We start from the raw sequence: 60,948 nt of genomic DNA on the forward strand, positions 1-60,948 counted from the left end.
TCAAACCCATGATAATATTGCAAAATTATATAGAAATATCTGATCCAGATCAGAAAAGGATTTTGATTAATAGAAAGGACGTGACACTGTTCATTAAATTCCTTTACCTTTTTTTTTTTAAAGAAAATGCAAACAATTACAATAATGATGTACAACATTTATAGAACATTTGCTATGTGCCAGGCATTGTTCTGTTTGTGTTTGTACATATATTAATTTTATTTGATCTTTGCAACAATCCTATGTACTGGACACTATTTTTAAGCTCCATTTTATGGATGAATAAATTGAGAATAGTCAAATAAATTACTCCAGGTTACATTGTTTAGCTTAACTGTTCCAAAGTGACAGTCTTAAGAATAACTTAGACGATTCTCTTAGTTGCTTGCTTTAACTTCCCCCCAAATTCTGGGACTTACATCTCTTGTTAATATCCCCATTCATTCCTCTAGAGTGAAAAAAGAAAAGTAGGAACTGAAAATCTCAAGAGCATTCCAAGAAGTCAAAACAATGAATTATTGAATACAGAATTTGAAAGGAGAAAGAAGAACCATATCCGTAAAAAGTTTATTTAGGGAGATCAATATAATAATGAGATAGTAAAGATATTCTGGTATTCAAAAGAGAGTCTTTTCCACAGCCACCTCTCCACTACAGACACACACACACACACACACACACACACACACGCGCGCGCGCACACAGAATCATCTCCCTCTTCATCCCCTGATTCAACAAATTGCTCACATATATACCCACTGGCCCCCCAAATCCCAAGGCTTTGAGAAAATCAAGCAGTGCCCTCTCAGAAAAAGGTTAGAACTCCTCAAAAAAGTCTCATGAAATATGGAACAAAAGGATAAAAGGACTGGCCATTTCAATGCTCAGAAAATGGACTAAGAAATCCACTGCTTTTTTTTTTTATTAGTTTCAGGTGCACAAGACAAAGTAATACTTAGACGTTTATCATTTATATCCCTCACACTGTGGACCCCCCTCCCCCCATCCACCATCCCTCTGACATCGCACAGAGCCATCACATTTCCACTGTCTCCACTCCTAATGCTGTATTCCGCTTCTTGTAAGTATATACATACATATATATACATATATATACATAGTATATATATGTGTGTGTGTATATATATATATATATAATTATAGTTGACATTCATTATTGTTCAGCTTCAGCTTAGGTGTACAGTGCAGTGATCAGGCATCTACAGCATCCCTGAGGTGGTCTCCCTAATGGGACACGTGTCCATCGGATACCCTACAAAATCTTTACAACATTATTGATTACATTCCCCAAATTAATTTTCAAAACCCCGTGGCAATCTTGTGGTTACCGACTATTTTCTAATCCCCTCACCTACATGGATGGACCTAGAGAACATTATGTTAAGTGAAATAAGTCAGACAGAGAAAGACATATACCATATGATCTCACTTATATGTGGAATCTAAAGAAAAGAATAAGTCAATGAACTAATCAGAAACAGTTTTGGAGACATAGAGGAAAAACTGAGGGTTGCTAGATGGGCGGGGGTGGATAAGAGGGAAATCTACTGCTTTTAAATGGGGAAATTTTCCCAATTCGATTGATTCCAAACCTTGTGTAGGTTGACTGTCCCCAGGTAAGCCTGACCTGTCAGATTTCTTTGTTGCTGCTTGATTGAATTATTCCTTATCTTTTATTCAGAGACCAAGGTGAACTGGAAACTGGGAGCTCTTTGAAACCGCTTTTTAAAAACATCATATACTGTTGACATGTCTTCTGTTTTGTACCCCAGGTAAAAATGATAAACCAAGGAAAAGAAATAAAGTTAAACTCAATCTCAGGTTCATGGACCCATTGTGGATAATTATGAGTACATATTATCTGCATGCATGTGCTGAAGCTCTGTGGACCATGAAAATAGGATTTATAATAAACCCATGGCTAGTATTTCAGGACAACAGCCATAAAGCAAAGACTTAAAAGGTTTCATCATTAGACTAATTGTAATTCACTTGATCCTTCAATGTAACAAAATCCTTCTATCTGCTTTCCCAAGCTATTATTCCTTACATTCAGCATATTGGTTTGTCTATCATTAAATATTCATTTTCTACAGTGCTTTTTGGAAGGCAAACAAAGCAGTCACTTTACTGTTTTATATTGATTCCTGGGTTGTCCTTGGGAAAAGCTTTCAGTAGGTTGATTGGTTTTGAATGATACTTAGGTTTACCACATGACTGGCAACTATATTTTTCTTCTTAGTTCAAACATAGAATGTTAGATCCTTATTTTTTTCATCTAGTCTACACTCTCATTATTAATGAAGACCTCAAATTATACTGAACTGTAACTGAACTCTATCTATTTACAAGAATATTAAAATAGGAAACAGGACTATATTGCATGCTTTTACCAGACATGATTGTTTTAAAAAGAAGTTATGCAACCAATGAAGAATGGAGCCTTCAGGGAGGCCTGAAGCTTAGGGTTCAGGTATATTTTTGCCTTCTTTGGGAATGAACTAAATAGTTTTATTTAGCCGAGAAGGTCCTTTATCAAGATTTACTTACAACTGGTTTAGACCTGAGCTTGTGATTTATACAATCCTCCCAAGCAGCCTCAGTACCTTTTTACAGGACAGTTTTCACAGATGTATCCAGGTTCATCCATTTGGCTTGAATGTATATGTATTTTCTTCCATAAAGTAGATTTATATGAAATAGTGCCCTCTACAATCTCAAATACGTTAATTACATATTTGATGTGGTAAATATTTAAGAGAGGCCAATTATTATCATGGAAAAAAATACATAGATACATGTAATAGTAACTTTCTTTGTTTTCCAGCTTTATTGAGAGATAATGAACATATACCATTGTATAAGTTTAAGGTGTATGTGTCACTTTCTTTTTATTATAGCTAATCCAAAAATGTTTATTAAATAGATACTATGTTCTCTATGTGCTTTATCTTTTGTGGCTACTACTCTAAAAAATCCACTGTACAAAGTATAAAGCAAAGGATGAAATGTAGTTCTTGTCCTAAATGAACTAATAGATATAATAATTATTTGGATTTCATGTAAAGCATTTTCTTCCTTTTCTTTATCCTGTTAATGGATTATTTTATTATTTAGGCTCCATATACCCATTTTCTACTCTGGTTGTGATCCGAAATTGCAAGTAACCTGTGAAATATCCTTCATTTTCCTCTATCACCACAATTCCTTTAAGAATTTCAATAAATTATTTTAATGACGAGCATTGTCCTTACTGTACATTTTACTAAACCAGTCATTCAGGAACTGTCACCATAGTAGTATTCATCAAAGAACTTGAAGCTAAATCATTTCAAGTGCAGTTATCTGAGGTTCTAGGTTCTAAGCCCTCCGCCTTTGCTGCTCCGGACATGTGCCGGTGATTAGGAATCTAGTTATCTATGAGCACTGAAACAAGCCATGTTGTTCAGGACTTTATCAAATGCACTGAACATAAAAGATTATTTTTTAAAGTGGTCATCTGTATTTTTGATTTTGGTAATGGCAAAGCAGTTTGCATCAGACTAGACCTTCTGCAGAAAACAATTATACTCTATGAACAAAATATAAGTAATGTCTATTGGAAGGCATTGCAGAGTGACCAAAAGCAGGCAGAAACTAGAGGAGAGTCAAGTCTTGTAAGAAGAGAACTATATATGACTTTTTAATTGAAGATACTGCCCTGTGATGAAGAACAGCTAAAACACAGGCAGAAAAATACAGTCTTAATGGCTCAAAGAGTAAAAGGACAGAATTTGGGGTACATGATAAAATAGATGCACTCATGAGAAAACCCTCAACACACTAGGAATAAAAGGGAACTTCCTCAACCTGATAAAGTGTATATATGAAAACACTTTAGCTAACATCATACTTGATGGTGTAGGGGAGGAAAATAAACTTTCTTTACCCTCTTAGGTTCAGTGGCTAGTGTCTGGGGACTGCAAATTAAACTGACAAAAGACAGATTAACAGGAGAAAAGAACACCCGTGTTATTGATGTTAATATTTTTGTGTGCATGGGAACATCACAGAAAAGTGATGATCCAAAGGAGTGTTTAGACTTGGGTGCGTATATACCATCTTAACAAAGGGCGATACATTGTGAAGAAGTGACTAGACTTCTAGGAAAGGGAGTTTGGGCTTCTGGGATAAATTGTGGGAAAGTAACCAGGAAATATATGGGAGAAACTAATGTGAGATAAGGATTATTTTAGTAAGGTTTGTTTATGCAGCCTCATCTTTGTGCTGGCCCTCCATCTCTGGTGTTACAGGTTGCTCTCCTCTTCCTGGTACAATACGCAGGGAGAGACGAGAGGTGTCATTTCTGCCAATGACACCTTCACAAAGGGAAAGGAATGCCCTGCTTTTAGGCAGATAAGGGGAGGGATGAGGACTTTTCCTGCATTTGTTGATTCTCGATTGCCTTCAGCTCAAAATAATCCTCGTGCCAAAGTGGCACATTTTGTACCCCTTCACCTGTGAAAGATTGCTTTTCCCCTAAGGTTGGAGACAAGGCAAAAATGTCCACTCCCCCTTTGTCTCTATTCTATTGGTAGTCTGACCAGTTTGAACAAAAGATAAAACAATTAGAAGAAGGAAAATGATTCCTATTTGCTGGTAATATAATTGTTTGTATGAAACATCTTAAGAAATCTTCAAAAAGTTACTGGAACTAATATGTATTTTAGCAAGATTTCAGGATATAAAGTCAATATCAAGAACCATTTGTTTTCCACATACTCACAGTAAACAAGCCTGAGAATCAAATTAAAGAATAAATCTATTGGGGCAGCTGGATGGTTCAGTTGGTTAAAGTGCGAGCTCTCAACAACAAGGTTGCTGGTTCAGTTCCAACATGGGATGGTGGGCTGTGCCCCCTGCAACTAAAGATTGAAAACGGTGACTGGACTTGAAGCTGAGCTGCACCCCCAACCACTAGATTGAAGGATAACAACTTGGAGCTGATGGGCCTTGGAGAAACACACTGTTCCCCAACATTCCCAAATAAGTAAATAAATAAATAAATAAATAAATAAATAAATAAATAAGAATGTATCTATTAACAATAGTATTAAAAACATAAAATACTTAGGTACAAATTTAACAAAATACATGCAAAATCTCAATGCTAAAAATGATAAATACTGTTAAGAGCAATTACATAACACCTAAATAACTATAGAGGTACAATATATTCATGTTTTGGAAGACTCAATATTGTGAAAATGCCAATTTTTCCCAAACTGATCTAAAGATCTAATGTAATTCTAACCATAATCCCAGCAAATATCTTTGTAAAAGTGAAAATGTTCTAAACGTGAGAACATTTGGAAATACAAAGAGTCTAGAATAGCTAGAGCATAATGAAATAAAAGGATAAAACTGGAGAATTTATACTGCTTAATTTCAAAACTTAATATAAAGTTATGGCAATCAAAAAGTGTAATGTTAGCAATAAACTCATAGATCAATGGAACAGAATACAGAGCAGAAATAGTCCAATACCTATACGGTGATTTCATTTTGGACAAAGGTATCAAAGCGATTCAGTGAAGAAAGGAAAATCTGCAATAAATTATGCTGGAAAATTGAATATCTGCATGGAAACAAAAAAATTGTAACCTGTACCTCATTAATTCAAGATAAATCATAGACATAAATGTAAAGGATAAAACTATAAAGATTCTAAAGGGAAAACATAAATATATCGTTAAAACCTGGGGAAAGGCAAAGATTTCTTATATAAGACAGGAAAAGAAAAAAACATAAAATAAAAAAAATTGTTAAATTAAATTTCCTCAAAATTAAAAACTCATTAAAAAGCACAAGAAAATTAAAAGAAGTGACAGATTGCAAGATGTATGTAAAATACATATCTGACCAAGGACTTGTATCCAGAATAAAAAAATAGTTGCTACAACTCAATAATAAAAAGACAGCAATCCAAGAAAAAAAGTGGATAAAAAAATTTTATGAGACACACGACAAAGAAAGCTTTATTAATGTCCAATAAGCACAAAATGAAGTGCTCAATATTATTAGTAATCAGGGAAATGTAAATGAAAGCTGTGAGATACTACTTCATATCCAGTTACAATGGCTAAAATTAAAAATACTGAAAGTACAAAATATTGGCCAAGATGTGCAGGAAATAGAATTCCCACATATTGCTAATAAGATCTAAAATGGTACAGCCATTTTCAGAAAAGATTTGATGACTTACTATAAAGTTAAACATACAAACTATCCTATGACTCAGAGATTATATTCCTAAATACTTACCAAAGAGGAATGAAAACATACATCCAGAAAAGGCATGAACAAGAATTTTCATAGCCACCAAAAACTGAAAACAACCCAAATGCTCATTAACAGGTGAATGGATAAGCAAACTGTTGTATATTCAAATAATGGAAAACTATCCAGAAGGAAAGAACTACTAATACACCCAAAACCATAAATGAATCTCAGAAATTATGCTGTGTGAAAGAAAGAAGCTAGGCACAAAGAATACACACTATGTGATTCCACTTATATGAATTTCTTGACTAGGTGAAAAAAATCTATGCTGAAAATCTTTGGTGTAAAAAATAAATCAAAGATGAAGAAAAACTAGAAGACCATTTGTCTCTGGTGCAGTGAAAATGGGAAGAGGCATAAGGAACTTTATAGAGTGAAGGAAATGTGCTAAATTTTGATAGAGGTGTGGGTTATATGGAAGTATGCATTTGTCAAAACTTATCAAACTGTATATGTTATGGACAGAATGTGTGTGTTCCCCCCAAATTCACATGTTGAAATTCTAACCCCCAAGGTGATATTATTAGGAGATGGAGCATTTGGGAAGTGATTAGGTCATGAGAGTAGAACTCTCATGAATGGAATTAATGCCCTTATAAAAGAGACCCCGGAGAGCTCTCTCACCCTCTTTCTGCCGTGTTATACAATGAGAAGTCAACCATCTGCAAGCTAAAGGAGGGCTCTTACCATACCTGACCATGCAAGCACTCAATGATCTTAGATTTCTAGTCTCCAAAGTATAAGAAATAAGTTTGGTGTTTATAAGTCACTCAGGCTATGGTCCTTTTTATAGCAACCCTAAGACAATATATTTAAGATTTGTGCATTTCATGGTATTTAAATTTTACCCTAAAGACAAAAGAACCCAAAACAAATATTTAACTCTAGTAGGTTTTCTTTTCTCAGTGGGTTAGCAATTCCAAGACAACTCTCTGTGCATTCTAGACTTGAGCAAATGTATAAATATATTGAGGCTAATGAAAGCCAGGTTTTTCATTATTGGTGAAGGGAGTTAGAAATATTGAAAGGGGGAAGAATAAACTGTATCCTGTGGGAATGGCTTGGAATTGAAGGTATAAATATTAACACATGGCTTTTAATATCTAGATGTAGATTTATAGATGGTAACAGATGGAATGTTTGTGCCACCCCTCTCCAAATTCATATAAGAAAACCCTAATCCCAATGTGATGGTATTTGGAGGTGGGGCTTTTGGGATGTGATTAGGTCATGAGGGTGAAGCTGTCATGAATGGGATTAGTGCCTTCGTAAGCAGAGGCCAGAGAGCTAGCTAGCCCTCTTTCCACCGTGTGAGGTCACCACAAGAAGATGGCTGTCTGTAAACCTAAAAGAGGATACTCACCAAGAACCTGACAATGCTGGCACCATGATCTTAGATTCCCAGCCTCCAGAGCAGTAAGAAATAAAGGTTTGCTATTTGAGCCACCCAGTGCAAGGTGGTGATTTATCATTGCAGCCCAAACTGGCTAAGATATAGATACAGGCAGTGATAGTTATAGATATGGAAATAAATCTAGATGTGTGTATATTTGTATGTTTTATGTGTTAAGTATGTTTAGTTTGTGTATGATTTCCTAGATTTGTCCTCTCAAAGGCCTTAGAAGTGCCCCTAGCACAGAGCACACTTGTTATCCAGATCATTGTTTCTAAATACCTTTTCTCCATTAAATGGAACCTGAATTCCTTAGAGAAACGCTGATTCTAAAACTGGGGCAAGAGAAGTGTAAGATGAGTCAGGAACATCTTATTGGAGCTGTAAGGATATGCTTAAAATATGATGAGCACAAATCAAAAGATATAGAAGTTGGCATTAAGTGGCTCTGACTCACCAAAACTGGGACAAACGGAGCATTAATATAGTGATAGTAATGGATTATAACCTATTAAATAAAGTTAGAATTGATGAGTCCATCTTGGTATAAATGAAAGGAGAATGCTGTCTACAGTGCCAACTAATAAATATTGAGGGAATGGAATTAGAAATACGTCATGCAATGACTGGAAGTTTCATGAGGAAAGGATATTTACAGTTTCTCCCCACAATATCCTTCATTTAAGAGGGGGAAAAAATAGGAACTTGACAGTAGAGAAAGCTTCTATACATCACCCTAACCATATGATCAAAATGATCATCACCAATGATGAAATCCAAAAGGAAACCTGCTTCTTACCAATTTTACTAAGCTAAATGATACTATATACATGTAATTCTGTGAAATCAATGAAAAAAAATCCAAGTAAACTCAAAGTGCTTTGTATGTACTTAAGTGGTTATTGATGAGATAAAAGGATAAAAGGAAATAATTCAAACAAGAATACATAAATAATTTTGAAGATTCATGACCTGCTAGAATAAAATCACTATTTTTTTTTCTGTCTCATTTTTAAGCCATTTGACCTTCAAAATTACTCCACAAAATCCGGTCTTTTAGAATTCCCTGTGTCCAAGTCTATCATTATTACCACCTATCCAGTTGCTCAAGATGGAAGCTTGGGAGTTGTCCTTGACGAGAATCTCCTTAGCAGCCATATGCAATCGTGCACTAAGTCCTGACATTTCTTCCCAAAGAGCTTCTGGATTTTCATTTTTCTTTCCTTCTCCTCTGGCATTATCTCAATTCAACAGAAGTCTACTCAGATGTTCTCCTTAAATTCCCCAAATTTCTTAGTCCCTACAAGTTCTTTGCTTCAGAATGCAAATCTGATCCCACCACTGCTCAGCTTCCTTTTGATAATTCTCAATGCTCCCTGAGAAGGAGATCAAATCTTAAACATGGTCCATATGGCCCTGCATAATTGGACCCCTGCCTCCCTATCAAGCTTTTTCCCCTTACCCTCTTACCTTGTGTTCTAGCTACAATGGCCGTTTATCATTTCCACGCTTCTTCCTACCTGAGATCTCATTGATTATGATCCCTAAGCCTAGAATGTTCTTATCCCTTTCCTTGATCATTGCTTATTTAAGAGTCTGAGCTCAGCTTAATAGATCCCCTTCTTAGAGAAGTCTGCCCTAATCTCCCAGGCTAGGTCAGGTACTCTGCACATTTACATTTACCATACTGTGTGAATAAAAGAGAAAAAAAAAATGACGGAAAAAAGAAGAAAAAATGACATTTTTTCCATCACCACAACCACTAAAGAAATCACTTGCCAGAAGCTAACTTTATTTATTATATTGAGGATAAAACAGATGGACAGAATGAAAAAGGAGAGGATGGGAATCCAAATTGCTAGGAGCTCTTCAGGATGCGGGGCAGGAAGATCTTGGGGAAAATCCATTTTTGTCAGTGACTAGCTGCTGAGAGCCACATTGAGAACGTAAGGAACAGGAAACGATGTTCAAGATCTTTTGTGGTGCAGTAAGAACAGACTCCCCTTGGGTATTTTTGGAGAGGCGATAATAAAAGTTCGAGTTGCTTTCATTTAATATGTTCTGCTGTGCAAACCAAGAGAGTGGCTGGTTTCTATGGGTTACACACATTGAATTTAATGACTCTCTCCCCTCACCCTGACTTGCATTCAGACTTTTTAAGGTCAGTGTCCTTGTCTATTTTCCAGGTCATTTTAGCGCTGGTGTTCGTACAGTTAGTAGCAGATGCTGAGTCAATATTGGCTGAAATAACGTGATTTGGGGCACATTACTTAACCTTTCCAGGCCTCGATTAGTGTTGCACTTCATGCTTCTCAACTTTTCAATAGAAATAACACCAACTGCAGAGGAGAAAAAGAACTTTTACCCCCAGAAGTCTGGGGTAGCCTGAAGCAGCCAATTACCATTCTGACATTTCTCTGGAATTTCTTTGAAGTTTCATGTTTCATCTTAAAAACTTGTTTCATCTTAAAACTTGTTTAAATTTTACATTCCATACCATTATATATCAGCATTTACTTAAAATGAAAGTAATTTTTCCTCAAATCTTCTAGTAAAAATGAATAGCATTGTACAAATTATCCCCATGGCTATACAAACCTCAACCTTTTGAGAAACACAAATATTCATTAAGTGATCTATATGGCTCCCTTTTTGCTCAAAGTTTTAGTTAGATTCTTTCATTCTAACAAGTCTAACAACTAATATTTACTGAGTTCCTTTCCTGTTCAAGCCACGGGTTGGGGGGTTGGGGGGAGAACACAAAGAACAATCAGATAAACTCTGTGCCCTTAAGGAGATTGAACTGTGATGACAAGTCACACACACGTAAAAAGATGTTATGAGGTAGTATAGAGTGAGTACCAAATGAGTAAAGCAGCTTGTCAATACAGAAGAGTTCAGAAGAATTAAGGCCGCTAAGCCTCAATTTCCACATTTGTAACATGGGGTAACAATAGTCACACCTTTTATCTCAGAGGGTGGTTTTAAAACCCAGTAAGATAAAGTATGTGCACTTACAAATAAAAAGTAGTTTTATTAAGAGATCAGGAGCATCTCAGCTGCATGGTGGAAACTTGACATATGGGTCACAAACCCGGTGACAGGCTAGCATGGGGAATGGCCTTCATGAAGTCATGGAAAGAGAAATACAGCACGAAGATACAGGAAACTAAAAATAACATAATCTTTATTGAGCTGAAAGCTCAATTATGAGAGAGATTTCTGAAAAAAGCAAATATTGCAGGCCTTGAATTCTAAGTTAAGGGATTTAAAATCACTCCTGTGGACTTTATTTTTTTTAAGATAAGCCCCTTTGTATAATTTGATTCATATTTTGAGACAGCTGGGAACGTTTTGGCATAGACCAAAGGGCTATTTTAAATGTTTCAGCTCCTTTAAAGAATATTGAAAGGAGAATTGAAGAAACCAGATAATTGCTTGCAGAGATCAAATGTCAGAATCATAATATTGCTAAAAGAATAAAGGACAATATGGCTACATTTTTTTATTAAAAAATGAATTGGCACTATGCCAGATGTGTGAGAACAGAATAGAAGTAAATTCAAAAAGGAGTTTCAATCTAACTCTTGATAGGAGGCTAAAAGCAAGTGGACTCCTACATAATTTGGAATAAATTCCAGAATTATTGAATGAATAACACATGGTTCAAATATTAATCTAAAAATAAAATCAGTTCTATGTGATGAGATCTTGACATCTGTAGAAAGCTGAGATTTTGGGGCATGACGTAAGGGAAACAGCACCTGGTGATAATGATAATTCTATATATTTGATGATTTAAATGGGATATATGAAAATCAAGTTAAAAGACATTGTTAGTATAAAGCATTAGAATGTATTTAATGGAAGCATGTAAATGCAAAAGAAATCCCTATTTTAAGAAGTTTCTATAAAGCATACCTTTTTTTGCAAAACATAAGAAAAACCATAAAACTTAATGTTGAAACCATGTACATTTGAATACTATTATAATGGCTGCATATTAATAGTGTGTAGAGCGTGCTACACTTGTGTAGAAAAGGTGAAGAAGAAGACACCTATTTGCTAGTGTATGTACAAAATAAATCTGGAAGGATATAAAACAAACTGTTAATTATGGTTTGCCTCTAGGACACAGGAGTAAAGGGGAGAAATTTCTTTGTATGCCCTTTTGTATTTTTCTTTAATTTGATTCATGTTAGTTATGTAGTCCAATAAGCAGACAAACAAATCAAATGATGGCAAAAAAAAAAAAAGGTTATCTTTGACATGGTTTCTGGAGAGTTGATGTTGATTGTGTTAATAAGTAAGCAATTTATGTCATGTTGTCAGGAGGATAAGATAGTAATCCTTCTCCAGCACATTCATCCCAAACTTTCGCATGTATCAGAATCACCCAGGGCTTGTTGGAAATACAGTTTGGTCTTACCCTGAAGAGTTTCTGATTCACAAGACCTGGCATGGGGCCAAACGACTTCCTAGGCGATGCTGCTGCTGGGTTGGGGACCATATTTTGAGAACCATGGTCCTCGCCGTTACATAATGAATCACCGGTACTGTAAAACTTCTCTTCACACCCAAAGCAGAAATAAAAATGTATGATGAGTTAGACTATGGAAAACATAAGCAAAATCTTATAGGTTTAAAATGTAACAGAACCTGCAGATAACCTTTCTAGGCAAATCGCTTTCCTAAGGTCTTCTCAGTGATCCATATATCAACACCGTGCCAAGCACTCAGCTATGTGTTAAGAATAGTACATGACATCTAAGAGCCTGCTCTGCTATCAAGAAGCTTTGGGTCTAATTTAAACAAATGAAGAGTCCCTTTTTGTTGATGGATTTAAATGTTTGTCCTCACACTAAGTTACATAGGAAGTATAACTCAAGGAGTTTTATGACAAGTTTTAGCGTCCCTTGTATTTATTACTCATTAATGTCTACCCAAATTTAGATCTGTCATGCTCAGTGAATAATTTACAGTTTTTTCATGGTAGACCGAAAGCCCATGAAATACAGATGTGGATTTAAAGAAACAGTTACAGCTAATGTCATATAAGCTTAACTTCTCTCATACTGTTTTTTCATCTAAAATTATAAATACCCCAAGTTTGTTGGTCCGCGATGGTAAAAATTACATTTAATACATACTGAACACTTACTATGTACTAGACATTGAACACTTACTAATACTTTATATGCATTCATTCATTTATTTTCCACAACAACCCTATAAGATATGTACTATTATCATTCCCATTTCCAGATGAGTAAACAGAAGCCTAGCGAGATTAAGAAGCTTTTCCACGTTACTCAGTCAGTAAGCAATAGAGTCAGGATTTGAATACCTGTGCTTTTCTGGTAATTGCCATGTTATACTGGCAGTTGGAGGTGAAGATAAATCTTTCTTACCTACCCTTAGTAGGATGTGGCCATGCAGCAGCCTACCCGTCTGTCTCCTTGTACCTGCTCCTAAAGAAACGAGAGTCTGTGAGACGGATCCTTTCAGGGACTTTGCTTCACCTTTGTGTTTGCACCTCCTGTCTCCCTGTTTGGTCCCCAAAAGATGGCTGGAGAGTCAATGACGAGTAAGATTCCCCACGGGGGGTTGGGTGGGGGGGACAACTCAAGCCAGGCGCGGTCGAGTGGGGATCAACAGGAGAACCCACGGGATTCATAGAGGTGAGCACAGCCCCCCACCTTCCCCTGGCTAAGGAAAGCCTCTGCCTCTGTGGCTGCATTCCTTCCCACAACCTGCAAGGGAAGTGATTCAAGGATGTGCTCTCCATCTATTCATATACATATAAGTTTTGTCCCTTGGGGAAGTACACACATCCTGAGACTTATTGGCCCAGCTGCCTGCAGGCAAGGGTGATTGGCTTGAATCACTTTCCTATTATGATGTGTGGGATTCACAGATCTTGAGATTGACAAGCTTTATCTCCTTTACTTCCCCACCTAATTAAAAAAAGCTAAAGCATAGGCCTGATTCGGGGCATCCAGTCCTTGAGACTGGGGGTCCCTTGGATCTGCTTATAATCTATTATTGACTACTGTCTTTCCTTAACTCTGCGCCGCTCTCCTGGCTCCCCACAACTCTTGTCGCGTGGGACGTGACAGCAGGACATATAATTACCTTCTGTTCTTTTATTATTTTAATATGTTGTCCAGATATGTTCTTTATAAGTTCTTATAAATGCATGGAAAACACATATACATATGTGACTGCGTGTTTGTGTGTGTGTGTGTGTGTGTGTGTGTGCACAATGTAGTTAGTATGTATCTGAAGACCAGGGCATAGAAGACTGTTAAACCCAGACAACATCTAGTGAATATTCATTGGTTATTATACTCTTCTCTAGTTCCTAGTAGATTTTTTACATTTTATTACGCAACTAATACATAAGGAGGAAGAAACGTTTTCATCCAAATAGGAGTATTCACCAAGTATAGATATGGAATAATTATCAAGAATGTCAGACAAACGCTGAAGGAAGTACTTCATTAGCTCATTTATGTCGCCAGAGAAATTGTTATTTTGGAATACAACCACTAACCAATCTATCAAACACTATAAATTCAGAATGATAGGATGAGCCTTCATAATCTTGTACTTTATCAGAAATTCATCCTTTTCTGGGCATAGACTAAGAGTTCTTAAAAAACACAAAAAAACACTAATGACAGAAACAAGAGTGATAATTATGTCTCATTAAAATTAAGAACTATTCATCAAAAAAATACCACTACGAGGCAAGTCACAGACTGGGAGAAAATATTTTCAGAACTTATATATAGCAAAAAATCTTATATCTAGAATATATAAAGAAATCCTTAGGAAAAAGATAAGCATCTGAATTGAAAAATGGGAAAACGACTTGAATAGGTACTACCTAAAAAATGATATCCAACTGATCATAATGGCATAGGTATATGAAAAGGCGATCAGCCTCTTAGTCATCAGGAAAACAGCTGTAAAACCACACGGATAACCTACATACCCCTCAGAATGGCTACATGTGAAAACAAACAAAACAAAACATCTAACAATGCCAACCATTGGGGATGATGTAGAGCAACTAGATAGAACTCTCATACATTGCTTATGGAGATTTAAATTGGAATACCACTTTGAAAAGCTGCTTGGCAAAATTACTAAAGAGAAACAAGCCTACCCTGTGAATCAGGTACATACATCAGAAAAATTAATGTGTTTGTCCCCAAAAAGGCATACTCAACAATGTCCCAGGAATATTTATAGCAGCTAAATTCATGATAAACCCAAACTGAAAGCACCCCAAAATGTTCAACAGTAAAATAAATAAGTTGTGATATTCTCACACAATAGGAATATACTAAAAAGGAATGAACTACCATTGCCTGAAACATAATGGGTGAATCTCTCTGACAAAATGTTTAGTAAAAGAAGCCAGGCACAAAAGTATCTACTTTACTGTTTTCTCTATGTATATGTATGTGTATGTTTACACACACACAGACACACACACATACACACACACACATATATGCATATATAAAAATTACATATATATGAAATTCAAGAACAGGAAAATCTATGGTGATAGAAGTGAGAATAGTGATTGTGCTTGAATGTTGGAGGGTCTATATTTTGATTTAGGTGGTTGTTATACAGGTGAATACGTATGAAAATCCATCAAGCTGTACAGTTAAGACTTATGCTTTTTAATGTATATATGCTACACCTCAATAAGAAAGAAAAAGCCAATCTCTCTCATTAATATTATGAATTCTATATTTCCCTGCTAAATAATTTCTGGGGAAAGCTGAAAAGACTGAAAAATTATTGAATATTAACCGAGTCAGGAGGATCCACAGGTGACTGCTAAATATGGAATTGACATGGTAAAATTACACTTTACCATGGCATTATGTGCAATGCATCAGTGGAACATTTGGGGGAGAATATTGAATAACTAATACACAGTGAATATGCTTTCTGTTGAGTAATGCTTGCCTCTAACTCTTTAAATGTGTGAGTCAGACTCTGGAGGAGAAGGGAGTGGAACCATTCCCTCCTTCTCCCCTACGGCGCCCCTACTGACCACAAATTCTTGGCTTTGACGCTTATTAGGGGTTTTCTGTCAGATTTTATGGTTTTCCACATTCTAAAACACAAGTTGTATAAATAAATGACACATGGCTAAGGCCCGCAGATGCCTTTAGATGTGTCCTGGAGGTCCCTGGGGGCCAGTTCTCTACTGCTCCCCGCCCAACCACTCTCAGCCCCCTTCATTCATAATGTAACACAGATTTGAGCATTAGGACTTGAATTAGCAGGCAGCAATTAGACTTTTACTTTGGACTTTCATGTGCCTATTGTTGCAGTGGTTTTAGGTGAGGTTTTATTAAGGTACAGTCCAGAGGATTTCAATGAACAAACTTTAAGAAATTGTTTGAAAGGTCACATCCACCAGAATAAAATTTTTTTGGATGTCTCTGTGAAGGTTAACAACATGTTGGTGTATTATGTGCTGCATTTTGTAAAACTAACCTGGAACATACTAAACACAACTGGTAAAGGCAGAATACAGTTAGCTCCTACCCTCAGGTGCAAGGATACATCCTGCCCGGTAGGTGAAAGGGACAAGCTGGAATTTCTGCATGGCAGCATGGCTGAGAGGTTCTGCAAGGCCAGCACATTAGAAATAGTAAAGAATACTTGTGAGCTCTTCCCCCACTCAACACAGACTGTACCAACTCAGGGGGAGAGAAATACCTAGGATCCAGAGGAAGGACTGAGCATTGTATGACCTTGGATGCTTATTTGGTGGAACATCATTTAGACATTGTGACTATTCCTCCAGCTCAATGCCGCCAGCCGTGTGAAAAACATAATCTTTTCTAAGTGCTCTGAGACCGAGAGTGCCTGAATCCTCATTCATACTGAGTGTGGACTTCAATACAGAGACAATGATTGAAAGAGGTGCTTCCTTACCTTTGTCCTTGTAGATGGTTGCAAAAGAATTTTTTAAGGCTTTTATCTTTGGGCTGTGAGGTCAGATTCGTGAGGCACAAATACCAAGTGGCTAAATGACATCCAAAAGTGAATTTGTCAAAGTTATTCTAACAGAGAATTAGAATTGTATTAAGAACATCTTTCCATTTACCCCGACTTCAAATAAAACATTTGTGTTTAACAGTTATTTACCTTTCTTTTTTAAAGTGGAATTTAGAGAAACTGCAATTGCTAGCTCATTTTTCCTCAGTGGTTTTCTTTTAACTTTTTAATTAAAAAATACTTTATTGCTAAAAAAATGCTAACCATCATCTGAGCCTTCAGCGAGTTGTAACCTTGGTTTTCTTTATACTTTCCCTTACTTCTTTCTCCTGAGTTTAGAGACACTTTACACAGGTGTGAAATGTGTGAATTCTAGCGCCAGGATACTTAGATTCAAATGCCAACTCATTACATCCTGGCAATGTGATCTTGGGCATTATTACATAACTTCTCTGTGCCTATGTTTCTTCATTCACCGAAAGGGGACAATTATAATAAAACCTAGCTGGTAGCATTGTTGGGAGGATTGATGAATAAGCAGTGATGAGGACCAAGAATAGCATCTGGCACTTGGTAAACACCACTTTAAGTGTCAGCTGTATTCCCGTTCTTCCTGAGGGATTCTCTTGTACCTTTCACCCCACAATTTGCCTCTTCCTGTCGCTGTTTCTCTCGGTCCTAACTGTACCAAATCAGGGGGAGAGAAATACCTAGGATCCAGAGAAAGGACTGAGCATTGTATTCTCTTGCATTTCCTTCCCTCTACATCAACATGCTGACGTCATTGTTTGTTTCTTGGTGTACATTTTTGCCAACAATTTTGAATCATAAGAGTCTCTGCATGATAGAGAATGACCTTTATTGACTACCAAGACCTTGGTAAAATATGTTAATTCTGTCACTCGCTAAGTGATTCATTTATTACCCACAATTGTCATGCTTTGGTTGGTCATAAGACAATCAAAAGGCACAGATTAAAAAACTACTCATCTACTTTGTTGTGTTTTGGAAATAATGTGTAATACTAAAGCCACAACTCCAAATCATAAAGTGTAAGACCAAAAAGATCACTTAGTTTAACTTCCCAGTGTATTTTTGCAATATTCTCTACAAAAAGTCCAGCTTCAATTAACTAAACCTCATGATAATCATCTCAGGGACTCAAGAGGCAGCTTCCTTTATCTTTCAGGTACGTAGCTGTGATTCTCGGGAAGTTCTTTCTACTTTTAGTCAAAAGTAGCATACATGCAGTTTCCATCCATCATGTTTTTTAATTGATTCATTAAGTTATTCTTAAGGTCTTGTGGAATAAATATATCCTTCCATAAAGACCCTTCAGATATTTGCTGATTACTAGCATGTTTCTCCTGGAGTTCTCTCTGGCTATCCCATGTGAGCTAAAGAAGACTCATCTTTGTGATTGTGGATGGTCTCTTCTGAATGAGCTTATGCTTTATTAATATCCTTTTCATTTTGGTCTGACATTGAACCCAATATTCCATATATAGTTAGATAAGTCCAAAGTTGTTACTACCTATATCATTCTAGATTCTAGATACTATGCTTGCATTAATAAACTTCAAGATCATATTAGCTTGTTTTTGGTAGCTACATCATCTTTGTGAATAGTATTGTATTAATTCTGACCAAATGACTATCCCAATTCAGATCTATTAATAGCTCATTCTTTGGAACTTCCATAGCATTTTGTACAGAGTCCTATTGTACGACAACGTGTAAAGGTATTCTAATTATTTGATTGTTTTAATTTTAATTTATTCAAATTATTTTATTCTGCTCTTACATTTGACAATGAACTCTGCATAGGTGTTTTTCATTATTTTATTTTAGTGGAATAACTTATCTGTTACTCAAAATATGGTTGTCAAATAATGTTGAATTAATTCCTTTATAGTGCTTTTTAAAGCACTATATTTGTAACTAGTTAAAAAAAATCACTGTACCATAATGTCACATGAAAATTTTGATAGAAGAGGCCCACAGAAATTCATAAGCCCATCTCCTTTCCTAGAGGTCTGCTTATGCCAAACCATTTAGCTGAAGAGTTGTATAACTTGAGTCTTATGAACATCAGGAAAAGGGATTATAAAATCCAATAGCTTAGTCAAACATATACCCTATGTATGCCTCCAACTGTACAACTATTGGAAATAATATGTGACAGTCTGGATTACTGTGCAGATTTAGCACCCAGCATGGCAAAGTAATCAGCTTTAGAAGACTGAAGCCATGTAGAAACCTGTTCCAAAGAAACCTGATGCTGGAATCTTTCAGTGAATTCTGCTGCTTTGGCAGTTACATCCTCCCACAGTCTGGACCAAGAAAACTTAGAGAATAAGCATGGCTTTCAGGAGATTGCAACAAATCTGACCTTAAACACTAGGGACCTAGAAAATTATGGTTCCATGTCTGTGTTTTTATTTGTACCGTGTATCCATTCTTAATTGCTTTTTGTTAACAAACATTCTTTGGTAACAGCTGCTATATTGAACACAGGAACAGCTACCTTAAGACCTCAAATTCCAAATTCTACTGGATGTTGCAATCTTGATATTCAACTTCCAGCTTAGCAATACTTTCAAGTCAGAATAAATTTTAAAAAAATGTTGAAACAAGTTCTCCTGACAATGAGGTCCTGTGGTACTGAGGAGATTTGAAACACTGAAAAAATAGGGTACATGTCTTTGATGTGGTTTACAGGGTGCATCCAGTCACAGCTCCTTTCATTTCTGTCCAGAAATTCCCATCAGTAAAGTTAGAATCAAAATAAATAGAGCTTATTGCTTGATTACTGAAGGGCATTTCCATTACCTGAGAAGAAAAGGAAGACATTCTAGGCGTTGGTGAATCAACACCTGAGACGGTACAAGAGAGACTCTATCTGAGGGACTAAGTCCCTGACAATCAGTTCTCAGGGACTGAACTTGTCCCCAGGCCCAGACATGGAGTTTTGAAAGTCAAGAAGACCCTGAGCAGACGGAGGCAGAGAATGCCAAGCAGTGGTGAGGCATGAAGGCCTCGGGCCAATGTCTAGAAAGTTCAATGGGCTGGCACCTCAGGGAGGAATGACTAAAGAGGGAAGAGGAAAAAGCCTGGATTCACCTAGGATTTGATCCGTGAAGGAAGTTGTCTGTGGGTGGCGTCCTTTGCCTCTGTGACTTTGCAGGGTAAGCAGAGCTCTGTTACGAATCCACACCACACTCCCACCTGGGAAGCAGCAGGAGCAGGCACACAAAGCTGCCTGTGAGCAACAAGACAAAGCAGTTTCTCTGTCAGAACCACACTGTGCAGACAGGGAGACAGACGAGGCCTAAACTGCAGCCAATTCTGCCAACAGTGGTCATCGTTTCTCACCGAGATGGCAGAAGCCAGGTCACAGCCACTCAGGAAGGACCTCAGGTCTGGTACCCACTTTCCTGCTAAACTCATCAACACCAGTGCTAGGAAAAGCTAACAAGAGTGTCTTCGTATCCTACCACTGCTGGAACATTTTTCCATCAACCACAAAATCCCCTCCTAATGCAGAAGGCTTCTCGTGCTTTTTTTTCTTTCCCACTTTAGGAAACTTGAACAAAATATTTTTCAGGTAAAATACACAAATATTTATTTTAAAATATTTAAATGTTTATATTTTAAAGCACTCTCTAGCACAGAAAATATTCTTTTTTGAAGATTAGAGTGGAAGACTGTTTTGGCCGGTTTTATTTATGCTTATAGGAAAAAAGGAGTAACTGAAAATGGCCAAGTAGACTGCCCTACACGTTATTACACAGCTTTTTTTTTTTTTTTTTTTTTTTTTTTTTGCTCTGGGCCTGCTGCCAGCATGGAAAAGTTTTAATCTCTAAATAGACTCTTTCAGGAAGTTTTGGATGATGGTGAAGATGGTATGAAGAGAGTTAGTCACCCTAACTTCAGCTCTGATTAATATTGTCCTTTGAAAATCTAAAGTGATCGTGAGCTCCAGAAACCAGTCTTTTACTAAATTATGAAACAAGGAGAAGGACAGCTGGCATTCATGCCCCCTTGGCAGGTATTCTGATCCAGGCTTGCTGACTGAAGGAATGAGTGTGGCGAGATCACAAGCTGTCTAAGCATCCTGGCTCAGGCATTTGATCCCCTGAAGAATTTGGGCGGGCACACCTGAGAGGCATCTGCATGCTGTAATCATCACTGGATTGCTTTTTTCTTGCTCTGTTTCAGAAAACTGTGTGAGAATATGGATCTAAACTTACCACATAGGCTTTTGTCACATTTAGGTTTATCCTGGAAGATTGTCCTTGAACGAATATGTCAAACTGCTCAACTTCCCTGAATGAGATGACTGTTAAGGAATGACACCAAGGATCTTTAAACTTTGGGGTGAATCATATGTATTTATGGAACTTGTTAAAGTTTAAGTGGCCCAGGTTTACAACTTGATATTAAAAACAGCCTTGAGAGGAAAACATGTTCTCCTTCCAAACTCCGAGCTCCTCCGAGTTACACATTCTACTACATGCTGACTCACATACAAACTATATGCAGATGATCTCTGAACCTAGGTTTCAAAAGATCCCTATTTAGAAAAAGTTCTTCTTAATCATAGTCCCCAAATTCCTTACATATTCTGAAAATTTTCAGAATTATGCTTTCTCTGGTCCCACTGGTGTCTGGGTCAACATGGAATTCTTGTTAAGATTGTATTTTAATTTGACATTGCTTTATTTTGCATAATTATTGTGTATATAAAAGTCTATCAGCTTTTGACTTTTAGATAGATATCATTTAAAAAAAAAAGTATACGATTTTCTGCCTCATCAGCATGAGTAAATACACAAGGACATAATGCTCTTTCAAATCACAACTATTAGAATGGGACAAAAGTTGCAGGGGGAATGGTGATTTTCCACCAATGAGCTACTTAGTGTTGTTTCAAATTTAACTTTCTCGTAACTAGGGGAACATGGGCTATTTTTAATCTTTAAAAAAAAAAAAAAAACTAATGGTGAAAAGCTGGTATTATCTCTACAGGCCCTTCTTTGAGGCATATGTGATTCCTAAGAATCTTAGTTAGTTGGTCACTAGAAAGGGACAGAGAAGCCTTTATAACTAACTGACTTTTCTGAGGTTTCATTTTACATTTCAAGAGCCCTGTGTTCTAATATCATTCAACTGAAAAGAGACACTGTAGGTGTACTAAAGGAGGAGAATAAAAGAGATGAAACAGCTGGCATATGTTAGTCACTTTTAAGAGCTCCTAAACTACCTGGTATTCCAAAGAATTATGGCATGCGTGATAATTCCAGAGGGTATAATCATTCCTTCTGGGAGAGAAGCCACAGCAGAAACCAAAACGTCAGCTCTATCCAACAAAGGGGTATCTGTTTAGCACCCTGAAGAAAAAAAAATCAAATGACCTCTAAATCAAAACTGTGTAAGGTTGTCATCTTCTTATGAACTTAAAAATCTAGTACGTCTAAGATATACTCTTGGCCTCCTTCCAGTGCTATATGACCTTGGAGAAAACTCTTTTGAAGTTTTCTCCGTCTATAAAACCTGGATAATAATACTATCTGTCCCAGATGGTTGGAATTGTATGAATTAATTAGTTCAAGCTAGAAAGGTCTTTGATAATGTTAAGTGCTGAATATTGTTATTGTTATAGGTGCAGGTGGAGGCAATGTTACACAGCACATCTATAATTAGAAAGGCCAAGAGACTGCAAATAGTGCCAACACCCCACGAGTTAAGAAACAATACCCTGTGTCATTTGCTCCCTGAGAAGAAGTCGGCTTGTTATGACTGAATACTTAATTCCCTCTTTTATCTTCTTTGAAAGGCTGTAGCTTGTCTTGGACTTGCCCACCACGAAGCATAGTTTTACTGGTGTATACACTTTAAGGCAGTATTCTAAATGAAGTGGCGACATTCATTAGGACACAGGGTACAGTCTTGGGTTTATGATGCTTATTAATTCATTGGAGTCAAGGGAGTAAGTCCTTCCCTAGAAATACCTGTGATTTGGAAAATGCAGAAAATTTCTTGATCTATAAAATGAAGGGAGAGGTCTAAACCTTCTTTTAGAGAAGAAAAGCTTCCTTTTTTTTCCCCCCAAAGAAACAAACAAACAAACAAACAAACAAAATCACAGAGTTTTATGTGGAATCTAAATACAGAAAGTGAATAAAAACTGACCTATGTGGAATGAAAGGAGAAAGGGGAAGATCTTCCTGTTCCCAGAAGTGACCGTGTCATGCAGGGTCTCAGCTCCCGCTCCCCACATAAGAACTCAGGACATGGTCAGGCCAAAAAGGAACACCAATGGAGCCACAGATAGGGGAGTCATACTACTATATTCTACATGGCGGCTGGTCGAGAAACAAAGCAAACATCCGTCAGTACCCCAACAAGGGGTCTTCCTGCACCCCAGTCTCGCTGGCGGCCAGGCGAGAGACAGGAAGTAGGATCCACATGATCCACAATGTAATCCGCTTGCTAACCACACTTGCCAGGTGTAATCCACTGTCCTCTTCTCTACCAACCAACCAACCCCCTAGCATAGCCACAGCAGTTATATTAGTGGCTAAGGGTTAACCGGTAACACTGATGGCCACCCAGCCACCGCAGATGGACATCTGATTACAGCTGATGGCCATCTACTACCTCAGCCAGCACCTTTCCACGTGAGGCCGAGAGCCTGGAAACTGCTCTCTGGGCCTCTGTCCCCCCAGACCCTAAGGCATGCTGTCAGAATGGAAGCCTCCCCTGAGCCGAATTTAGAGACCATTGGACCACTGGTAATCTCTAAACCAGATTTTAACTACTAATTTTTGAGTAGTTTAAATTTCACTAATATTAAGAACCTGAACTGCTGAGCTCTTAAAGAAGATATAATTTACCAAGAGTCATAATTCATTTTATATGCTTCCTTGTCTGGAAAACCTCTGAATATCTCTCTTTTCACCTTCAACTCTTGGCGAAGGTCACACAGCACTACAATTCATTGTTACCACATTCCTTTTTTATCTTCCTCCTCCTTCTCCTCCTCATCATCACCACAGTAAATATTTATGGAGCATTTAGTATGGGCCAAACACCATATTTTCTCATTTAATCCTCATGACACTACTGTGGGATAGCTGTGTTATTATTCCTATTTTTGAGATGAGAACGTTTACCCCAGAACGTTCTCATCTGTTCACCTAAAAAATTTGTCACCTAAAAAATGGCAAGGATAAAATTTAAACCCCAAACAGAGTGACTGTAACCATGGGTAATAATAGTATGTTGACTTGCCTTTCTCCCTAATTTTGTGTTGGTCAAACAATAGATGATGAACTGTATGGATATTTATTGATTTCATGATTCACAGCCTTTCTGAAGCTGTACCTCTTGGACAAATTTGTGAAGTTTGTATTTTCAGGAACGCCTCCCCTTTTCTTAAAAATACTTTTTGTCTCTCCGTGGAAACACCTTCTGTCCATGTCAGACAATCAGAATTCTTACATTTTTTCTATACCTCGCTCTATTAAACAAACAACAAACAAAAAAAAAACCATTCATGAATGTGTTGGTTCTAATGTGTAATCAGCTTATATAAGTTAAAAGTGTATTTGCAATTTAAAAAATGATAAAGTCTCATAAGTAACTCTCTAATGAGGAAATTTCAGAGGAATTTATTTAAGATTGGGATCTTCCTGATATTTTGGCTTCACATAAAGCAATTATTTCCCTCTTTCACACCTAAACTCCTTAAGTGAACTATCTAATCTGTCTGCTTTTTATTTCCTGGCCTCTGACTGTTCTCCCCACTAGTCCAGGAAATGGACGTAAGGACACAAATAAGATTATCATTAAATCCAATGGTCTTTCATTAGAACGCTTTCTCTTCCATCTTTTTATGGCATTAAAGATTTTTGTGTTTTTTTTTAATAATTCCTTCTGCATTGAAAAACTATTACACTGAGATTTATGTAATACTATACTTATTTAGCTCTCCTCCTACTTTTGTGTGGAATCACATTTTTTTCACCTTTAAAAGCTTTTCTTCTTTTGATTTCCTAATTTTATGAGTTCTTCAGGCTAGTACTTGAGCAAATAATACTCGTACCTATATTTAAAATTGTCACTGGTGCCCCGTTATTTATACCTTCCCAAAGTGTGACCTGTGGAACACTATATCCACAAGACTGCACTAAGTAACAAATGTTCAGGAACCATGGCAAACACTTCTCTTGCCTTGCACATTCTAGAGACTGTAAGACTAAATATTCTCTTTCATGATCTTACTTCCAGATGGAGTGACCAGATGACATAATTCTTGCCAATAAGGCAGAAACGGAAGTCTGTTGACACTTCACTCTTCTTCATGCTTTTAAACGTGGACTGGAAGCAGGAACTGCAGTAGATAGCTTGTCATTTTGAAGGAAGGACAAAGTGAATTGCAGACATATCAGCTTCCGCACTGCAGTGCACTGAGCCTGGGCCAGCGACCTTCTATCTCCCGAGTTCTTGTTACGTAAGATGAACAAATCCCTATTTGTTTGGATTTCCAAAATCAGGTGACCTTGCAGCTGAATACACTTCTAACTAGATATAAAAATTCAACATACTATATGTCCCTCTTGGAAGTTCAGAATGCACATTAGAATATTAAAGGAACTGAGAAATAAGAAAAGAAATCCATGGAATTTTGTTCACTATATCATCTCCTAAACTCATTTGTTTGAGGAGCCCTTTTCTTCCTGTGTTAACTAGTACTATCCCACATCCTTGCTTTTCAAAGTGTGATTCCTACAGCGGCAACATCTGCAGCATCTGGAAACTTGTTAAAAAACCAGAATCTTAGGGCCACCCAGCCCAGAATCATAGTCTACAGTTTAACAAGATCCCCAGGTGACTTGTATGATATTAAAGGTGGAGAAGCACCACTTCAGAAAACACTGGTTAGAGGATAAAGTACAACTAATCCTAACTAACATCTTTATGGACCCATTATTTCAAGACATCTATTATTATTGTCACTTAATGCCTGCTTCGCTAATAATCACAGCTACTAGTTCTTACTGACTGCTAACTTTGTGCAGGGCGTTATTCTAAGTACTTTACTTGTGTAATTCTCACTTAACCCTATGAGGCAGGTACTATATTATAATCTTCATCTTACAGATGAGATAGCTGAGGTTCAGAGAAGTTAAGTAGCCTACTCAAGGTCACCCAGCTATTAAGTGGCAGAATCCTGGTTTAGGACATAAGTGGTTTAGGACATAGGATCACTAAGTGATATTGGTTCTCAAACTTTTTTTGTTTCCATTCACTTTCATGCTTTGTGTACTTTTTGCCTGCAATGATTTCCCACATACACCTAATTAAAAGATCTCAGCTCAAAAAGTTTCTTCCAGGAAATTTTTCTGATCCTCTCCCCGCAAGCCAGGTCAGGTCCTCTGCTATACAGTCCCCAGGTACATATTTTTCCTTCATACTTATCAGCTTTTAAAATTATTTCTATTTTTGTGATTACATGATTAGTGTATGTCTTTATGTAAAAAGACCCTGAGTTTCATGTGGGCTTCAACTGTGGCCTCTGTGCCTGATACTTTTTGATACTCAAATGTTTTGGGGTAATATCTTGCCATTAGTCATGCTTTTACTCTCTCTTGAAAGGTTCTCTCTCCACTTCACCTATCCAAGTTCTATGCAGAGTAACTTGTAGCATGGTAGCAAAACATTTCATTTAGCATCAGAAGACTTGGATTTGAGTCCTTGCTCCCGTATTTATTAGCTTTGCAACTTTGAGCAGTCACAAAATCTCAGATCCATAAATTCTCAGCTCTGTTAAATGGGGATAATAATACCTCATAGAACTGGTATAAGTGAGGCTTCTGAAAGGAGAGTATAACCTGGATAAACATCCTAAAAATATGAGATGGTACTTTATAGTGAGTGATTAAGATCCCAGGTTGTGTTTATAAGAATTCCAGCTCTGTAATCAGAGACCTGAGTTCAAATCCCTACTCACAATTTTTATTGTCCATGCAATTGATTTGGCAATCCATTATTTGCTGGATTTTTTTTTCAGGTGTTTTTTTTTCCAACTGCATTCATACTTAATTTGTTGTGCATTTATGCTTGTGTCATATCCCAAGTTGTGGCATATGTTCTATGCTTTTAATCTTTTATTTAATATAAGCTCTCATCATAGCCCTCTGTACACAGGAATGCAATCAATATTAACATAATATACATTTATTTGGTGAATATCACATAATTGCTGTACTGAATCTGCAGTAATACAAGCAAGTTAAGAATGAAAAGTAGCACACATCACAATTATCACCATTGTATATCTGTATGTTCAGAATTGCTATTTTTCACATCCTTTTAAACCAAGATGAATTACAGAAATGAAAGCCCACAGGCGACAATTAAACAATATTTGGAATAAAATCATTTGGCCTAATTTTCATAACCACGGATTTCAAAGAATACCACCATCCATGCCAAGTGTGCCAGACAACCCCGTTGTCGGTTTCAGCACGGTAGGGGCCTGGGTAGTATAAACCATTCAGGTTTGCAGAGTGACACCTAGTGGGAGGAAAAAATAAACACGGAACGATCAGACTAGAAAAATATCCTTCTCATACCCTTTTATTTTACTAGCAAATGATCAAAAACATTTTAACTATGAATTCTGCCATTTTCAGACAAGAAAATATTGATCAGTTTTCAGAAGCCAAGATATTTCTACAAAAAATGGGCTTTTTTAAACTAGTGGATTTTAGTGCCATAACAGATTCAAGAATACAAGGCAAGACCCTTGTAGTGTATTAATAAAGAAGCATCTCCGTTCTTAATAGCCCTAAAACAAACAAACAAACAATAAAACCAAGCAAACAAAAATATAACCTTGTAACCCTCAGCCTTAGCAAGAATGGTTTGGGTTAACAAAGCACAGTGCTCTACTGCCAGATTTCCTGGATAATTTGCACTTACACTTTCATCCATCTGCTGCCAAAACTTAGGTTTCATAATTCAAACTTTCTTCCTCCCCTTTTTAAAATCGCTAGCATGTGAATTATTTTAACCTCAAGGGTAGTAAAACAAAGCTTAAACCTACCATTTAAAGTTTTACCAGACATCAACCAATAATCACTTGTCTGAGTTGCTAAGTTAATTTTTTACTCTAATATACATATTGCTCCAATCTAGATAAGTTGGTTAGGTTATCATAAATTTTAAAATGTCTCCCTTCCTCCTTTAAAATATGTGAAATTTGTCCCTGATATGGATCAATTAAGAGTACGTGATAATTTTCTGTGTACTATTATGAAATGAATTGTTACATATTTCTTTATGATATAACCAATGAAAAGATGTCAGGCAATAGAATGTAAGGGAAACACTCACAAAGGATAGTTCTAAAAAAAATCTATGGAAGGCACCCACATTATTGAATCAAGACACCATATAATTTACCCATCAGTGAGGAGCGGCTGGGTTGGATCGCCTACCAGCTTAGAGATTAACTCCCGCTGACCATCCTCCTAATTTAAACAGAGGTGACTATCGAAACCATGTATACTAAATCTGCAAGTGTGAAGAGTGTACTACTGTGTTTTTAAAACTGCATGGAAAGGAACATCAAAAAAGAAAATACTCTAAATTGAGCCTTCAGGATATATATCTTGGTGTGTCTCTGTCTTCCTAGAGACATCTACTACATACACTTTTTTATTTGGTCTGTGATTTGAGTCTTCATTAGGAAATGATTATGGTCAACAGAGGAAACCTTAGCTATTTTGAGACTAATTTTCCAGCGTCTTTCAGTTTCTAGAACAGCCTGGACTTGGAACCAGATGGGGAGATGGTTGGGGCTCCCTTGGCAAAGCAGTAGCTGTGAGCACCCACATGAGATGTTATGCTACACCAGCAAAGCAGAGAAGATACCAACCAACATCCAGTGACTGGGTTGCTACGTGGAGAAAGAACACCGTGTAGGTGGGTGATAATTATGAAGTGCCAACATTTCATGTAAATTAGAAAAACTATGGGGCAGAAAAAAATAATAAGAAGAAAGGATGATAAAGTTAACCTACAGTAGTAGCAAGCATGGTAGAAGCTACACCAAGCTTCTGGAACAAGTGACTTTTTCTCCAGCTTTTCTGATTTTCCACCTGCACAGCCTTATCATCGTCTCCTTTGACTCCAAAGATAATGCTGTCTCCCTGAGGGGCTCCAGCTACTGAACTGCCTTTGTCTTCCCTGAACCCCTATCTTTAAAGTCAAGTAAATCATTTACTTTCCCAGGTTACTGTGTGTGCCAGTTGTCATTCAGGCATGATACAAGCCAATCAACTGAAAAGTTTTGATCTCATGGTAATATTAACTGATATGATTGTTATTTCTGCATATGGAATTCTGTTCGAAATCAAACAATAAGGGATGCTTGCGACTTTGTGAATTATAGGAAGTTTTACATAATGCTGATCATTTTTACATACTACTAACTTAGAAGGACAGGGGAAGAAAAATGAGGAGAAAGAGAAGGTGACAAAGATGGTTTCTAAAAGAACAACAACAAAAAAAAACACTGGAGAAAAGACTGTCATTTACCTTTGATTTGCTAAATAGGAAAGATAACTTAGTTTCTCTGTCCTCTCTCACTGTTGTATGTGCTCCAGTTCCCTTACAAAAGACCAAAACTTAAATGGACTCTAACTTTTAGAAAAGCAAAATCCACAGAAAATACTGTTTTTACAACTACTTAGATTCAACTTGATACTACCTACAGCTAGCTGTATCTCCATAGAATATACAACTCTAACTCAGCCCCTCACAATAACTGATGTTCATAAAGAGAACTCACGTGATTTTAGGGAAAATTAACATGTGTCTGGTATACCTCCACTTACTAAGATAGAGGACGCTTAAATGTTTTAAAAGTGCTTATATAACATAAATATCAACATTTGGATTGTGGAATTTAACTGGATAGTTCTCGATTACATAGAAAACCTGGCATTTCAGATTCACTTACTGACAATTCTGTAATGGAAAGTTTCCATGTCCAGATATTTTGAGGTGGCCCCTGTCTTCTAAAGAGAAAAGATGTTCAAAACTCATGCACTGCCTAACAGTTTGAGCATATCTGCTTTGCAGATACAGCAGGCCCATTAGGTTATTTTTAAAGAAGATTGTACGAAGCTTCCATTCCTACTTTAAACTTGCAATTACGACAAAGGGAGCTGTCTGGAAGCCATCTTGGGTGGAGATGACTTAAAGGAATCAGGAATATCTGGCCTTGAGAAGAGAAAATATTGAGAAATACAATAAATATCTTCTCATCCAATGCCCGAAAACTTATCTTGAAAAGAAATTAAAATTACCCTGTAGCTACTGGGGAAAAAACTGGTGAAGTACAGGTGGCAAATTTCAGGTTAATAAAAGAAAGAAGTACAGTCAACAATGTAATGAGCTTGTTGATAAAGTAACACTGAAGTATTCAATCAGAAGGTGGAATTAGGCTTCAGGAATATTGTAGAGGAAATTTTTCTGCCCTGGGAGGAACTTGGATTGATTTAATGAAAGTCACAATAATTGAAAAGCAGTATTATATAGGAAAATTTATGACAATAACATGACCGTTTTGTATGATAGGAAAAGGTGAACAGCTACTTGAGTATTAGAATGCTGAAAATATTTTTTCTATATGTAGATGCTCTCTATTTCTTTATGCAATCTGTGGCCTACTCATGATGATAACTTACCCATAATTCAGTTTGCACATAGTCTTTGTAAAAGTAGTAATTTGATTTATTTCCATCACATACCTTTCAAGCTTTACAAATGTACACAATGAACAAATCCTCAAAATACTTCATCACTGAAGAATTCTAATAAAGATGATTTGATTACTTAATAATACCAGTATGACAAGGAAGATCAACATTACCTCACACAGGTATTATAATTAATGCCCACCAGAGAGATATCATCAACGCCATTACAGCTATGCTTATAAAATGTCAAACCTGTTAAACCACCAGCCAGACTGATCTTCTTCTGCACAGTTCCCTTCATAGTTGTCATTATCTCTGTCCCATGTGCTGAATTTCATGCTTTGGTGACTACCCCACCATTGCGTCTCAGGATGAAAATTGACGGCAAGCGCGTCTCCAGCTGTTCCAGAATATTCCCCGATATTCAACTCATAGGAATCCTAAAGGAACAGAGGCAAATTCTACTACCAGTCATCACTATTTTTAAAATGGGCTTATTTAGTAAATAAAAGAATAGGTTCTATTGTATATTTTTGTTTCCACTGACTTCAGGGATCATCTTGCATGTTTTAAGCATAATTTGTGGTACTTAATTGAAAATTTTGTACCTTTTCATCTCCAACTTTGAAATTTTTATATTGGGCGTAACGACTATTTTTTTCAAAATCTTCAAGGTCTATTTTTAAAGTGTAATCTCCTGGAAAAGAAAATAACAAGAAATGGTATTTTTTTTAATGTGTGAGATGATACTGATTTATTGAGACTTAACCACAATTCATGGCTCTATTTTACTTAGACTATTTCCCTCTTCCATGAGTCAGTTTTTCAAAGACTAAACACGGACTTGTATGTACAACACGAACGTTTTATTGTGTGTTTTACTTGGAAAAAAATTAAGGATACAATGTTAAAGGTAGAAAATTTCTTCTAGATCTATCATAGGTGAAAGCTAGTGCAATTTACTTGGCAAAGAACAACAGAAAATGTTATCATTTAGTTAATAAATTAGAAATCTAACAGTGAAAGATAAGCAGTTTTAAGAAGTGTAAATGTTTATCCTCTTTTTCTTAATTTCAGTAAGAATGTTGATCTTAAACATAAATAATGACTAAATAGTTGGTGTCTTCAAGTAATCATCTTTTCTTCGTTCTCCCATCATTTGCAAATAACAGACTATTTTTCAGAAACACAACTACGGTCTGGAACATAGGAAGTTATAAATCAAACTAAATGTTAAATAATGTATGTTCTATTCTCCTACTTTGATAAATATAATTTCGTAATGACCTGTAAGACCAAGTTTGAATTTAGAGTCTTAGAGGCCTGAGGGTTTCAGGCCGGAACATGGAGGCCCAGGAGAGAGAGGCCCTGAGCCTCACCACTCAGGCCTGGTCTGTGGGCTGCCTCCCTTCTCTTCCCAGCACTGTCTCCATCACACACAGCAAGGGACCTTGTCCACACTTGTGGACTTTCCAGACTGAACATCCAAGCTTTGTTTACACCTACAATACAAGCTGTTCCTTCACCTCCCCTCAGGCTTAGGGGCACACACACCAGCAGCCCACCTTCCCACAGGACAGAGGCATGAATGGATCCTGGAGACAAGCTCATGGGTGATTGGGACGCTGGATTCTCCATTACTGGAGTGAGTCTAGGAGGGATGTGGGCGTCTGTTGGCCTTGCACTTTGGCCTTACAAATTCCTTATCCCATGGAGCTCTCTAGAATGGGGTTCCAAGGAAGAGCCCCCTCTAACCTGATCAAAAGGCAGTAAAATGTATATGAACCAAGACTATGAAGTGGAGAGGAGCAGTAATGTGCACTGTTAACTCTCCTAAAAACTACTTTGCATCATAGAAGAAATAAAAAACCAGTCTCAATTCTTCAGGTAGCCATCTCTTTGGTCATTAAAGTAAATAAAAATACAATTACAGACCATTTCTAAATGAACCTTATTGCAAACCCCTCCAGTCAAAATTTTGCAATGGGGATAACGCTATTTTTGGAGGCAACTGCTTAACCTTGAGTATTCCCATAATTAAAGAATGCAGGGACAAAGGCACTGATTTTCCTTGGGATGATGTCATACATGGTTGCAAAGCCTTGAACTGATAAATACATTTTTTTTCTGCCATGAGAGTAGCCAGACTGAACACTAATCAAAACATGAAGTGGAAGCAAATGTGTTGGCAAAGTGCATCTGGGTGAATAAGCATTTAATAATAATTTGAAAAACAGTAAGTAAGAATTTTGAGTATTTAGAAGGAGCCAGGGGTGACTTTTTTGAGATTTTCATAATTTCAGTAAGAAACCATATACATATTAACAAATGAAAAAAACAGAAGCTGCTATGATAAATGTTACGTATCTATCATAAAATACTTAAAAGTAGGATAATAAGTATGTTGAAAATTAGAGAGCATTGGACACAAGGACAAACAAAGAAAGTATTAGGTTTCTAGGATTAGCCATCCTAAAGTATTATTCTGGAGTCTCAAAAATCCCTGTAATTATAATCCTACTGACTGTTATGAATATAAAAATACCAACCACTTCCCTTTACTTGGATGAAACCATCCTTGCTCTTACATTTAATGCATTGCCAGTGTGATTTTGCATGCTTTCTTGAGCAATACAATTGCCTTTTATAAAACATTCAGAATCAGACCTGAGTGGAACTGACTACAATCTCAGATTGTAAATGAGGCATGGAAGACAATGGATTGCAGCAAAAGAACATAGGAAACAGAAGTGTGGAAAATTGTTATCAAACTAATGATATTTTAGATAAATATTGAACTCTAGTTAAAGGTATCCAGGCAAAAATATATAGGGGGAATTTTACAGATGTCTTCAATTTACTTTGAAAAGTGTCAAAAAAATAAAATGAATCGATGGACAGATAGATGGATAGATACGGGATAAAAACAAGCATCATAAAATGTTACTGTAGAATTTAAGTGGCAGGTTGAAACGTCTTTCAGTTTTGCTGTATCTTTGAAATTTTCAAAATAAAATTGGAAGGGGGATGGAAACAAGGACATTTAGTATAGTATGGTTTTAATGGCAAAAACAGCCCCAAATCCCCCAATTTTTCACCTTTCCCTTAGCAATTCCACTTTGTAACGTCTCTCATTAAGTAGATTTTCTTTCACTGTACATATGAGCTGGTCCTTTCACCAAACAAAGCAGTGAAAATCATTGTGTGCCAGCTTGAGGACTCAAGAGAATTATGTGCTTCCACTCTCTCTCGGAATTCTGCCTGTGCAACAAGTCCAAATATAGGCTAGCTCGCTGGAAGATGAACGACCATGTGGAGCAGAGCTGAGTTGTTCCATCTGAGGCCAACCTAGAAGAGCCAGCCTCCAGCTGACCAGAGGTTGATCACAGACCCATGAGCAAGCCCAGCTAAGATCAGTAGAGCCACCTAGCCAACTTGTAGATCTGTGAGACATAATACATGGTTCTGGTTTTAAGCTGCTAAATTTTTGAAGTGGCTTGTTACACAGTATTATTGTGACAATAGATAACTGTATAGCATACTTATTTTGAGGCACTCAGGGCATTAAAAAAAGAATGACTATGACATTACATTTCTTTCCCAGAAATAGAAAATACATATATGAGAAATTCCCCACCCCCAACCCAGGTCTAGTTTCTTTTCCTCGATTCTTAGTTTTAAGCAGTCACATTTTGCAAAGGGGATTATTGCCCCACAGGAATCATTGTCATCTGAAAAATCACGGTAGTTACTGAATTATTTCTATTGCCTATGATTTAGTGAAAAACATTTTAGTGTTGTTTTATTGTAGTCCAAATGAATTTGACATTAGGCAAATCTTACCTTGCATGGTTAATACGTGAAGATTTTTATTACCCAGCCAATATTCACCATTTTTTTGGACAAAATTTCCAAAGCCATTTTCATAGTCTTCCCAGCCTCTAAAAAATTTAAAGTGAAAGCTGATTTTAGCAAAATCCAAATAGACCTATTCAGTACCCAAGTTGGTCACAAACCCCCACTGCTGTTCCCCGCTCCCAACCCCAATATTTTCTTGATTAGTTAATATACTTTCAGTATTCTTATTTAGAGAGTGAAAGTCTGTCTAATTAATAGACTTCAGGATAGTGCAAAAAGATCTACTTATTATAAATCACTTATTATAAATCTCCAAAAAAATTCTTATTTCATAATTAGCATACCTGCTAAAGTTCTCACTGCCATCAGATCGTCTCTGAATTACAGTCCATCCTCCTCCATCAGACATGTCACAATAAACAGAGAATTCTGCTGGGCTCTCGAGAGGTATGATTTTGTAAAATCCACTGTGTTTATGTCCATCATTGAAAATCTCTGAACAATCTGTTTACAAAACAAGGTAATGTAACATTTGTTATGTGTCTTTTTTTAAATTAATAAATGGAGCCTCTGAATGAGATTACTGAATACTAATGGAGACAGATAAACACATGATGTAGACAATCAGCTTTTTAAAATTGCCTCTTGTGCATCTTCCAGTGGATATTAGGGAAGTCTTATTTCTTTTCCTAGTATTTAATTATCATCTGACTCCTTAATATGGTCATGGACAAACAGGAGTAAAATAGGGATCTGGTTTGTCATTTATAATTTTTGTGGAAAACAATTTTAAAAAATTATATGTGTTTAGTTAATTACAGTATATATACGTAGAACTTATAGCTTTATCAGACAATACTGGAAATTCCCTCTTATGAAGCTAAAATGAAAGTAGAAATATGACACCAAACAAATAATTTAACATGGGTTACCTTGACTTAGAGCATTATAAATCATTCAGAACATTTGGAAATGAACTCAAAATAGTACCCTTCTTGTTAGAGTCTTACAACCACCCAGTCTCAACAGAGTTTTTACTAACCCACTGAAATTTCTAACAGTCCATGTATTCTTAGATATTTTGCTAAAAACTGCAAGTGCCTGCTATTCATTTTATCCCAGCATTCTTCTTTGCTACTGGATTTCTTTCACCATTGAAGCAAACATAGCTACCAATTTGTCACCAAAATTCAATATCTGTTTCTTAAACCACTTGAGGGTGAAATAAAGTAGTATTATTGGGCCTCAGCTAGGTTGATCTTTACAGACTTAGAGAATATGGCAAGAATGGACTTTGCTATCTTTAGATGCCCAGGAAGCTGTGTTTTAGGGTAGTTGAAATAGTGGCCACTATACAGAGATATTTTCAACGCTACCCAGTCACAGACTTTTGAATAAAAATACTATAACATGGCATCACTAACTTTTTAATTTTACCCTTATCATTTTGTTAATTTCCTCTTGTTAAGTTTTCTCTTCCTGATTGAATAACTCCATTCGTTTTAGCATATTTTAAGTTCTTTCATCATTCCATCGTTTTGATGCCAAATTGTCTACAATTCTGTTTTGTTATAAATAAATATATTCCACATTAAATAGACTAAATAGGCAATAGGAATCAGAAGACAAAAGAAAATAAAGAGCTTTAGTCACTTCTAAAGCCCTCCCCACGTTGAGACCAATCATACACTACTGTTTTAGTGAGATGTCATTTTTGTCATGATTTAAGCTTTATTCACATATTTATTTTTGAGATTCAGAAGCCCAAGTGTTGTTTATATGCGCTGAAGTATTAAAAAAGATCCTATTCTGGCAATTAAACATGAAGAAAAACAATGGGAAAACGATCACCTAAGTTCAATGTTGTTCAAAAGTTTCCCTCTTATAGTCAAGTATATTGCACAAGTATATTCATTACAGTAGACATATTTTAACTTTCCTTGTTAGGAAAGGAGCTCTTCACTTACATTTAACTTCCTACCAAAATGCTGAATAGTAAAGGCTCATAAGGTTCAGACTATTTTCCAGGAAAATATGGAAATAACTAGCTATAACGTTTGCCTCTGGAAAACTTTGTGAATATGGAGTTTTCAGCCAGAATTTTATATTTGTTTTTATTTTATGCCAAATGTGAGTTTGTGTTTTTAAGAAACTTTCCTTCTTCCCAGAGGAAAATGTCAAATACAACTTAAGATCCAGATGAAAGCTTTCAATTGAACAAAAAAGAAAAACAAACCAACCGACCAACAAATAAATAGAAATCAAATAAGTGTCTGTAGCAAAATTGCTTATAGCAGATAGATTAAGAAGCCCACCTTGGGGAAATGTGACTGACACTGTGATAGTATAAAGTTGAAACAATGTAGAGTTTTAAATATTAACTAGATATTTAAAACAATAATTTTTAAAATTTTATTAAATTTATTGGGGTGACATTGGCTAATATAATTATATAGGTTTCAAATGTACAATTCCACAATACATCATCTCTATGTTATATTGTGTGTTCACCACCAAAAGTCACATCTCTTTCCATCACCATGCATTTGACCCTGTTTTCCCTTTTCTACCTTACGCCGCCCTCCTTTCCCTCTGGTAACCACCATACTGCTTTGTGTCTATGAGTTTTTGTTTGTTTGTTCACTTGCTTTAAAAAAAATTTTTATTAAATTTATTGGGGTGACATTGGTTAGTAAAATTATATAGGCTTCAAACATACAGTTCTATAATACATCTGCTATATATTGCATTGTGTGCTCACCACCCAGAGTTGGTTCCCCTTCTATCACCATATATTTGACCCCTTTACCCTGTTCTGCCACCCTCTCCTCCCCCTTTACTTTCTCAGAACCACTAATCTGTTGTCTGTGTCTATGGGTTTTTGTTTGTTTCCCTTGTTTGTTTTTACCTTTCAGTTTTATATCCCACATATGAGTGAAATCATATGGTTCTCGACTTAGTGTGGCGTTGGTGGTATAGTGGTGAGCATAGCTGCCTTCTAAAACAATAATTTTCAAAATGTTTTGACCCACTCAACCCCCTGGAGAATAGGCAGGAGAGGGGATGGGCTAAAGAGCTCTGTGTTTGTGGGAGTTAAAAAAAAAAAAAGGATTTTGAATACTTACATAATACTGGAGTGAATCAAGGGCTTCCTGCCGGGTTTGACAAACATTGTGTTAAACTGGGTGCGGTCAGGACTTTCTCTGATCATGCAGAAAACAAGCTATGTTGGAAGGATAAATGCTTAAACTTCATAAAGTGACGGGATAATCTGCCAAATGGGCTTTTCCCCCTTGTCCCAGAACGCTGGCTGAGCTCAAAGCTAAGAACTAAAGGCACTAAGCATTCCACATTGTAAACTCAACAGAAGGCCAGCTTCTTCTTTTCCGTAGGGTATGTTGGGAAACGCCAGAACTGGCCCTGCCACCATCATTCTCAACTCCCAGGAGACATAAGAAGGAAACATAAGAGGAGAAAGGAAGTTGGTTCCTTGGAGGGTACAGTATTCTTGTAGGGTGGGCTGAGTGGGCTCCCTCCTCTGAAAACCAGGGAGAGACAATATACAGTAATCCCCCTAGCTATCCATGGTTTGCTTTGCACTGTTTTAGTTAGCTGTGGTTAACTGCAGTCCAAAAATATGAAATGAAAAATTTCAGAAATAATTCCTAAGTCTGAAATTGTGCTCCATTCTGAGTAGTGTGATGAAATCTCACAAATCCCAGTCCGTCTGTCCTGCCTGGCCGTGAATCATCCCTGTGTCCAGCATCTGCACGTTGCAGGTGCCCCCCTCACCGTTAGTCACTTAGCAGCTTTCTCAGTGACCAGTGTGACTGTCTGAGTGTCACAGTGCTTGTGCTCAAGTCGCCCTTATTTTACTTCATAACGGCCCCAAAGCACAAGAGAAGTGATGCTGGCCATTCGGACTTGCCAAAGACAAGCCATAAACTGCTTCCTTAGGGTGAAAAAGTATGTATGTATAGGAAAAACACAGTCTATATGGGATCTGGCCCTGGGGTTTCAGGCATGCTGAGGATCTTGGAACGTATTTCCTGTGGATAAGCGGGGAATCCTCTAATAACATAGATAGATAGCTGACATTTATTGAGCTAAATGCTTTTGTAATCATGTATACGTACATTAACTCATTTAATCTTTTCAACAAAGAAACAGGTATTATTATCATTCCTATTATACAGATGAGGAATGAAGCACATAGAGGTAAAGTAACTTTCCAAAAGGCCACAGCTAGTACGATGGGCAGCTGGACTTTGAAATCAGGCTTGAATCTATACTTGAACCACATCACAGATGGCCTCGAGAGGCTGTTTCATCAAGTTTGCAACTCCTGCGGAATAGGACAGGGTTAAGCCAGTGCTTTTGTTGGCTAAACAGATGTTGTGATACCATAGGCTGTTGTGATTGTCACTGATGAATGCAAATTTGATACTATAATCTTTTAATTTAGGTACCTAATTCAGTAGCACCCAAAAGCTTAAAAAAAAAAGATGCACTTAATTATGTTATATAGAAATCATGTGGTTTGTGCGTTGTTTGCATAAATTGCTAGGTTGTACGTGATTAGGTGTTGTCTCCCAATTGATGAACTAGAATTCGGAAAATAACTAATTTAGTAATAATATAGTAGTTTGTAAATAAGAACAAAGACATTTGTGTTTCTGTAGATCACATACATGGATATTTAATGTTTTTAAATTTAAGGACAGCAAAACCATAAATTTTGGTGTAAGCAAGTCCTTATATATTTTATATAATACGTATTATATATAATTATATATAACATATATGCTATAATATATATTTTATTAGAATTTATGTGTGATATATTTTATTTATCGAGTGTTTGCCTTTGGTAGGCTCTCCAGCACTATTGCCTAGATGCTGAAAAATAAAGCACAATTGAACTGTATTTATATTTCACAGTTTATTCCTCCTTCTTCTCCTTCATGCTTTCACCACAGATGATTAATGTTAAACATGGATCTACTGACTTCTGGATTTCTTTTTAGCTGTTATATCCAGAAACAGTCATCTAGAATGTCTATCTTCCATTATTCTAAGTGTTATGTTATAAGAAACACACACACACACACACACACTAATGGTTTGTCTGGGTCCTGTCCATATGAGTCTTCTATCTGATTCCTGCTTATGCAGTCAGTCCTGCTCTGACCTTGACAGTTTAATTTCTTAGTAACTGATTTCTTGCCTTACTCTTTGGTGACCTCTTGTTTCCTAAGGTCTATTCCCAGCACTCTCAACCCAGGGATCAGATTTTTTCTCTTAAACTTCAGTCTTCTCATGGCAGATGGCACAATCCTAGGACCAAACATGTACTTGCCTGCCTCTGGCCATTATCAGACATTAGAATCTGTGTTGATAACATGCTCAGATTGTGTCTAAATAGATACCCTGAATCAGGACCTTGGTTTAGAATTTGGAATAATGGTACCTCTCCTGCATCCACCCGTTCGTTGTCCTTGGGGTCAGTTTTGTACCTCGCTTTGCATTCACATATCTGTATGCTTGTCCCTTGAATATCCAACGTGTTGCCTTCCTCTCAAGCAGTTATTCAAATACCTAGCTTGTTCTACTCTAGGGGTCAGTTTGAAGTATTTGCCCTCACTTTCTTTCACCTGATCTGTTCCATCAATTAAATTTTAAAAATACTGGGGGTGCCAAAAAAAATGTATGGACACTTCGGTCAACGTTGTTCAAGCAGTAGTTCACCATAATCAGAAATGTCTGAATGCTGATGGTAACCACTTTGAGCACCTCTTGCAATTGCAGAAGTCAAACATGACTTGCAGTCATCTTTTGTTATTGGTATATATTGAGCATTACAATTTTAATATAGTTTTCCTTTTTAAAAATATGTATACATTTTTTGGCACCCTCTGTATGTGTGGAACATTTACTATATGCCAGTCACCATGGTAGGTGCTGAAAATATTAAGCATGCAGTGACAATACCCTAGGATTAGTACCAAGACAGAAAAATAGAGGATGCTTTTGGAGTGCATAGAAGTGGTACTCGATCAAGACTTCAGGGTCAGGAAAAGTTTCTTGAAGAGCTAAACTGGGATCAGAAGAATGAAGAGTACGAATCAGCCCAGGGGGAAGGGGTTGAGTTCTAGATAGAGAAAAGGACTAATGCAAAGTTCCAATGGCTCAGGAGAGCAGGGTGCTGCTGAGAAACTGGAATACGTTTAGTGTAACTGGAATGTAACATGCAAAAGAGACACATTCCAACAGATAATGTCCAAATTCTGGTTCCACCATACACTTCTGACACCATATCTATGCTGCTTCCACAAAACCAACACACTCATAATACTAGCAATCCCTCTGCCAGAGCAATTGCCTCCATCACCAAACACACTTTCAACTCCTCACGGTTCCACTTTGAGTCCTTGTGGTCTAGAAGAGGGGCCAGCCTTGGAATCAAAGACTCTCCTCTCTCTTCTTCTTGTACCACCCCACTTTCCTCTTTTTCTCTAGCTTTGATCATGCACTAGGGGGTTTCCATCTCTGCTTCCTCTGATCAATCCTCCCTCAGGCCTGATCCCATTTCTGACCTAGGTGACAAGAGAGAGAACAAGATGGGGCTGAGGGTGACAGCAACAAATCATGGTCATGTGGGAGGTTGTGCCAAACTTAAATGGCAAAAATTTTATATCCATTTTCCCCAAGGAAATTGGAGTGGGAGAGAAATAGATACGATAGAGAAATCTGTTGATTTTTATTAGGATCCCTTCCTAATTTTATGCCTAGTTTCTTGCGTAACACAATTTATCTTTGAAACATTAAAAAAATGAGAGCGATACTTATGAGCACATACTATGTGCCAGGCACAGTTCTAAATGCTTTACATGTATTCATTCATTTAATTCTTACAACAATCCTATAAACTAGCCACCATTATTATCTGCTTTTTTCAGCTGAGAAAATTGAGGCATAGAGATGATAACTCGTCTGAGGAAACCTTGCTAGTAGTGCTGCAGTCCATTCTCTAAACAATAAGTAAGACAAGCTTGGTTTAAAAACAGACTGCTAATGTGCGTTTGGGTGACAAAGAGCAGGGCTGTACACAGCGGGTGGATCCAGGCCCTCAGGATGGAGCCCAGAGCTCATGTGCACTCTCCTCACTGTCACTATCAGAGCCTGTGCTGTTCCCTTAGGAAAGTTCACTGGCAACAAAGAGCCTTCTAGACTTTCATCCTTGGAGTCGGCTATGCCAATTTGATGGGCTGGCTGTCTGGTTTCACACTCCCTGAGCCCTGGAGAGCCCTGAATAAAGGGTACTTCTAGTTACCTGTCTTTATAAAAGTACTACCTTCCTGGGCCAGAAGCTGATATTGAAGGCATTAACTAGAACATACATTATATAGTACATACTATGTATAATTGTACATTACATTATCTACCCCATGCATATAAGCATGTACAGTATAATTAAGATATTGCATAAGACATTAATTGAAGTCGTACATAACATTACTACTGAACATGAATATCTATGATTAAAGTCAATGCTTGATTTTACATAGTACATACAATGGTTGATCCTACATAGCCCATTAAGTCAAATCAATTCCAGACAACACGCACCTCACCTCCAATGGGTTATTTCTCGACTACCAACTCACGTGAAACCAGCAACCCTTGCGAGAAGTATCCCTCTTCTCGCCCGGGCCCATGAGCCATGGGGGTTTCTAAACTTGGGGTGTATTAGTTTGCTAGGCCTGCCATGATAAAATACCACAGATGGGCTGGCTTAAACAACAGAAATTCATTTTCTCAGTTCTGAAGCATGAAAGACTAAAAATTAAGGTGTCAGCAGGTTTGTTAGGGCTTCACTGTATAAAATGGGGGGTGGTGGAGGATAGAATTCAGCCCATAAGGCGGGGTCATCAATCAAATGGCCTCCTGACTGTTCTGATCACCCCCTTCTCAGTGACTCATTTCTGTCACCCACAATGACTGACCCAATCAACTGAGTGAGATTTTACCCTCCAACCTGTGTCTTTTGCCATTTCCCCCAGTCTCTGGATAGGTAACTGAAGCCTGCTGAGCGGATAGCTGATTATATTACAGCCAGGCCCCAAATTTCATGCAATGAAAAGGGTACCAAACTGCCACAAGACCCCACCTCCTTCCTGAAAAGAAGTGAAGCTTTCTACTAGGTGACCCCAGGAAAGCTTGGCCCTCTCAGCCTGTGGGAAGAAATTTGGTTGGAAGCATGACCTGGTTCTGGCCTTGAACAATCTCAACCACAGCCAACAGTGAAAGCACAAATCCTGTTCACCCCTGTAGGGATTCTCATTTAATTGGTCTGGAGTGGAACCTGGGCACTATTTGTGTACAGTTTCTCTTGGGTCACTTGCATTTCTGCGTATTTGGAAGCAGAGCATATGTTCTAAAATACTGTTTTCAAGGATGTTTGTATAGTGAACAGCCTTGAAAGATAAGGGCAGTGTCTCCCTCTAGAGGAGATGGCAGGTTTGTTTGCTATCCACTCATAAAGATAACATCTTCCTCTGGGGCAAAGGTTGGGCAGGATTGTTTATCACCCATTAGAAAAGATTGATGTTTCCTAAGCGCAGGGTGCCTCAGCTGTGACATAGCCCACTGCCTGCACATTTTCCACCTGAATTACTCCACACTGCTTCCTTAGGATTTGCAGGCAAGGAATACTGGTGAAAGCATGAAGGACGTGTTTCTGACCTAGGAGTCTCTTGTCTTTTGCCAGAGTCCCTGAAACCATGGCAGGTTAACTTGTTAGTTTGCAAATAGAGTAAAATCTCAGACCCCTCACAGTTCTTTATGAGCATTTTAAAACATCACCAGGTGATTCTAATGGCTGAGAATCATTGTTTTCAAGGAATTGCTATAGATTTTGCTTCTGGTTTAACGGCTTTCTAGAGCCTTCTTTCACAGTCTTGCCTAATCGTTGTACTAGTTCTCTTCTTAGGTTCCAGTTCCTGATTCTTTGCCCTGTGACTCATTAAGGCAGTCCCTTTGTTTTCCAAGTCTGTTTTTACCAAACTGTTTTTGTTTCCTTTTTGCTCCATGCTCCAGAGGCACAGGCCAGCACAGGCCATCTTCACCTTATATCTCATTCCCAGTGACTCTGGCCTCCTTCTGATCCTTAATGGGACAGGGCAATTTTACTCCAAGGATTTAGGATAAAGGATCAAGTTGCTAAACAACAGAGGGTCTGAGCAAAAAGAGATTAGGATCTTGGTAAAGAGAGAAAAAGGGAGCATTTTATCGAAGCATACGTTCTAAGATCCTCACCACTCTTATATCCATCACTGGTGAGTATATTTGAAAACACAAAATGAAGACGGTGTTATTCTCATCAGCTGGGCATCTGTTTAGCCTCTACAGCTTTTCAATTATAGTCCAATGTGTTTTCCAATTTATATTTGATTATCTTGCTATTCCTATCTCTAGGTATTACCTTGTTTTCATTCATAAGTATGAAGATCTACGTTCCAGGCACTCGAATAGGCAATAGGGAGGGAAGTGCATTAAACATCATCCCAGACCTTAAAAGTCCCCAGCTAATTGACAAAGATAAATTCATAAACAGAGAAATTATAAAACATCATAGCAGTAGTTGGAATAGACATATCAACAAAGTGCTCTAGTTGTTTCTTGTTGTTTCTGACAACTACTGTTTGTCTACTTTAAAAGATGCCTGCAGGAAGTCAGGTGAATAGTTTTCTATAGGGAATAATGACATGGGCAGTGATGTGTATATGTGTTGACAGTTGAAGATCATTTAGTCTCTGGGGGAAAATACTGGCCTCATCAAAAGGAAAATTGCCAAACCATAAAAATACACACTTAAAAACAATTCTTTTATTTCCTAAATAATTCTCATTCTTTTTCTTTCTCTAATCTTTTATTCAATAACCTTATTTATTACCCTAAGGCACACCAGAGTTTCAGAAGGAAAAACTGTATAAATGTAAGAAGAAACGATACACAAATAAAAACAAAGCTCAACTGTAAAATTTCACAAATATAATCTGTCACTTGCACTGATATTTAAACAATCTATTGTCTTGGTTCTTATAAAACTATAGAAATTCTCAAATATTGAGCATTGATATTAAATGTACCCTGCTGAGATAATAGACAAAAAAAGGATAAAAAATGCTTGAAGACATTCAAATTTGGTATAATGCTTCATGTAGCTTGTAACTGGAATAGGAAAAGCTCTTTAGCAAAACCTGATGTGTTCGAATAACTAGCACCATCATTGCACATGGGTATATGACATAAGTTATTGAAACACTTAAGAAAAATAGATTCTGACCTGCATATTGCCTCTTGCTGCCAAGGTCAATGACACTACTCTCTTCTTCGTTTTCCAGGAACTGGATTTCCTTCTCATGCAAAAGCTGCGTGATCTTGACTTGTTGCTGTTTGACCCGGGTCTCAAGCAGGCGCACCTGGGCTCTAAGACGTGCCTGCTCCTGGAAACAGTTCTCGAGAGCCTGCAAAGTAACATGCATCTTGTTCCCATGGAAAATAAATGCTCCAAGTAAGTTGGATAAATTAATGATTCAATTTTGTCCCCAACTCCCATTTCAGAATATTTTTCCAACAAGAAAATAGTTTGAAAATTCTAATACTATTTGTTATTTGAAGAATAAGAAATTATGGCTTATATTGAAGTGTTAGAACTAAAAAATTATATAATAAAATAATCTGAATGACTATGCTAAAAGCATTAGAATCGTGGTTGCATTTGAGTCTCATAATGATTCCATAAGGTAGGAATGGACTCAAGAATCACCAGTGGGCAAGAGGAGTCAGAATTTATAGCAAGTTCAAGGTTTCTGTTCTCAATGTCTGCATGACGCTGCGTAAGTGCTTTCTTAAGAGTAAAATCAATGAGGCTTTTGAATGATCTTTTGGTGTTAATGTTTTCAAATATAATTGAATGCTTATAATCTGATAACATATGGCCACCTTCATTAGGGACGCTAGTTATCTTACCCATTTACTTGTTGCTGAAAATTCTACTGGAGTCACTTTAACTTTTTGATTATTTATTTTTTCCTCAATCACTTTAAAAAGAGATGGGAGGAGACTCAGTCTTCCAGTTAAGTCATTTATTTTCTCTAAAAAGGCAAATAACCCAAGAATATTGCACAGTGAGAGAGTTTATCAGCTTCTTTCTAAAGTGGCATCTGAGCCACTCCAAAGATAATGTGGCAGAGCCCTCCAAAGATAAAGCAAATGGGGAGGTGAATTGGGAAGGACAGTTGCAGAGGTGAGTCTCCTGGCAAGAGGTGCTAAAGCTAAGAAACTTTAATAAAGGTTCTCGAATGCTCAATGTTGGGAGAGTTAATAGGGGTAGTTTTAAAAAAGGACAAAAGACAAATTTTAGCCATTTTTCAATTTTTACCTTGATATCTCTATTTGCAGCCCATCTCATGATCTCCTGTGATAAGTATAAATGTTCACTTCTGAGAAATTATGACTTTTAATGTGTAAGTGCATCATACTACTTTTATATACATTATTTCCTAAAATAGGCATTTGGTTATAGTCAGATATATTTCCCAATTTATATGTGCGTTACTTTCTGTTCCTATCCTTATGTGCTACCTTGTACTCTTCCATAAATACGAGGATGTACTGTATTCCAGGTACTCTGCTAGGCAGTCAGAACAGCATAATCAGATATCCAATTTGGGACAAAGGGAAGAGGTACACTGCTTTCCTGTAAAGGACTAGAATATAAACATAGCAACTTAGCCTCGAAACTGAAAGTCATATAACAAGAGAATGGAGAGGTAAAAGAGGCCTCCTCTCTCTCATCTCCTCGTCCAGGTCACTGAATCTCTCCCAGGTATTTCTCTAGGACTATTTTTTATTGCTCTTGATGTTCTCTTCTCCTCACTCTTTGATTTAGCCTCTTTGAGTTATTTGCTCAGGCCCCCGAGTCATAAATGTCTATCGAATGAACAGCAAACACATTTTATGGTGAGTTTGGAATCCTGTCTTGATTTCTGATAGTGGGAAACTGGTAGTGATATTGTTAAAAATAGTAGACTTGGCATTTTAAAAATAACTGAAGGGATTACAGAGCAAGTATGTTCAATCTTTATGTGACTGGATATACAGTGTTAATAAGCTTATTTAAAACTTATGAATTTTCTTTCTCCCAGAACTTGGAGCGAATGAGTATTTTCACTTTTTTACTCATGAATGAAAGAGGGCACACATTCATTGTAATTACTTTCAAACAATCTGTTTAGTTTACACTAATAGTGTCCAATATTGGAAAGCCCAAGGTCAATTTTAATGGACAGTTTTAAATTCCTTATATTATGTAACTGCCCAAATAACCCCAGTAAATTAAAAAAGATTTTACTTATTTGTTGTGAATACTGATTTTTACTTTAAAAATTTTAAAAAGTATTTGGTAAGTGCCTATTATGTGTGAGGTACTTCCACAAACTTTTTTATTTCTCCCCACCCCTTAGATTTTTTCAGTGAAAACTTACTATAGGTTTTCTGCAAAATAAATGAAAATTCAGGTCAAAGCAAGCATTATAAATTCAACAGTTTTTGTAATGAACTTACCCAGCTTTCCCTGTTTATTACCAGGGTAGTGGTGACAAGGATAAAACTAAACATCTTTGCCATTTTTCCCATTGAAGAACTGCAAGAGCAAAAAGAATTTCAGACAGTTATTTCCTGTGAATTTTTCATGAGTTCAGTTAGGTTAAGGCTCAAGGCAATCAGGGAGGTCGATGCAGTTCCAGGCCACCTACGTGAGAGTCATGCCCCCAGGATATTCTCCTGGACTTTCCCAGGCTTCCCTCACACAGAATCATGCCCGCTTTTACCTTCAATAGAATTGAGCCTGTTCAATTGCAAAAATAAAGGAGAGATTCTGGATCTCTGGGTGGTCCTAATGTGCTACTTGTATGAAAGTGTGGAAAAGGCACAGGCTCTGTAAACTTGAAGACCTGGGTTCCTATTTTGGCTGAGCCGCTTTCAGTGTTGTTTAGCCACATGCTACTTACTAAAATGCTTCTGATCTGTAAAATGGAACTAATTCCTACCTTATAGGACTGTGGCAATTTTGATGTAATATTTTTAGATTGCTGGCATATGATAAATGTTAAATAAATAGTAACTCATTTTGTGTGACGAGCCAGCCGTCACAAATCGATCAGTACCTGACAAGGGGAGTGGGAATGAAAAAGAGACACTCACACAAATGATGATGCGGCCGGTCTTCAGTGATCCTGAAGCACCGTCTTTATTTATTACCACCGTTTATATACCCTTTGAGTACGTGCAGTTTAACAATCACGAGTGTGCATTACCTCACAGAAAGTAAAATTTTAACTTCTACTCAGAAACTTACAAAATCACTAAAGAACTCCCCAAAAGCAATTATCCCATGACAGAGTCTATCCATTATCCTGATAGCCATCAGTGATCTGTGTCCGAGAAACTGGCCGTTCCCACCACATACCTCAGCAGTGTGCAAGCACCCTCCAGGTGCAGGCAAGACAATGCCTCAGGAGCAGAAACAAGTTAATCATAAACTGAGCCAGTTCTCAAAGTTCCAAAGCATCAAGAAATCATGGCTCCCCACAATTTTGTATATGGAAGACAGCTTTTATTTTTAAAAGAAGAAAAAGGTTACAACAAATAGGTGATATAAATTGTTTTTCTTAATGTCTCTATAGGGAAGCTATCAAGATATAAAAACGTTAAGCCCTATTTAAAGTTATGGAGGAAATTTCGCTTTACCACTTCTCAAGATTATTTTAAAAACAATCTTGAAGTCATTAGTCTTGATGAAAAACTTCACTCATCCTCAAAATAACTTCTGTGTGCTGCCAGTGGTGAATTTTCATTAATTTTTGAAGCAAAGGAGCCTAGAAGGACAGAAATATCTGCATAATCTTTAAACACATTTTACCTATGGTTTCTGCTAAAAAATAAAAAACTGGAATCAACTGAATTGTTATTTGCTTGTCTATTTTTATTCTTATAGAACCTATGACCACTAGGTCCTTTTAATGTGTCTCTTTATCAATTTTTATATAATTAGAGAAATGATTCCTAAACTTTGCTGTCTATTAGGATCTCTTGGGAAGCTTTTAAAAAAATCTCCATGCCCAGGGATTGAATCAAATGTCTAAAGGCGGCCATCGGGCTTTGGAATTTTTTGTAAAGACTCCCAGCTGATTCCAATGTTCAGCAAAAACTGAGAAGCAATAATTGATTTAAGGACTTAGTAGACAAAATTTTTTTAGTCTTTGTTAATAAAGTAAGTAGTCCTCAGTCTTTCTGAGACCAACAAAACAGTTACAGAATGGGATAGGCATTACTTAAATTCAGTGACAAATAGCATGCATGGCCACATTGGGAAGCATTGTAAAATATAATGTGAATTTTTAGAATATGTGAAATTTGTGCATTACAGATCATAATAGTCTGCTAGATATAACTGTATAATTTTCACTTCACACATTTTTACCTCTGGCTGACATTTTTATATAACTACATACCTAGAACTGTGTTATGCATTTTATAAGCATCTTATTTCTTCCTCAAATAACTGTACAAGGCAAGTATTATTATCCTCATCATACAAATGAATACTAGATCGGAGAGGTTAAGTAACTTCCTAAGATCACTCAAATGGTGTATGGAAGACCAAACAGTTGAGCTTTCCACCTTGAAGGCTTGTGCCCCCAGCGTGTACTCTACATGGTCTTCTTTTCTACCTACTTATATCTCTGCCATCTACTTGGCCTTCTCCACTGAACATCACTCACTCCTGAACGTGCTGTGACTTATTCTTGAGACACATGCTTCTCCAAGTGAACATTAAGTTAACTTGAGGAGAGGAGACAGCTGCATTAAAGCAGAAGCGATCCTAGGGAATGATAGCATCAGCACGAGTTTATTGATCATCAGCTACCTGCTCAGGACTATGCTAAATGATGTGAGAGAATAAAACATGGCTGCCCCAGCAAGGCAATGTTTTGAGGAAGAAATGAAAATAAGCACTAACATGGAAATGAAAGACAATGTAAATTCAGTATATATGACATCATGTGTAATTAAATATAAAAACTAAACTCTCCCAGACCACCCTTAAAGACAAAATTAATTACTTCCTGCACTGTGATCCCATGCTATATTTATAGACCAATACAGCATTTATTCACTTAATAAACTGTGTGCTTCCCTGCTATGTTCTAGGCACTGTGCCAGGTGATGGAATTATCATTTAGTCAGTCTTTTACATGTGTTTCTCCAACTGTTTCCCTTTATCGATGTTGTTTTGCTTCGAATAAAATTTTTAAAGGCAAAAGCCACACCTTGCTAATTGCTAATTGTTGTATTCCCAACATCTAACTTACTATGGTGACTCTGATAAATGTTTATTTGTTGCCTCTGCAGAAAATATTCCCCAAGAGGGAAAATCTTTCTCAGAGGGGAAAATGTGATTTCCCTCCCATAAAACCACAGTCTGTTTATAGTGACATACTTCCTCCTCAATGCTTATTCTGGTCAAGGGGAAAACAATGGACTAAGTGCATTTTTGAAAGTGTTAAGAAAGAGTTAGGGATTTTTGATTGAATTAAACACATGATTTTTTTTTCTCACAAAACCCCACTCCAGAGCCCCTTTAGGTCTCCTGAGCTTCTTTCTTAGTGTCTAGTTGTTCCATTCTTAATATAGTAAGTGGAATATAACAAATGGCATATGTTTGAATATTTTTGATCTACAAAATTGGCAATTTCATATGATTCAAATTAATCATATGAAGATGGTTAGATGGAAAGAACACACTTGAAATCATTGCAGTCTTTTATATTTAAATGAGTGCCAGGAGATAGTTTTAAAACAAAATATTTGTAACTTATTTAATGAAAGAAAACAGTTTAGTAACAACCTATTTTTATATGAATGCTGCCTCCATGTTAATGCACCAATTTAATATGACAATTAAAATATGTAAACAAAAATTCCTAACACATAGTCAGCATGTGGAATCTCATGGTTCTGTCACAAGCCAATCCTCAGGATGTCTTTAAAAGAGAAATCACAATATTCACTTTTAACTAAGGGAAAAAGTAGAAAAGCAAAGTAACTTTTCCATGGAAAGGCTCTACATTCAAAATTTATGCAATATCCAACCACCTCTGAACTACCTCTGTTGCTACCATCTCGTCCAAGTCACTACCGAAAGATTTCAGTGATCCAAACCTGAACATTTTTTGAAAATGACACCAGGACCACAGTCCAAACTGAGCCTTACCTGGGCAAATTGGGATATATGGTCACCTACCTATAAGGCTTTACATAATCTTCAAAATCCCATATATATATATCACATTATATAAATGTCTAATCACTATGTTTTACACCTGAATCTAATATAATATTGTATGTCAACTATAATTGAAAAATAAAAACAGCTATTTTTAAAAAGTGCTCTGGGAGATGCTTGGAAATTATATAATATATATACATATTGCTTTATATTAGATTTGATATAAAATAAAGGGACAAAGAAATGTTTTTACAAGTCTGTCTCTGGGTGTCCTGAAATTTCCATCTCATTGTCATTAAAATAATCAAATCTGATCATTCCCAGAGAAAGAAAGCAGCCTCTAGTTTGGCAGATATTTAAATAATAAAGCATTTCAAAATGCCCTTATATATATTTTAAAAGTCATTATATTAATTCGATCAAATTTAAAATAATTCCTAAAAATATCTTAAGTCCTCTAAAATTCCCCAGTGCCCTACTTTGTAATTCTAACCATCTTCTACAGTACTGAAGAAATGTTTAGGTTTTAAGAAATTTGCTTTGAAAATCTAGTCTCCATCATTCACTAGAGTAAACAAGTATTATTCTGCAAATCTGGCTTGTGGTAAAGTGATATCAGATGATTTAGTTCCTCACTATGTAACTATTTGTATTTCTTTTACAATGTTTTTGCTTTGGGATGTTTCAAAACTTTGTTATTATAAAATTAAAATAGCTTTCCAATGGCTATTCTTTGATTTCCCATATTATTTAATATAAATTATTCTAAGTCTACAAAGTCTAATTGATTCCCCACTAAATTTTTTTTTAAGTTAGATGATTATAGTGAAGTAAATTTAAAGTCAAAAATATTAAGTTTGGAACTTAAAAAATTACACAGCTCATAGGTAAGTTTTAAAAACACAATTACAAAACAAAAGTACATTAGTGGCATGCAAAATCTCAAAACTGTATGTTTTAAGTGGGCTATTGTGAAAGAATATAAAAGAAATAAAAAAGGAAGAAAAAGTTATTGAAGAAAGCATGTTTAATAAGATAGCACTCATAAATGGAGTACATCCTTAATGGAGGACAGTTAGTTAAAAATTTACCCAGGAACACAGAGTTAAAGACTCTTTCTATGCTATTTTTTACCAGCCTTTTTTCTTTTTCTGAAAATGGAAAATAACAATATCTTTCTTATTTATCTTAAGAATTACTCAAGGAAATAGAGAATATTCAAGGAAAGCCTGGAAAAGCTAAATGAGTTTGATTCCCAAAGATAGAAATAAAAATATTTCTGAAGCATTCACTTATTTTCCATTTTGTATAATGAAACTGCAAATCCTATTATTTACATCAAATTTCCACCCAATTCACTTAAAATGTACTGGTAATGGAAAGTAAATATATTTCTAAATCTCTTTTCCAAGCTGCAGAAGCAGCCTTCTCTCTAATCAACATTACCTCTCTCAATAGCTGATGATGGTTTCTTGAGTTCTGCTGAATATCATACCTATGAGATAAATTAGCATTATTACAATTATGTCAAATGTGCAGAGATGTTAAATACCTTGCTTAAAGCTAGAAACGAGTCGGAGATAGAGCTCAGGTCACGTCCAGCGACTCGGCTTGCCAGGATCCTCTAACTGCACTCAGAGTTTGTAATTGTTTCTCCATTATTTGATTAGAAGTAGGGGCAATATTGATTGTGGCTTTAATCCAGAAATAAATATGTGAGGAAATCAGTTTAACTGGAAGGAACACTAAAAGAAAAGATTCAAGGACAAATCCCAATACTCTGATATTTTCTTTTTTCCTCCTATTTGTATGAATTTTTATGACAGATCCAATAATACAAGGAGTGCCCAAAAAATGCATACACTTTTTAAGAAAGGAAAAAAACTATTAAAATTACACTGATGGTAACTACTTTGAGTACCTCTTATAATTGCAGAAGTCAAATGTGACTTGTATTCATCTTTTGTTATCAGTATATATTATCACAATTTTAATACAGTTTGTTCCTTTCTTAAAATATGTATACATTTTTTTGGCACGCTCTGTATATCTTTATAAAAATACATCTCTGATAATTTAACCTCTTATTATTGTGCTCATTCAGGGAATTTTTGTACTTTGATTAACTTCAGTCATCATCACTTAAAAATTAAATAAAACCAAAGTTCAGTTGAAGCTTTGTTTTATAGAACTAATGATAATAAAATTTTACCTATAAAGATATGAATTAAGATGTCATTTCAACTACAACATGGAGACAAGCCAAATTTTTCTAGTTATAAAATATAGGACCAGTTAATAAATTGTCCAGATAAAACAGTTTATTTGATCTTTAAGAAAAGCAAAAGGACTCCCTGAGGTGCAAAATTGTGAAATGTAACTGTAAGCATCAATTATCCCCGGAATGAATTTTTCCTTTTGTTTTAAACTCTAGAGGATTTTCTAATGTGTAAGAGATATCTTGTTAGCTCTGTTCATCATATTGCATAATGGTTTCTGACTGCAAATACAGGTTCATCATTTCGTTTTTCATTCTGATGTAACTCAAGCTGTTGTTTGTTATTTGTTCTGTGATCCCTATTTCTTAACTCATATTCCAGTAAAATACTGACGCTGTTTTCTTTCTGTTCTTTGTTGTTCTCTGGACTCAAGTGTTGCCGATGTTTGACCTTCCCATTAAACATTTTTCTGTCATTCACTCAGAATTTTTGAAGTTTATTGAGGAAAAGGTAATCCTGATGATTTACTGGAAATAAAAAGTCAGTTAGATTGAAGTGCTTTACATCCACAGGCGAAGTGGAGATTATACATTCATAATTGTAGTGAATTCAAAGCTGCTGACATTAAACTTCAAAAGCAAAGGTATAGGATTATTTGGCTGATTTGATGCGGTAAAATGAAATATTTTGAAATAGAAATCTATTTTTTCCTCCTTGTATCCCTTTCATCTTCTCCCTTTTCAAGCATTTAATGAGTGCTGTGCTCACTTCTTCAGAGGAGAGACAATAATAACACTAACAGTAGCTAGCACATGTGATACACATATTATGTGCCACACATGATAAATATATTAAGTGATTCAGCCACAACAGCCCTATGAGAAGGTCTCGCTACTATCTCTATTTCCCAAATGAGGAAACTGAGGCACAGAGGTTTAAGTAGCTTTCCCAAGGTCACACAGCTAGCAAGAAAGATGTGGCCAGGATTCAAAGGCAGACTAGCTCAGAATCTGTGCTCTCCACCATTAAAGATAGGCAATGCTGTCTGTCAAGGACTTAGCCAGGATCACTGCCTTCTAAGAAACCTGGAGAAAGCTAATTAGACAAAGGGCAGAATCAAGGTCAATGTTCTGGGAAGGCATGCCAGAAACTGAACTTGCTGGCAAGAATATCCTTCCTTTAGTCCATGGACTGTCAGAACATGGTGGAAGGAAGGACTGTCATCCAAATTTGTGACCTTGTACGATTGTACTGAAGCTACGAGATGAGAATGAGATCTGAGATGCTGAAAGAAGTACTTGTATGAGAAAAGAATGATGTAAGAGGAGCAGGTTGGATCCAGTGTTTGAGGAGATGGACCAGAAACAGAAGGGTTGGGATGCATAATTTAAGGCACACCTTGACCAGAATAGTGAACTCATTAAGGCTTACATCTTAGATTAGCTTGTCTAGAAGTTGGATTTTATGCACTTACCCTATGAGTGATTAGTTTCTGGGGAACTAACTTACACTTAATAGTTTCTCAAGGGATATATAAAACAGAAAAGCTAATACATTAATTTAGAAAAAGAGACGTACTTGGTAAAATAACCCATTTAGTTATTTGCCAGAAGACTTCCTCATAGTGGGTAAAATCAGCCTGGAGAGTAAATCAAGTGAAAGGAGTTTTGGTGAACAAAGAACATGCATAAAGGGTATTGGATAGTCTTAGAGGCTTTTTTTCAAAGTAAAGTAATTAAATATACTTTTCTCTGGCCCTGGAATATTTCCATTGGACAACAGGTTCAGTTGTACCAAGATCAGGTCATTCTGGCTCCTGGACAGGATTAGATGAGCACTGACAAGTTCTTTTCTTCCTCTTTTGGGAGACCTTATTCATAGGACTCTCTCAATTAATATATCAGTTATAGCACAATTGTCATCCAAACCCTCTGGACTCTGTATTGTGTCTGGTGGATTGAACACCTGCCCATTACCTGATACCAGACCCAGTCCCAGTGGGAAGGTTTAATTCCAGGTCTCTCCATCTCCAGTACACTCACGCCTGCATCAGTGATCATGTCTGTTCTCAACCCTATCGTGAACTAGACTCAGACGACTGATCTTACATCCTATAGTGTATTCTACCAGCACATATTTCTGATGGTTACATTTATGTACCCTGACTCCCAATTATGAGACTTATAAAATCCTATACTGTGGATACAATGATATTTTAAACTTAAAATGTGCCTTTTATTAAAATATTTAGAATGAAGCATATTGTAATTCTCAAGAAAGAGGTCATTAGGAATAATCTTCATTCCAGGCAACAGAGCCTTCTCCGGTACAGGTAATAAAACTCTTTCCTGAAGTGTTGGTTTGGATATCATCTCCAGCAAAGTCCTGAAAAAAAAAGTCCTTGGTCATGTCTTACCCCTACTTCCTATCTTTCTTCATAAGGAAAAGACATTTGTAGCTCCCTAGTCAGTAAAGTAATAAGCACTAGTGATACAGCTATAGGCACAATACAGAGAACCATTTATAGGATTATGCAGAGAAATTTTGCTTTTTATTACCACAAAGTTTCCATTTCAGAATATAATCTAGGCTGAACTTTTGCATCATAAAAGCTCATGAAAGTGTCACCCACCAAGAAAAAGGAATGTTTTTCCCAAAGATAAATTTGGTACTGCCCCTAAGCAGAAAATTGTTATTAAAATCTTCTTGTTAAATATGGTAGATTGACCACACATTTTTATCTGTACTCCCTCCCCCAATCCCTTTCATATGACAGCAAATAAATAAAAAGGCATAAGCCTACAATGTCAAACAAACAGTAATGACGCATAAGGAGATAAAAGATAACAACAACTTATTGGAAAACTTGCTGCAGAAACCACAAAATTCAAGGGTGACTGTCAAGGCTGAAAATAGGGGGAATGGTGAAATAATATATAAAGTGCAGTTGTACCCTACAGCCCCTTCCCCACCTTATGTAACTCCCACCCTCCTTATTCATATACCACCTACCCCTTGCCCATCTTTTATTCCTAAGAGAATTTGATCTGGAAAGTATTTTCATTTGGGGATATCAGGAATATTGGAAGAAAGGAGTCATAAACAGAAATTAAGTGAAAATATGCACAGAAAGAGTAAAACACTTCTTTCAGCCAGATTGCTGTCAGGCAGGCTTATATTTCCTGGCAGGAGACAAGGGTTCTCTTTGGAAGTAATGGAATGACCCCATAGAAAAAAATGTAATGATACTGAAATACAGTGGTTCCTCCACAGATACGCCAGCTCACCATTTAATCATATTGAAGCTCATCAATCCACAAGAAAAAGACAGAGAGAGAACCCAGATAAACAAAATTAGAAATAAGAGAGAAGTGATGGGGCGGCCGGATGGCTCTGTTGGTTAGAGCGCGAGCTCTCAACAACAAGGTTGCAGGTTCAATTCCCACATGGGATGGTGGGCTGCGGCCCCTGCAACTAAAGACTGAAAATGGTGACTGGACTTGGAGTTGAGCTGCGCACTTCCACAACTAGATTGAAGGACAATGACTTGGAGCTGATTGGCCCTGGAGAAACACACTGTTTCCCAATATTCCCCAATAAAATTAAAAAAATATATATATATGTATGTGTGTATATATATATATACACATATATATGTATGTATATGTGTGTGTGTGTGTGTGTGTGTATATATATATATATATATAAAGAGAGAGAGAAGTGACAACCAACACTACAGAAATACAAAAAATGTTAATAAAATACAACAAGTAATTACACACTAACTAATTGGACAATCTGGAAGAAATGGATAAATTCCTAGAAGCTTACAATCTTCCAAGACTGAATTAAGAAGAAACAGAAAATCTAAACTGAACAATTACCACTAATGCAATTGAAACAATAATCAATAAGCTTCCAACAAAGAAAAGTCCTGGGTCAGATGGCTTCACAGGTGAATTTTACCAAACATTCAAAAAAGAATTGACACATATTCTTCTCAAACGATTCCAAAAAATTGAAGAGGGCAGACTCCCAAGTTCATTCTATAAGGCCACAATTACACTGATTCCAAAACGAGACAAACACATAACAAAAAAAAGAAAACTATAGACTGATATCTCTGATGAACACAGATGCCAACATTTCTCAGCAAAATATTTATTTTTCAAATTGAATTCAGCAACACATTAAAAATTTCATACACCATTATCAAGTAGAATTTATTCCTGGTATGATTGGTTCAACATCTATAAATCGATCAATGTGATATACAACATAACCAAAATGACCTAAATAAAAATCGTGTGCTCATATCAATAGATGCAAAAAAATTATTTGACAAAATCCAGCATCCACTTATGATAAAAACTCTCAGCAAAGTGGGAATAGAGAGAACATATCTCTCTTTGTCATATATGACAAACCTACAGCTAACATCATACTCAATGGGGAAAAACTAAAAGCATTCTCCTTAAGATCAGGAACAAGACAAGGATGCCCACTTTCATCACTTTTATTCAACATAGTACTACAAGTCCTAGCTACACCAATTAGATAAGAAAAAGAAATAAAAGGCATCCAAATTGGAAAGAAGTAAAACTCATTATTTGCAGATGACATAATACTCTATATAGAGAATCCCAAAGATTCCACAAAAACTATTAGAACTGATGAACGAACTCAGTAAAGTAGCAGGATACAAAATTAATATTCTGAAATCAGTTGCATTTTTATACACAAATAATGAACTGTCAGAAAGAGAAATCAAGAAAACAATCCTATTTACAATTGCATTAAAAAATACCTAGGAATAAATTTAACCAAGGAAGTAAAAGACCTGCACTCAGAAAATTATCAGACATTGAAAAGAGAAATTAAAGAAGAATTAAATAAATGGAAGCATATACCATCCTCATTGATAGAAAGAGTAAATATAATTAAAATGTCCATTCTACCCAAAGGAATCTATAGACTCAATGCAATCCCTATCAAAATACCAAGGGCATTTTTCACAGAACTAGAACAAATAATCCTAAAATTTATATGGAACCATAAGACCCTGAATAGACACATTTGTTCTATCTTGAGAAAGAAGAACAAAGCTGGAAATATCACACTACCTGATATCAAACTATACTACAAGTAATCAAAACAGACACATACATCAGTAGAAAAGAATAGAGAGCTCAGAAATAAATCCATACCTATATGGTCATACAAACTATGACAAAAGAAACAAGAATATACACTAGGGCAAATACAGTCTATGTAATAAATGGTGCTGGGAAAACTGGACAGATACATGCAAAAAAAATGAACCTGGACACCATCTTATTCCATATACAAGAATAAACTCAAAACGGATTAAAGACTTACATGTAAGACCCAAAGCCCTAAAACTACTGGAAGAAAACATAGGCAGTAAACTCTCAAATATTACCCTTAGTAATATTTTTATTGATATATCTCCTCAGGCAAGGGAAGCAAAATAAAAAATAAACAAATGGGACTATATCAAACTAAAAAGTTTTTGTACAGCAAAGAAAACCATCAACAAAATGAAAAGACATCCTGCTGAATGGGAGAAGATATTCACCAATGATATATCTAATAAGGGGTTAATATCCAAAATTTATAAAGACCTCATATGTCTCAACACCAAAAAACGCAAACAATTCAATTAGCAAATGGGCGGAGGACCTGAATAGACATTTCTCCAAAGAGGACATACAAGTGGCCAATAGACATATGAAAAGATGCTCAACATCACTGATCATCAGATAAATGAAAATAAAAACCACAATACTAAGATATCACCTCACACCTGTCAAAATGGCTATCATCAATAAGTCAACAAACATCAAGTGTTGGCGAGGATGTGGAGAAAAGGAAACCCATGTGCACTGGGTTTCCTTTTTGCATTAAAAAATTGCATTAAAAAATACCTAGGAATAAATTTAACCAAGGAAGTAAAAGACTTGCACTCAGAAAATTATCAGACATTGAAAAGAGAAATTAAAGAAGAATTAAATAAATGGAAGCATATACCATCCTCATGGATAGAAAGAATAAATATAATTAAAATGTCCATACTACCCAAAGGAATCTATAGACTCAATGCAATCCCTATCAAAATACTGCACTCAGAAAATTCTGAGTTGGTGGGATTGCAATTTGGGGCAGCCACTATGGAAAACAGTATGGAGATTCGTGAAAAAATTAAAAATAGAACTACCCTATCACCCAGCAATTCCACTGCTGGTATTTATTCAAAGAAATCCAAAACACTAATTCAAAGAGATATATGCACCCCTATGTTCACTGCAATGGTATTTACAATAGCCAAGATATGGAAACAACTGAAATGCCCATTAACAGATATTGGATAAGAAGAGGTGGTATGTATATACAATGGAATAGTACTCTGTCATAAAACAGGATGAAATCTTACCATTTGAAACCACATGGATGGACCTAGAGGATATTATGCTAAGTGAAGTAAGTCAGACTGAGAAAGACAAAAACCATATGATCTCACTTATATGTGGAATCTGAAGAACAAAATAAACGAACAAACAAAACAGAAACAGACTTATAGATACAGAGAACAAATTGATGGTTCCTAGATGGGAGGGGGTTTGGAGGGCTGCGTGAGAAAGATGAAGGGATTAATAAGTACAAACTGGTAGTTACAAAATAGTCATGGGGATATAAAGTACAGTATGGGGAATATAGTCAATTATATTGTAAAAACTATGTATAGTATCAGATGGGTACTGGATTTATTGGGGGGATCACTTCATAAATTATTTAAATTTCTAACCACTATGCTATACAACTGAAACTAGTATAAAATAATATTGCATGTCAACTATAATTTTTAAAAAGTCACGGGGATATAAAGTACAGCATAGGGAATATAGTCAATAATATTGTGATGAATATGTAAAGTGTCAGATGGGTGATAGACTTATTGGGGTTATTACTTTGTGAGGTATATAAATGTCTAATTACTATGCTGTTTTGTACACATGAAACTGATAAAAAAATAAAATAAAGTCATAAGATAGATGAGGACACCAAGGAAGTAAGTACAGATTCAGAAAGGAAGGAGTACAAAAACTGAGCCCTGGGCTCATCCAATGTTAAGAAGTTGGGGGGGGGGATGAGAAAAAAAGAGACAAGGAAAGTAGAAATGAGTGGTCAGTAAGGTAGGCAGAAACCCAGGAGTCAATGATGTCCTAGAAACCAGGTGAGAAGATGTTTCAAGAAGGAATTAGTTTATGTGTCTAGGAGATAAGGTAATAGAACTGATCCTTGAATTAAACAATAAGGAGTTCACTGGAAACTGTGAAGAGGTCAGTTTCAGTGGTATAGTGAGGGTGAAAGCCTAGTCCAACTGAATTTAAGAGAGAATGGAAAGGGAGAAATTGGAAACAGCTGAAAAGAAGGACTGAGAAATAGGGATACTATTGCTATGAAGGGAAGTAAAGAAAAGATTTTGTTGTTGTTGTTGTTGTTTTTAAGATGGGAGACATTTGCAAAAGAAAACTGATAATATTTTCAGTATTATCAGAGAAATAAGAAACAATAATAGAATTCAGTTATTTCTTTTTAAAAAGGAACATTAGCCCAAAGAAGAAAGAACTCAAATAAATTAAATAAAATAGTCAAAATTATTTCAAAAATAAAACTTCACTAAATGGATTAGAATGTATATTCAAGAAAACTTCCTAGAAAATAGAATTAAAAACAAGTTAAGAAAAATAAGAGAGAAAAGATAAGAAAATTAGAGGTTTACAAAAACTCATAGACACAGACAATAGTTTAGTGGTTACCAGAGGGTAAGGGGGGTGGGGGGGTGGGAGATGAGGGTAAGGGGGATCAAATATATGGTGATGGAAGGAGAACTGACTCTGGGTGGTGAACACACAATGGGATTTATAGATGATGTAATAC

At 36.4% G+C, this 60,948-nt stretch overlaps 1 protein-coding gene across 3 annotated transcripts; it reads right to left on the bottom strand.

Moving 5' to 3' along the window:
* Positions 1-27,003: 27,003 nt before the first annotated feature.
* On the bottom strand, positions 27,004-52,419 carry FGL1 (fibrinogen like 1). 3 transcript variants are annotated; one of them, XM_033104991.1, is made up of 8 exons: positions 52,320-52,419; positions 47,041-47,119; positions 44,759-44,939; positions 34,755-34,914; positions 34,396-34,493; positions 31,161-31,249; positions 30,805-30,992; positions 27,004-27,358 (listed from the first exon to the last, which is right to left on the bottom strand). In XM_033104991.1, the coding sequence occupies exons 2-8, from the start codon at positions 47,110-47,112 to the stop codon at positions 27,199-27,201; spliced, it is 948 nt and encodes a 315-aa protein (XP_032960882.1). In that variant the 5' UTR covers positions 47,113-47,119; positions 52,320-52,419; the 3' UTR covers positions 27,004-27,198. The 3 variants fall into 3 exon arrangements, with proteins under 3 accessions (XP_032960882.1, XP_032960883.1, XP_032960884.1); XM_033104992.1 differs by having other exon boundaries at positions 52,214-52,350; XM_033104993.1 differs by lacking the exon at positions 52,320-52,419 and adding an exon at positions 47,680-47,710.
* Between the last annotated feature and the right edge of the window lie 8,529 nt (positions 52,420-60,948).

This window comes from Rhinolophus ferrumequinum, chromosome 4 (assembly GCF_004115265.2).
Source record: "Rhinolophus ferrumequinum isolate MPI-CBG mRhiFer1 chromosome 4, mRhiFer1_v1.p, whole genome shotgun sequence".
Taxonomy (NCBI): domain Eukaryota; kingdom Metazoa; phylum Chordata; class Mammalia; order Chiroptera; family Rhinolophidae; genus Rhinolophus; species Rhinolophus ferrumequinum.

Bases quoted from the DNA above. Each gene is read 5' to 3' on its own strand.
- FGL1 (XM_033104991.1), bottom strand. From the start codon at position 47,112: ATGGGAAAAATGGCAAAGATGTTTAGTTTTATCCTTGTCACCACTACC. The intron at 34,915-44,758 runs GTCAGAATCTAT...TTTTGTAAACAG, and splicing joins CAGCAAGAGGCAATATGCAG to ATTGTTCAGAGATTTTCAAT. The intron at 34,494-34,754 runs GTATGCTAATTA...TAAATTTTTTAG, and splicing joins GGCAGTGAGAACTTTAGCAG to AGGCTGGGAAGACTATGAAA.